This window comes from Lygodium microphyllum, chromosome 26, assembly GCF_053477565.2.
Source record: "Lygodium microphyllum isolate KBCC chromosome 26, Lygodium_microphyllum_v1.1.10, whole genome shotgun sequence".
NCBI classification, from domain to species: Eukaryota; Viridiplantae; Streptophyta; class Polypodiopsida; order Schizaeales; family Lygodiaceae; genus Lygodium; species Lygodium microphyllum.
In genome coordinates this window covers 47,282,999-47,355,087 of record NC_141160.1, presented here as the reverse complement: position 1 = coordinate 47,355,087, position 72,089 = coordinate 47,282,999, and the positions used below count along the sequence as shown (strand labels likewise).

The window sequence follows — 72,089 nt, the reverse complement described above, 5'->3', positions numbered from 1 at the left end:
GACTGCCGTAGCAACTGCTTCAGCCCAGTAAAAATCTGGCAAGTCTTTTTCGTTGAGCATGGCACGAGATACCTCTCCAATATGCCTGTTTTTCCTTTCTGCAACTCCATTTTGTTGTGGAGTATGACTGCATGAATATTGCTGCTTTATGCCATGCTCCTGCAGGAACCTTGCAAACTCATTTGAGAGGTACTCTCCCCCTCCATCTGACCTTAGGCATTTTATTTGCAGGCCTGTTTCTTTTTCAACCATAGCTTTAAGAGTTTTGAAATGCCCAAAAACTTCACTTTTCTTTTTCATAAAATATACCCAAACTTTTCTGCTATAGTCATCAATAAAACTGACAAAATAATGACAGCCTCCAAGAGACGCAGCTTTAGTAGTCCACACATCAGAGTGGATTAATTCCAATGGCTTCTTGCTCTCTTGAACATGTCTAGGAAATGGTTTCCTTGCCTATTTTCCAAACTGACAAGCTTCACATACCTTATGCATTTCTACAACCTTGAATTTAGGCAATCCTGCAACAATATTTTGGGCCTGCATTGATTTAAGTCGCTGTACATTAACATGACCAATGCGTTTATGCCAGATATCAATATCTGCAACTACACTGGTCCCATGTGCAAACATTGCTGCACTCAATTCAGACATGTCTGCATCCAACGTAAACATTCTGCCCTTCTTCTTTCCTTTTGCTATCAAGCGACCTTTATTTTTCATATCCTCAACAAAGCATCCATGAGGATTAAATCTGACCTGCAAGCCCTGCTCAACCATTTGACCAACAGAAACCACATTCTTGGTGATATTCGGGACATGAAATACATCGGACAGGTATTTCTTTTTCCCATCTTGCATAGACAAAGGAATTTTTCCAATCTGCACAATAGGATGTGCAGTATCATCACCAGTCTCCACAAATCCTGGTTTTTCAATTTTCCTTGCATCCTCCATCCATTCTGCATGACCTGTCATGTGGTTTGTCAACATACCATACATCATTGCTTTCTTCTGCACTTGTCACAGAATTGTTCATGTGCTGCACCATGAACAAATGCTCATTTCTGTCATCACCCTGTCTACTAGAAGATGCATAATTCCCTTGTTGCAGTTTTCCATTCATGATGTCATTTTGCTTTTTATAGCAGTCTTTAGCCATATGACCCATTTTACCACAGTAGTAGCATTCAACATTACTGTTTGTATTTTGACCTCTTTGCCATCCACCACGACCTCTTTGGCTCCCCCTGCCTCTAGAGTTACCACGTCCTCCTCCATAGGACTGGTTTTCTTGAGTTTGCTGCATATCCTGATTTCTACCACGGCCTCCAAATCGGCCTCCCCTACCTCTGCCTCTACCTCTTCCAACATTTGAGTAGAAGACAGCTTCTTTTGAAGTTCCTCCTGAAGAAGATGCACCACCATTTCTCTGCTCCTCAGAAATTAGAAGAGCAATCAACTCCTCAAAATCAGGAAATCTTTCACGGACGAAAATGGATGTCCGAAACTGCGCATAATCCTTTCCTAGACCATTCAAGGTCACAGAAACTAAATCATCATCTTCCACTGGCGACCCAATGGAAGCAAGTGCATCTGCAATCTTCTTCACCTTCATGTGGTAGTCATTGATGCTCATATTTTCTCTTTGCACATTATGCAACTCTTGCTTGAGCTGCATTTTCCTGGCTTGAGTATTTGTGCTATACATTTTTGACAAAGTATCCCATGCCTCCTTTGGCGTACTTACATCCTGAATATGCACAATCATAGAGTCTGAAATACTGATAGACAGCCAATACATAACTTTCCTGGCTCTCTCATGCCATGCTTTAAATGCCTGCATTTGCTGTTGATTGGGAACATCAGGAAGAACTGGTTCTTCTTCATTTCCTGCAACAAATTCCCAATATCCTTTTCCCATAAGAAAATTCGTCATTCTAAACTTCCATGCTTGGAAGTTGTTCTTGTCAAGCTTTTCAGTGACAATCTGTGAGAGAGAATCAGACGCCATTACAGAACACTGCAAAAAGTTCTGTCACTGCAAGGAACACAGCTTCAGCCTTGCTTCACCGCGAAGGGCGTCTCAACCTGAGACAATGCACTCTTGCAATTTCCGGCTGTGCTACCTGCAGAGATCTGCTCCCAAAACAGAAAATGAAAGCAACACTGCTCCTCTTACCAGAACACTGCGAGCTTGGCTTGCTTTCTTGAGCTCCTTACCACGAACAAGGCTCTGATACCATGTCAGGATTGTGGGAGAGAAGGAAGGAGTCTCACTTGTAGCTTTCTTGCTTGCACAATGGGGGAAGACACACAAGGGTGGAGGCTGAAAACAGTTTTTCTCTCCTTAGTTGTGTAAGCCAAAACAACTCTTATACAAAGAAATAGAAGAACCCTATATATGGGTTTCAAACCAAAGACAACTAACTAAGGTGGTATACTAACTGAGCCACGAACTAGAGTAGATAAGGATAGCTATCATGTAGCTATTATTCATAGGCGGTGTACCAACCGCATCTGTAACTGACACGTCGGTGACATAAATGCACAACGGTCACCCTGGCGTATCACGAGTGGAGCTCGATATCTCAACAACTCTTGGGTCGTCATGAAGTATTTGCTAATGGTATTTCACTTGAGCCTAGTAAAGTTGAGGCTTTACTTCTTATGGATTTTTCCAAAAACTATAAAAGAATTGATGAGCTCTGTGTCAAAAATTAAGGTATCTATCAAGATCATTCCATATGTTGGCTGAATATGTATATCCTTTACAGAAAGCAACTCAAAGGGATCCTTTAGTTTGGACGCAAGTTGAAGAGGATGCATTCTTGTATATTAAAGAAAAGTTATTAAGCACTTTGCCAGTTCTTAGGCCTCCAAAATGGGATGAGCCTTTCTTCACTAGCATCAGTGTTGGGAAAAATGCAGTGTGAGGCATTTTAATGCAGAAGGGAAAGGGGATGTCTTATATGAGGCATATGTTTTATATCAGCAAATCCATTAGAGCGATTGAAAAAACTGGATGGAAGAAGAATTCTTGGTATGGGGGCTAGTATATGCAATTAAAATATGGAAATCATACTTGATTCAAAAACCATTTGTAGTACTTACTAGTTCTCAGTTGCTTCCACAGGTTTTGTGATCTGCTGAAAATGATCCAAGAGTTACTAAGTGGCTACTAGCTAATATTTTGACTTATAAAGAACTTTTTGAAATTGCAATTGTTATTAGATGGAGACTAATTTCGCATCCGCAAATTCATGAGGAGATGAAGGATAAAGATGCTACCTTGTTTTTTTATGGCAATTACAAAAGAGTGCTGGAAAAGGGAGGACTGGGTTTTGTCATTATGAACGTTGAAAATCAAGAAGTCTTTTTTGGAAGTCAAGAAAGTAAAGAGATATAAAGTAACAATGAATCTGAATATGTGAGTTTACATGCTGGCTTGAAACGTTGTATTCAGCTGGGATACAGGAAGATAGTTGCAAAAGAAGATGCTATGTTGGTGGCCAAAGAGCTTCAAAATGTTTGGAAAGCTAATAAAGATATTTTGAAGGACTAGCTGTTTAAGATAAAAGGCCTCATGAGGCAGCTGCAAAAATTTGAAATTTGGCATACTGGCAAGGAGAACAATCGTAGAGCTCATGAATTGGTTGAAGATGCTCTTTCCCATTATGTTACTGCCATGAGGGTGGATAATCCCATATATGAGGGCAGGGAAAGCCTTCACCTGATTGAAGAGTTTCTGAAAACTGGGGAGTTAAAGTCATTGGCTGATAAATACAAAAAATATGCCATTGTCAGAAAGGCCAGGGCATAAGTGCTCATAAATGATCAGTTGTACATGCAGGGGATTGATAATGTACTGAGAAGGGTGCTAGATAGTTCTAATATTCTTGCTTGCTTATCTTCCTGTCATGAGGAGGCATGTGGTGGTCATTTTGGTTTTGAGCTTACCAAAAAGGAAAATTCTACTAGCATGACTTACTTGGCCTAGTCTGAGTGTTGATGTTGCTTATTGGTGTAAAAGTTATCATGCTTGCCAGTCATATGCAAAAAGGGTACTAATTCCAGAACCTGCTAAAGCCATTGTTGCCTATGGACCATTTGAGAAGTGGGGTTTGGATTTATTGAACCTTTGTGTGGTACAAAAATAGGAAAGTCTTATATCCTTATTGTAGTTAATTATATGACCAAATGGCCTGAAGCTAAGGCTACAAGGAATTGCAAGAAAGAGGATGTAACTCAATTCCTCATGGAGGACATATGCTACAGATTTGGAATACCACTAGAAATAGTGATAGATCAAGGTCCTGGCTTCAGAAATAAGCTATTGATAGAATTAATAGGGAGGTTAGACTTGAAACACAGATTTGCTACTCCTTATTACCCTCAGTGCAACGAACTGGTGGAAGCATTCAATGGAACATTACAAAAGATTCTCTTTAAACTACGAGAAGATCATCCTAAAGATTGGGATAATTATCTACATCAAGCTTTGTGGGCTTATAGAACAATGCAAAAGACAAGTACAAGATTCGCCCCTTTTCAATTAGCATATGGTCAAGATGCTTTATTACCTATGAATGTCATGTTCCCTATGATGGATTTTGTAGGAAAGCATCAGTTAGATCAAATAGAACTAAGAGTTGAAAAAGGGCTGAACTTGTATACCCTATAGTTCGATAGGCAACAAGCAATGGATTGTTATGAAAAATAGATTGTGAATAGAAGGGAATGGTTCAATACACAACTGAAGAAGAAGAATATTGTAGAGGGAAAGCTGGCTATTAGATATGACATTAGCTTGGACTCCACTTTTCAAACCAAGTTTCGAGTTAGATAGGAAGGACCTTTCCTCATCAAGCAGAAGTTTGAAAATAGCACTTTCTTGCTACAAGATTTAGATGGGACTATTCACAACAGTAGAATCAATGGGTTCCGTCTAAAGAAATATATATGTAGAATCCTGTAAATAAAGGGGATGTAAGTAATGTACATACTATAAGTAGAGTAGGTTGCTTCTAGTTTATTGCTTGGGGCAGATTCAGTTTTTTGAAATCTGGTATTGATCAGATGCTTGCAAATGATGGACAACATATTATTTACAGTGTACTTTGACACCTAGTAAAGGTCTCTATCAAATTTAGTGTTGATCCGAGCATGAATGTGAAAGTTATGGTCTCTCGAAGGTCGATGTCTAAAGCAGATTGCATGTAAAAATTTAGGACTATAGGCTATGCAAAGCTGTTTCAGGACAACAAATCAAAAAATTTAGCTTTGATTTGTCCTGGATAGTTCTAGATTGAAAGAGAGCTACAACTTTTCTTTTGAAGCTTAGCGATCCAAGATCTGGTTACAAAGTTATGAGTTGTTCTGTGCAATGCTCTATGAGGCAAATTTTTAGGAAAATGAGTTTGTCTTTGTCAAATGTTTTTGAAGCTTTTAATAAAGATATGTTCACACTTTGTGTTCCAAACCAGGGGGTAGCTAATCATGGTGGGTGAAAATGAGTGACCAGGGACATGATATTGCGTGGAGTCAAGCTGGGTAACACATGCAAATATCATTTTTTGTCGTTCTAACACTTACCCATAGTAGGAGTTGGGTTGATAAATGGAAATCCCAAGTGGTATCGTGCATGTTTGGCACATGGTTGTGATATTTCAGTTTTGAGACACGGGCCTCATACATGAAGAGAAGGGAATGTGTCCTTGCTTGTGATTTTGATTCCCCAAGGGGAATTTTACGTGGTAGGAGGCATGTTTTCCATCTAGCAACTAAAGGGAAGCAAGGGGTAGCTTGGTAATTAGGGGGAAAGTAAAAACATGATGAATTTTTTTTAAAGAAGAGAAGGGGAGACGAGTTCTACACAAGACAATCAGAGAAAGAGAGAGAGAGAGAGAGAGAGAGAGAGAGAGAGAGAGAGAGAGAGAGAGAGAGAGAGAGAGAGAGAGAGAGAGAGAGAGAGAGAGAGAGAGAGAGAGAGGGAGGGAGGGAGGGAGGGAGGGAGGGAAAGAGGGAGAGAGGGAGGGAGAGAGGGAGAGGGGGAGAGGGGGGGAGAGAGAGAGAGAGAGAGAGAGAGAGAGAGAGGAAGGGAGGGAGGGAGGGAGGGAGAGAAGAAGCTTGCAACCTAAATAGAAGGGAGAAATCTGATGTTTAGAAGAAGAACAAGTTTTTAGAAGAAAGAGGCCATGAAGCTGAAGTTATCGAAGCTGTGGAGCATGATGGCAAGGCTGTTGAAGTCAATGGGATGATGCAAGTTCTCAGTTTTCAGATGATGGCAATAAGAGTCTTCCTTTTGTCTTGTTTTCTTCTATTGTTGTGTGGGGCACAGAGTATGTATATATGTTTTGATGTATGGATATGAGTGAAAGACAACAAAGGGTTGTTCTTCGTCATGTTGAGAGTGATGTATGTTAGTTGTTTGCATGAGGCTTTCCATTGGGAGAGAAGAATGGAAGTAAAGGATCTCTACAATCTGAAACTGGGTATGTGGAAAAGAATATGTATTATGGGCAAGTGTTGAATGCAGAGACTCAAGTTAGTGGAAATTTGGAAGGATTTGCAACCAGGAAAATGATGAATTTAGAGCTCATAAAGTTCGAAGCTCCTGTAACTCTTCATCAATGCAAGATATGCTAAGATGTATCTACTGTTATGCTGAAATGATAATCTAAAATTAAAGAAACTGTCCTCTGGTTTGCAAGTTTTTGCTTCTTGGAGCATAGAAGTTATGTGTTTGCTGTATATATCAATAGTATATTTAGGACTATAGGCTATGGAGAGCTATTTTAGGACAGTATCTCAAAGAATTTGGCTCTAAGTTGTTCTGGAGAGTTCTAGATTGGAAAGAGAGCTACACCTTCCTTTTAGAAGCTCAACGATCTGAGACCTGGTTAGAAATTTAGGAGCTATTATTTAGAGTGCTCTATGAGGCAAGTTCTATGCTTCATGAGGCAACAAGTGATTTCAGCAGCATCTACATTACCAACTTGGTTTCCCATGAAAATTATCATGATTATCCATTGCTATATTAGTGTAAACTCTGTTTTGTTGTAGTAATGGAATGTCTACAATAGTCAAATGCTTATAGTAGCTGAATGGGCATGGAAATTCGTCGTATAAATCTTTGGTTACCTACGTTTTTGGTTTGTATTTATGTGTGCTCTAAGAAAAGAAGAACAGAAAGGATCTACAACTGATTTTTCACTACTGGAGGCAACCATGCTTTGTGGGACAGTTGTTGCATGGGGTTGGCATCCCTAAAAAATAAGAGTTGTGTGAATCTGAAAGCTCCTGTTGTGTCAGAGTCTCAATCATGGTTGTTTTAGCATCAAATTCTCTCTAAAAATGGTAAATTTTGAGCTTGAAGGTTTAAACTGCTTAAGTGTTGAGTTGAAGTCTGAGTGAGGAGTGAGTGATCAGGATTATTTGATCATGTGTTCAGTGGTGCTGTCTTGTGGGTTTTGTTGAGGGGAAATCCTTGGTCTTTATCCTGTGGTGTTGTCTTGAGGGTTGTTGGAGGCCAACTACCCAATTCACCTACCACCACTTTGCTCTGCTCTTCAGTCGTATTATCTAAGAGTCGCTTTGTGAGAAGCTCACTTAGTGTAAGGTCAGCTTATAGTGTTCTCTCCCTCTCTACATTGTGTCCTATCCTATTTCGATTTCGCAAGTGCCAAGATGTGCTGGACCTCTCATATTTCTATTTCTTGCCTCAGCCTTTGAGCTCGCTATTCCTAATTGTAAGCGGTTATGCCTTGCAATGCTTTCCTTGATAATTTTCATTCTTCCTCAAGGTCAACTATGATGTCCTCAATTGGCCTACCATGATGCTCCATCATGATTTGTAGGTCATATCAATCGATTATCTACTAGATGTCGACTTGAAAATCTCCCATGTCAAGCTCATTATTTTCGTGATTGGTGCTACAGCCAAACATGTCAACTATTTTTTGAGCCACCAACGTGTCAATCAAGTTAATCAAGTCAGGCAACGTCAAGTCCCTGATGGTTTTGTTCCTCGTTTTCTCCAAGCGATTTGGCTCCTACCCAAAAGTATGGGGTCTTCTCCTAATGGTGGGTTCATTCAATTCACGTTATCTCGTATAAGTTCCTTTTTATTCCAAACAATCTTCTAATGTAAGCAATTGCCTTGTAAGCAGTGCTCTTTATTGTACACTGTGCAAAATTAGGCTTTCAACTTTTCATGTGCATTTCAAGTGATTAAATAATGTGATGTGTGAATGCAACCAATTCAATGCAAGTCTAGCTCCCTCCCTTCGTTCGGTCTCGGGCCAATGTGTCTCTAAGAAGGCACAAATTACAACTACCCTCTTGGTCTACGCAGGGTCTCTATTGGGCATGGTTAGTAGTTGCAATCACTTCTAGACTACCGTGTGCCAAATCTTTAGGAGAATCTAATCTTTGTCCTATCTACTTGCGTGGAAGCGCATTGAGGTGTCCTATGGCTAGGGTTTGGCCCCTGTCTGGATTTGGTTAGGTCAGAATAGGTCGAAAATTGAGTTCTATTCATCTGTTTGATTTTGCCAATTTCTGTCCAATTCCCAAAATCCTGCTTCTGATTTTTGATTTCTAATTTTTGATTTCTAATGTTTAATTTTTGCTTTACACCATCTAACGTCCGATTCAAGTTTGGGTCTAATTTCGATTCCATGTTCAATTCTGATTCCATGTCCTGTTCCAATTTGGGTGGATGTCCAATCGGATAGAGAGACCTAGCCCAATTCTGATTTTTAAGAATTAGAATTTCCTAGCTGAATTGGACTATCCAATCCCGTCTGCACAAACTCACAACGCAGCTCAAAGTTGATTCATTTGGGCTCAATTCCCAACCCCAGAGTCCCGCAAGCTCCAGATATGATTTATGACACATAAACAACTGAGGTAGCTTACCTATAGGCATCATATGCACTTGAATTGTGCAAATCAATGTGATCTCTACTCCCTTGATTTCCTACAATGTAGGGGAGCTTCAAGCTCTACCCTGAGACCTACGGACCACTTATTGCTCAAGTGTTTCAAACCGAGCGGCCATGGCTACCTCTCACATAGCCGATGCGCAATGCCTACCTTACGGGTGTAGTGAGCTTACCTTGATGCTGGACCGAGTACCCTCCTCTTTCTTGCACACTGGTAGCTCCACGATCCTTGAAGCAAGCTCAAGCAACCTCAATCCCTCTCCCATGAGCTTCATCCTCCATAGCCACGCACGAGACAAGAAAAGAGAAGAGAGGAGGGGAAGATGAAGAGAGAAGATGGAGAGCTTCTTCTCCAAGATCCCTCACTCTCACACAATCACTCCCTCACTCCCTCATACTCTCTCAATCCCTCTCTCAAGCACAAGCAAGAAGGCAAGAAACAAGAGAAGAAGAAGAAGAAGCTTTGGCCACACACAAGAATGAGCTTCCCATTCACTTTTCAACTTTATATACATGCCCTAATTTCCATGGGTGGTCATCCCCCTTTTTTACATGGCCGGCCATTAGCCTAGGCCCATTTCCTCATTTCCCACCGTTCTAGTCTATCCTATCATCAACTAATGCATACAATTTGCACAGGAGTGAGCCTGGCGCTCTTTTACAAGGTTTTGGAAGTGTTTTCGCACTTTATGGTGCGCTTTTTATTCTTTTACTCTCCTTGGGCGACTCCAAGACTTCTTGAGGATTGTGCCCGTGCATTTAATTTTTTCCCGGGTCTAATTGCCATTTAAGGTGCCTTTTCTTTTTCTCTTTTTCCATTTCCCGCTCCTCTGTGCTGCGATGAACATTACCCCCCTCCTAACCAAGTGCCAATCCCATGGCACTGTGTTGGGAAGTAGTGGGATAGATGGTGCTATTGCTAGGAGGAACTAGTGGGGAGATGATACTGATGCTTGTGAATGAGAGGTGATGGAGTTTGATGACGATGACCAGTAGAGATTCCGGCGTGCTTTAGGCTTCATGAAGATTCTCGGCATCCTTCACACTGTTCTGGCACCCCTATGGAGCCGGTCGTCTTTTGAGTATCCGAAATGCTTGAAGCAATAAGCAATCCCTTAGGAGGATGGTATTGGAGAGATTTATTCTGGAGAAACCCCCCGAATGCTGTTTGCCTTGAAAAACCGTGGCCTGGGCTGAAAAGTCCTGGCGGTGAGTAGAGGATCTTCAGTTTTGAGTTGAAAGTCTTTAGGCTTGTGGTATCAATAAGCAATCCGTAGATCTTGAGGCGGTGGGCATGGACCATCGGACGATGAGGTTCCAAGATCTATGCCATTGGCAGCTCCATCACTGGGTTTTTCTTTTGCTTGATTTGGTTCAGTCATGGCAGCCATCAATAGGCAGATGATTGGCAACATGAAATCTGTTGAGCCATTTAAACCTTCGCAGCGAAGCTCTTGAAGTTGCAGTAATGGGATCCTATTCGGCTCCTGGAAAAATTCCTTGTCATTGGAGGATGTAGTAGCTGATCTCCTTCAACCAAGCAGCCCGTTTTTGAAACACGAACATAACCTGCAAGAAAAGTGGTGCACTTCCTAGGGGGTGTGTCTGTCTCACTGTGTAGTGCATGGTGCATGTGCCAGTGGAACTGGGAGATGGGTCTAACCTTGGGCAAGTCCTTGGTAATATCCCACACTTGAGGACCCAGTTCGTGTGGCATTGGAGGTGCGGTGCAAAACTTAGGGTGACAGGTCTGAAAGTCCTGCCCTTGAGGTGCCCTAAGTGTGAAGTGGGGGAGGGGCTAGAGAGGACTCTAGACGCAGTGAGGGTGGTGCACCATAATAGTGAAGGAAGACGGCAAGCACTTTTTTTTTTGAATGAGAGAGAGTACATTGGGCAAGGTATGGGGCACCTATTTAGTCACGGGGCGGTCGTAGGCATTGTGATAAAAATGCGCGACTTTGTAGGTATTCTTTAATACCGACTCTAGCTCTCAGAGGAGTGGTGGACAAGAAGGGGTGATTACACCTTGCAAAACGGGTGTCACTCATATTCTCTAAGAGCTCTAGACAAAAGGCAGGGAGGAAAGTAGCCCGCATCATCAACCTAGTCATGGCTCTACTATCTATTCCTAAGTTAATATCAAAAAAGAGTGGGGGGAGATGGGCTTCCTCTGCTTCAGGTTTCTGGAGTAGCAGGAATTTGAGGAGTCGGAGGTAATTACAAGTGATCAAGAATGCTGGATCGGGGCAGGAAGAGAAGTCTACAAGAAAACGATTTATGGAGGGAAGTATATCTTCTACCCTAAATACTAAGCACTCCTCCGAGCTTCTAGCATTTACATTATAGATTTTTGAGAAGTCATAATCCCCATGTAAATCTTTGTCGTAGTCCACTCCATGCCTACGGGGGTAGGGCATGTAGATGGGATCATTACACTCTTCGGGGAGGGAGCTACAAAATGCGGTCCAGGCATCAAAATTGGTGTCCCAAATCCTCCTTCGCCATTTCGGATGTGCCTCGTAGCCTTGGACGGATTTGGGAACCAGATTGACCTTGTCTTCCCAGTACTTTCGTGGCTCTTGTCTCCACCTAGTCATTATCATGCTTCTTTCTTCCATCCATCTGTTTGCGAGTTCGTTAGCCAAATCTTTGATCTTGGCTACGACTCCTAAAGGCAGGGCCCGGTCCAGGGAGCGTGGAAAAGTGAATGAAAGCTCGAACGGCCTCTTATGTAGCTCTCGCTGGCGCCAGATGACCAACTCCTCGTTCCAATCTAGCGGATGTGTATCATTCCTGAGTGGCATGGGCTCCTCAGGGAGTTGTCGTGGAAGTGTGCATGCTCGGCGTTGGGCCACCTCAGCTAACTCTTGCCTCCTTCTCCTTGCTGCAACTATGTGTTCAGGTAGCTTGGCATCGGCAGGTTCCTCCTGTGGGATCTCGCGTTGAGGCGGACTCGGCATTCTTTGTGGCTCTTCGTCATCATCTTGCTCGAAGTCCGGGCCCTCTTCGACATTTCACTCAACCACAGGAGGAATGACTGGTGGTGGTGGTGGTGCCTGCTCCTACTCCTGAAAACCTAACTCCTTGAGCTCAGTAGTGGAAAGGCCCGTACAACGCAGGTAGTAGAATTGTTGTTCTTTAGTTATTCCTGTACTTGTTGGAAGCTCCCGCTCTTGAAGACCATATCTTAGAGCCCGGGTGGTTAGCTCCAACTTTCTTTTTACCTTTTCCACTGTATCATCGCCCTCGCTTGCGTCACATGGAGCATTGTGTTGAGAAAGGCCTGTCGTTGGGTCTTAGTGGTTATCTCTGCAGCCTCAACCCTAGCTTCGGCAAGCATTCGTTCGCATTCTGCCACCGCCAGGCGTCCAGTTAAGTCCCTTACCCTGTCAAAATTTTTCATTTTCCACTCCATGGCTCTCTCCTCCATCCTTTGCCTTTGTTCCTCTAGCTGGCTCGCCAGGGTGGTTACTACCTGTTGCTGCTCATTTGATAAATACCATAACTGGTTTCTTTCTCTTAATTTCTGAGCAAGCTATTCTTCAATGATCCCTCTTGCTTGATCGACAATGCTGAGCATGTGGTGCGCCTCGGCCAGAATTTCTGATTTCTCCTGCACCAACTGCTCTTGGCTTTGGATTTCAGCGACGAGGAATAGCCTTTTTTGATTAAAGGTCATGGCCATGAGGGCTTCTACGTCTTCTTGGGAGGTCTCCAGCGCATCTTGCAATCTTTGCACTTCATCCTGTAGCCGTTTTGCTTCAGCTCTGCTGAGACTCCTGGCCCTTCATTTTTCAGGAATTCGATTTCTCTTATTAGCCTGTTCTGTTCTTCTAGCTTCTGCCATGACTGGGGCTCCGTGGCATGTTCTTGTGGAACACTGGCTTCACCTTCATGAACCTCCCGGTAGAGCATTTCCACTTGGGCCACCCTTTGCTGTAGATCACTGTATTACTGCATCAGTAGTTTTAGGTTCCTTTGTTCTGCCACCAGGCTCTGCTCCTCGTCCTCCAACCTTTGCCTAAGGCGGCTTTTATTGTTTTGGGCTTCCTTCGTTTTTTCTGCTAGCTGGTCCTGCAGGGCCTTTATTTCTCTCCGTCTGTCGGCTTCCTGCCTTGAAACCTCTAGCCTGAGGGCCGCTGACGCCTCCTTTTCTTTCTCTAGTTCCAGCAGGGCCACCTTCTTCTCTTCTTTTTCCTTGTCTAGTTGTGTTAGTAACTCGGCCACATATGCATCATAGTCTGTATTGGCACGCATGGGAGTATTGGGCGTGGTGGTCGATGCCTCCAGCCTTTGTCATTTGGGGTCTTGCCGTGACTCTGCATCTGCGGTGGTGGGCCTTTTCAATCTAGTTTCAGGGACGATTTCGGCCACCTTGCTCTCACGAGCATCTGCACCATGGTCATGAGCTGTGCCATGTCAAGGGGAGGCGTGGGTTGTGCAGTAGTTGCAGTCATAGTTTCAGCCGTTGTCGGCACAAAGGAGGGAGGGAGTGGATGCAGGAGGGACTTGCCCTTGCCTACGACCACTGGAGTTGCTTCCACACTTGCGCTGGCTTCGTCTTTATGGCCAGGGCTTGTGGGTTTGAGTTCTCCGCCCCCATGGGTCTCTTCCACCAATCTTCGTGTAGCTTCCGCCAGTTCGGCTAGTTTCTTTAGTCGCTGCTCCTTGGCTTCTTCCTCCGCCCTTCTTTTCCTGTCCTCTTCTGCCTTCTTTGACTCCTCTCTTATCCTGGCAAGCTCCTCCTCCTTTCTTCCTCAACCCTTCGAGACTCTTTTTGAGCCCTTTTGATGTCATCCCGTTCTTCCTTACTTAATTTCTCTTTCTTCTCCTTCTGTCTCCTATCACTTTTGCTTTGTTCTTCGGGTTTGCTCGCTCGTGGAGGTGGCACCTCCTGCTCTCCCTTGTCGCTTATTGTTCTTTCGCTTGATTCCCCTCCTTCGTGGTGAGGTGGGCTTTGATGCGCACCTTCCTCATCCATGACGCCCTCATTCTTTATTGATTCATCTATGATGGCTGTCAGGATACCCCCGTATCTGATTGTAGCTGCCTTTGACACAAGTTTCTTCCTTGCAGAGCGTGTGGTTGAGGCAGGGGATTCTCCTCCTGCTGGTGCTTCCGCCGGAGTGAGGAGGGCAGCTGAACTTTGAATGGTCTTCTGTATGAATCCATTCCAGTCTATTTCTTCAGGACTCCTGCTGCTATGCTTTCCAACAATGGGACCCCGATCCTGTTCATCAGCGCATTGTACCATTGGCCCGAGAAGAGGGTATGGATCATCTTCGCTTGTAGTTTCACTGCTGGGTCCGGGATGTCAGCCAAGCTTATTCCATCCACGGTGTGCACCGCTTCTTTCTTGACTCCCAGCATGGTGTAAACATCTCGTCTCGGCCGTCTCTCTTTCTTTGGCACAAGCCCCAGGGCCTTTTCTATGATTCTTGTATTGAGGGGCACTTCGATTCTTCTTTCTTGCTCCCTTGTCCTTACTATGACAGTGCCACAGTTCCGGCTCTTGTCAAAGTTCCTCAGGAAATCCGCACACGTGCTATAATCCACAGCCTACCCCACCTTCTCCACGTACTTGTGGAGGTGGCATCTGTCCACCAAGTCTTTGATCGCGGGTTCCTCCAGGATGGCCTCGTCCAGATTCAGTGTGTGCTTGAAAGTGAACTGACTGAATCCTCGTGTCTCGATGCTGATGCTGAATTTGGTCATTTCTTCTTCAGAGAATGGGAGTTTGCCCCCTTTGTCCTGTCCTGCCATGGTGGTGACCTATCAACACACCATGCCAACATTAATGCCTAACAATCGGCTTATTTCTAATCAAAACTCAGTTTGAGAGAAAAACGTATGTGCCCAAAATGGGTACACTTGCTTAGAGACTTGACCATTGCTATTGTTTTACTCCGTAGTATTCTTCCATAGAAACTTACTTAATTATAGCAATATGCTAGCTAGATAGCATAACTTTTCATTTTTGCTCTGCTCTTGCTCACATTGCTCCCCCCTCCGTCGGGGATCTTTCAAAGAATCCTTCCTAGGATTAGCACAGGAAGGACGAGGTAAGCGCTGTTTCGCGTGGGTTGACTTACCTAGCCAATAGCCAGTCATAGAAGCTTGGATTGTATTTGAGTTGGGCATGAAAATCCAGAGTAGATGGTTGGATGGAGACTTGGGAAATGTAGGTCAAAACGTCGTAGAAGAGATCTCCAGTATTGAGGCGACTGGCAACATGTAATTCCTCTTCGGTGAGGAATTGGTCAATGTAGGGGTGGGCGAGCACATGGTCGTCCAAATGCTGATTACGGGTGATGGCCAAGACCCTAAATGAGATAGGTGCCACATAAGTGGGGTCATATTCGATAGTTTTAATTGCCCTGCATTGCTCAGCATTGGTCATTATGCGACAACCTTTTTTCTCCCATTGGATCCTTAGCGTAAACCACTGCTGCAAGAATGTGGAAGGTGAGCTTGCCATCTGCTTGAGCTCTTGCAACTCATATTCAGGAGCAGAACGAGGAGGCTTACGATACGAAGTGATAAGTCTTCTGAGGCCAGCTTGATCCTTCGAGATTTCACCGTTTGCTATCAGTTCGGCAGCAATTTTAGAAACTTTAGTGGTCATAAGTTTGTATTCCTCCCAAGTGCATGGTAATGCACGAACATCTAAAGCAAGCATTTCATCAAGAAGGCCTAGGTCTAGCCTCTCGTAGCTTCTAGCAAATGTAGTGAAAGTTTCGTCTAACATTTTAATACAGGTTATTAAGTCATCCCCAGAAGTTGCGGCAAGGTCCTTAGCCAAAGAGAGGAAAGGTCGTATTGCATATGAAGGTTTAAGACCCACTGGCGGGGGTGGTGCAACTAGACTGGATAGTTGTGACTTCCTCATCGGTGTCACGGGTTGGGCCTTGCACTCTTAAGCACTTTGAGATGCTGTAGGAGGCTCCGGAGGCATGGGGGTTGTGCTAGGTTCTGAGTGAACAGTCATAGTGGTTTGTAAGTTCTCTGGATTAGGTAGGTTTAAGGCCTATGGCATTTGCTTTGGTCGATAGATGAGCTGAGGCTTGCTAGCCACAGCTGGCGAGGGCCTGCTGACTATGTGCTGGGCGCCCCTTGTGCAAGCCTCTCTCATTGGGGTGAGATTGCTTGTAGATGGGCTTCGTAGTAGCTGGCCACTTTTAGGCACCCAAATCTAGGGATTGCCCTCGTAGTATCCTTGTGCCTGCAAGAGATCTTTGGGAATCCAGTGCGGCGTGGTTGTGTGTCTACGGCAATAGCGCCTAGACTGCCTCTTGGGTCAGGACGGTTGATAATTTTGATGTTTAGGATCATACTTGGGTGGTCTACCTGGATGTGGTTTTTGTCGTTTCGGCACCCATAGAAACTTGGACTCTTTGGCCTTGTAAGCACTCTTGGTGGGTTTGGGCCTGGGGTTGAGAGCCCGGCATGAGGCCTAGTTTCCATCTGTTCAGACTCGGGCTGAAGCATGGTCGTAGGGGTTTCTACCAGTGGCTTCGTAAAAGTGGGGGAATTAAGACAGCCCTTGCTGAAAGTCATCACTGTGCGCACATTGCCGATAGCAAGATGTATGCGGTTTAGGTTGTAATCCACATTGCAGTTGGTTTGCTTCTTGAAAGTGCGACCCAATAGTGACACATTACCAGCTCCTTTAGTTTCAGATAACACATGGAAGAAGGCTGGTAAACTTTCAGACTCGATGGAAACGACCACCTTGCACTTCCCTAGGAGTGGATAAGTGGTACCCCCAAATGGGGTGAGTTTGGCGTTAGTGGGCTGTAGTTTTGGTTGACCAATGCGTGTCCAATGGTCATGCGTCAAGATGTTGTAGTCGGCACCGTCATCAATCAAGGCTTCAAAAGAATACACCGCTCGTGCTGCGACTGTGATCCACAAGTACACTGGTGCCACTGCTTCTTTGTCCTGATCTGTAAGGTCAGTTACAGTAGCCATGCGGACGTTTAATGGGGGTTCTAGCATGGGTGGCTCATGTAATGGATGTGAAGGAGGATAGTACTTCTTAATGCGGCTGCCGTTAAAAAAGCCTATTCCTTCACCGTCAAGTGTCTCCAACTCGACATTCCCGGTCCTACCGATCATGCGTACTCTGAAAGGCCCTAGCCCCCGAAACTTCATCTTCTGTTTATGTCCTTTTACCAAGTACAGCAGAACAAGGTCCCCTTGTTCGAAGTCTCGGGTGACATGCTTGTCAAACCACATTTTTCGTCAAGCCTTTTCACAAATCAGAGAGTGAGTGGCGAGGAGTCGGGTCTCCGTTAAGCGCTCGAGTTCCACCAAGTAGTTGGTCCAAGCTTCTCTTCCCTCCCAACGCTCCTGGACTGCTAGCCTCAAGCTAGGGATGAAGAATTCTAAGGGTAAAATGGCTTCAGTTCTGTACGTCAGCCTAAAGGGTGTCTGTCCTACAGCTGTTTTATAAGCTATGCGATAGGCCCACAAGGCCGCCATTAGCTTGTTGTCCCAGTCACTTCTCGAAGTAGACAGGACTTTTGTAAGCACATTGACTAGGATTTTATTTGTGGATTCGGCTTGGCCATTAGCCTGAGGGTAATAGGGAGAGGACTTCCGATGAATTATTAGGAAGGTAGAGAGCAAGTGGGCAATCACTTCATTAATGAAGTGTGTGCCTTACTCGCTTACAAGTTCGATTGGACAGCCAAACCGTGAAATGACCTGCTCCCACAAGAACTTTGCGGTGGTCCTAGCATCGTTCTTCCTCGTGGCTCGTGCCTCTACCCATTTCGTTAGATAGTCGGTTGCCACTATGATGTATCGAGCTTGGGAATACTGTGCTGCAGGACTGATAGGTCCAATAAAATCGATGCCCCATTTTTCAAAGGGTTGTCGGGCTATGACAGGGGTCAACTCCATCTTTTCCTTTTGCACATGCACTTTGGTCCTTTGGCACTCATCGCAGTGCTTTACAAATTTAGCTGCATCGCAGAATAGGGTGGGCCACCATAGTTGGGATTGTAGCACCTTTCGGGCTGTTGTGTCCCCGCTAAAGTGTCCTCCAGCGATTCTGCCATGTGCTTCATTCAATGCGTCGTGCATCTCATGTTCACATACACATCTGCGCAATAAACCGTCTTGTCCCATCCTGTAGAGTTGGCCAGCTCTATCAGTTGGTATGGCTGAATTTTTAAGATAAGTCTCTTCAGCCTGGCCTTCTCAATGGGTCGCTCTAGTAGTCCATTTTCTAGCACTTGCACTATGCCATCAGCCCAATACGACGTCAGATCTACTTTAAATAATTCTTTTTCACTAAACAAGTTAAAAAGATGGGCGTCCGACCGGCCCACCCTGTCGTAGAACAGACCCGAGGGTCGGCTCACCACTTCCCGAGGGTCGGCCCACCCTGTCGTAGAACAGACCCGTCGAGGATTGGCCCACCCTGTCATAGAACAGACCCGTCGAGGGTCTGTTCTATGACCCGAGGCACGCCTTGCCCAGCAACTTCTCCTGTGGGTATGTGGGACATGTGGTCAGCCATGTAGTGCTGCTTCCCTTTGCATACAACCACAGAGAAGTCAAACTCCAGTAAAAGGAGTAACCATCAAGCTATGTGCCCCGTAGCGCAAGGCTTGTTCACAAGATACAGTAGGGGTTGATGGTCAACAAAGAAGACAAAGGGAGTGGCCAACAGGTAATGCCTAAATTTATTTACCGCAAATACCATGGCCAACGCCTCCCTCTCCGTCATGGAAGTTCATCTCGGTTTCTATGAGCTGCCTGCTGGCAAAACTCACCGGGTAATCCAAGTTATGCTCACCAGGCTGGCATAGCACATCTCCAATAGCGAACTTAGAGGCGTCTATGTGCACATGGAATGTTACATTCCAGTCTAGGGCTTGCAAGATTGGTACAATCGTAAGAGCCTTTTCAGCTCCTCATATGCGCACTGGCATTCCTCCGTCCACTCAAACACTATCAATAGCTTATACAAAGGTCTAGCTATTAATGCATAATTTAGCACAAATCATCAATAATATCGAGTGTGTCCCAAGAAGCACTGAACTCCCTTGTAGTTGTCGGGAGGCGGTAGGTCAATAATGACTCTAACTTTGGAAAAGTCAGTAGCAATGCCGTTCCTTGACACTATGTGCCCTAAGATGCATCCGTGTTTTACCCAAAACTGGCACTTCAAGGGGTTCAACGAGAGGTGGTACAGCCTACAACTTTCAAAGACAACTCTCAATTTCTCCAAGTGTTCGGCCCAACTAGAGTGTAAACATAGGTCTTCTACAAACACTTCTAGTTCGCGCCTAAGCATGTCCTTAAAGATAGTGCACATTAGGCGTTGGAAAGTTGCAGGTGCATTCATTAGCCCAAAAGGCATGACAATGTAGGCGAACACGCCCCATTCCGTGGCAAAAGCAGTCTTGTGCCTATCGTCCGGGTGCACTTGCACTTGATTGTAGCCCGAGAAACCATCCAAAAAACTGTAGGCTTCCTTCCTTGCTACCCTCTCAAGCATGTGCTCGGTGTAAGGTAAAGGATAGTTATCCCTTTTCATAGCAGCATTCACTTTTTTGTAGTTCACGCACACTCGGATTTTTCCATTTTTCTTCATGACAATCACGATAGGTGATACCCAGTCCGTGTGCTCGATCTCATATATGAAACCTGCCCTCATGAGTTTATCAATCTCCTTCTTCATTGCATGGGCGTGCTTGGGATTCATGGGGTAAGGTCATTGTTTCGTTGGCACCGCATCTAGAACCATTGGGATGTTATGAGTCACGACGGGTCGACTCCATTAAGTTCGTCCAATGTCCAGGCAAATACGTCAATGTACTCTTGCAGGAGCGCAACGAGTTTAGTCTCTTCCTCCTCCCCCAAGTCTTCTGCAACGAACACCGGTCTTGGTTTTTCACCTTTCCCATCCAAGTTAACCTCTTTGACCTTGGTGGGTCCCTCAATCGGTTCACTAGCCTGACCTTGTCTTTTTGCACCTAACAGAACCACCACTCTGTCACCCTTTTTAAATTTTGTAAACCGTTTGGGTAGATCCTATGGTTTCCTCTGCCTTTCCGCTTCTGAATCCCTTGCTTCATGCGCCTCAGGTGGACTGGCAAGTCTCCCTTGGTGCGTTTGACCTTAGAGGGTTGCGGTATCTCGGGATCACTCTCAGTGCTAACTTCCGACTCTGAGTTGAACTCGCATCCCTCACTTGAGGAAGGTGTTTCCCCAAGGGGTCGTAGTTCCGTAGGTGAATCTGTCTTGAGCACTAGGATTACCCATGGTTGTGCTACTCTGGCTTGCTCGTAATCCACGGCTCCTATTCGTTCTAGCCAGGATCTGTCACACTCCATTAGCATGACTCCCTTTTCATTCTGACTGATCCCTTCTTTCCTAGGCCTCAAGTCTGCCCTGATTTGTTCTATCACTTTTCCCTCCGTGGCGTACTCTATTGTGTCTACCTCTTCTTTACTCTCTTCTCCCGTAGAGTGACAGTCCTCATACTCCTCATCATTCGGGTCCTGTACTTTTGACTGCTCATCATCCCCTAAGCTTCCCTCTTCAATCTCCTTGTCGTCAGTAACTAAAGCCCAGTTATATAACAAGTTCAGGTCGTGGACCTTGGTCCATTTCCATTCTGGTTTAGCTAAAAGGTCACGTAGAGGTTTTAAGTTAGCAGCCAAATTGCCATCCAATTTATCGGTCAGATACTCTACGATTTCCTGAAGCTCTAATTTGTTGTTGGGGATGCGGGACGAGGCCAGTTTGCCTGGGTTGAGTGAGCTTCCTGCCATTATGCAAAGCGGCACAACTGGCTCCTCAGTTGGCATGGTTGTGGCTTTACCAACCTGCTGATGTGGCCCTTCCTCATCCGGGAATGGTAGGTCAATGGTTGCCAGAACGTGCATCCAATCCCTCTCATCCTCAGGGCAAGGAATATATCTAGCGAGCGATCCATAGGGCTTGCTCGTTTGAGTATCGCCTTTTAGCATGGCTGAGATGGTAGCCAGGTCAACAGGCATCATCGTCCAAGTGTCCATCTCTACCCTCACTGCACTAGTTCTGTTCCCTAGGAAAATCAATCCATTGCCCCAGTCCTCTATGACTCATGCATTCCTCATCCAAGGTCGGCCTAATAGTATGTCGTAATCCACTCCCTTCATGACAATGAAGTTTATCGAGAATTGCACACCGGCAATCTTTACCGGCCAATTCTTTAAGACCCCAAATGGTCTTACCCTCATTCCGTTTGCTAGCGTGACATTGAATCTAGCAGTCTCTACAGGAGGGTTTCCCCACACCTCTAGGACTGCATGGTTTAGCACACTAACACCAGCGCCTGTGTCTACAATTCCTTTCCGAGTCATGTCTCCTAAGGTTAGGACGGGCAAGTGCCTTCCCAAAAAGCATTGATGTGCAAGGACTTAGGATCTGAGCGTAGAGTTAGACTTGGGATCTGTGTAACTGCATCATGGTCTTGCAGATCAGTACCCACAAGCCCTGCGTGTCCCTCGATCGAGTCTTTTAACTCCTGCCACAAGGAGTGATTTTGCCTAAGCAGATCCTCCAAGCTTAGAGTTACAGGAGTGGTCAGCAAAGTTGTGAGGAGGCTATTGGACCCTTGTCTTCCTCTGAGGCTAGCAGTTCTAGGCCATGCATTCTGTCTGCCCTGGTAAGTTTCCCCCCGGCCTTGCTGCTGAGTCGCTCCTAGTGGTGCAGGTATGCTTCCAGCCTATGGTTTTGAGGGTGAGACTGGTGTGCTAACACTGGAGAAGTCGTCCATAGGGTCTTCCAATATGGGTTCAGTATCTTCGAGGTGCTTTTGGGCGTCCTTGACCCACTCCTTGACCTTGGCTATAGCCTCGAGTTGCCGTTTGGGGTGGGGATATTCCCCTACCTTGGCACTCCCTAGCTCTGTTGTCTTAGGAGCCGAGGTCTCTGCCTCTGCATCTGTGACCTTCTTTCCTGTTATTAGCGTGGTCGTTTCCTCAGTTTTAAGGGTTATCTTCGCATCGGTTCTCTTTTTTCGTCTCCTCCGACTTTTCTTCCCTAATGAGGTTGCATCAAGGTTACTTGGCCCTGGCAAGGAGATGCTTGCTTGTTTCGTTTGAGCTTGCGTCATAGCATGTAGTGTGATGGGCGTATCCTCACTACCAAAAGTTTCAACTCCAAAGAGCCCAAAAGGCACCGATGGCATGTTGGTAGTGCTCGTTGATGGCTTTCGTCTAGGACAGTCAGGAAATAGATGTGTGATTCCACACTCTGTGCATCGGAGATCTGCTTTGTCTTTGTTAGCTTGTTCTCGCTCTGGGCAGCATGATGAAATGTGGCCTGGGTGGCCGCAAGTCCAGCATGTGACTGGATCCTGGTTAGGCCCTCCAAAGCCTCTGCCTCGTCCTCTTCCTAAAGCCATCACCGGCACTGGCCGATTGTCCATCAGGACTGGGTTGCCCTCCTCGTCGTAGGATACATACGGATTGACATATGTCTCTTCCTCATTAGGCTCCTCCACAAAGTGAACAGGAGCATCGCTAGGTAGGTGAGTCACAAAAGGCCCTAGTGGCCTGGGTATACCAGTTGGATTCATCTCCAGCCTAGGTACGGCAGGTCTTGAGTGAGTTGGTGCTGGAAGAGCTAACTGGGTTCCCCTACCAAAGAAATTAGGTGGCCTATTACCTAAGTATGGAGGGTTGTACTGCTGTGTGTATGGGAATCTCCTCGGCATTCTGCAATGCGCTGCATCATGTCCGAATCTACCGCAATTTGAGCACGGCCGAGATCTAGGATCTTGGCACTCCACTGGGAGGTGATTGTCGCCGCAATACACACATTGTACATGCGATCTCACAGGCTTTCTAACGAGCTCTTGCAACCGTGCAATCTCCATTCTCATCTCTGCCATCCCTTGGTCATGGTCTACACTCTTTTCCTTGTCCTGCGCGCTAGCAGTTGCTTTTTCCCCTAAGGTGGTTGATCTCTCAGGGTCCCTCTAGCTTGCACTATCTCGGTTGGTAGTCCTCATGCTACATTCCCTAAGTTGATCATCTACGCGTATTGCCTCCTCGAAGACTCAAGCTAGCACGTCTCGTTGTAAGGTGGAGTTACTGGCCAAAGCCTTGTAGAGCTCCTCACTCCGAATCCCGTTCATGAACACTGTAGACACTGCCCTCTCGGTAGATCGCTCATTGGCAGGGATTCTCTTGTAGAGACTGCGCACCTGAGTGACGTAATCTCTAACGTCCTCCTTCTCCCTTTGACTGATATTCATCAACCTAACAATGAGGTTATCCGAATACCCTGCCTCCGAAAACCTCTTGATGAAGAGGCCCTGAAGGCGAGCAAAGTTTGTACGTTCTGTGTCATCCAGACTGGAGTACCAGGTCCTCCCCTTATCGCCTAAGCACGGGCCGAAGGCTTGAGCTCGTTGCGCAGGGTCAGTAAGACCGTTCGCCTCACACACTTGCTCGAACTGCTCCATGAAGCTGTACGGGTCACTACTAGGTTCGTATCGAGCTAGTTGTTTTGCTACTATGGGGATTCTAGCCTGCCCTTTAGCCCCTTGCACGACTCCCAATCCTGACAGTAGCGCGGTGGCTAGAACAGTAGTACTCTGTTCCACGGATGTATTGTCCATGAGTCGCTTTGCCACCAGTTCACTCAACGTCATGCGAGCCTCTGCTGCCCATTCCCTCTCTACGTTCGGTCCGGACTTGGCTGCCCCAGCTAGGTCTAGTACTCGTCTAGCCTCGTACATATCCATGTCTTGTTGCAGCCTTCTAGCCCTTTGCTCATGGTTGTAGGCAATTATGCCTTCCAGCGCTCTCTTGATAGCTCTTCTCTCTTCTTCCAGGTTAGCCACTACTTCCTCTACAGGTCTACCTTGGATCACGGTCCTGGTGAGTAGATCGTAGTCGTGGACCAGTTCCTGGACCGAGATTGGAAATTCTCCTAAGTCTAATTGGTCTTCCCCTTGGTCACCTCTTGATCCCGATATTGTTTCTGCTTCCAGCTCCACGAGATTGTCGATGAATCCAATCAGCTCCGGCAGCTTCCACTCCTCTATCTTGTTACTTCCCGTGTCTTCGTATTTTCTCCAGGTACTACTAGTAGGGCGCTCAGGCACCTATCTAAGTCTTGGGGTCTTCTCCTACTGGTGGGTTCTCTAATGTTATTAGATACCCCGATGTATTCCTTGTTATTCGAAAGCAGCGGCGATCCTTACTCACACATTGTGCTTAGTGCTTTTGTGGTGCTTGGTGCAAAAACAGGCTTTTCTCTTTTCCTGCTGTGCTGATTTAGTAAGCACAAGAGTGAGGTGCCAATGCAGAAAGCGTTTAATGCAAACTCCACCTTGTTTCTACCCACGTTCCCAGCCTAATTTGAGTTTTCAACTCAGTCCCCGGCTATTCTACGATCTTTCTGCACCCTAAGTTCGATTAGTCTCTGTGGTTCTAATGGTCAAACTAGGGGTGTTCAGGGTTGCGTCCTGGGGTCAGGTCTGTGGCAAGGTCAGCAAAAGATCCTTATCTTTTTGTTCTGGCAAGATGGTCCGATTCTGGGAATCGGATAGGGATGGTCCGACTCTGGGAGTCGGACGGTCCGATTCTGGCAATCGGACCGGTCTGGTCCGACTCTAACAGTCGGACGAGGTTGGTCCGATTCTGGGAATCGTCCGACCCTAGTGGTCCGATTCTGGGAATCGGACCAGGAGGATGGTCCTACTTTCGAAGTGGTCCGACTATGGACTGGTCCGAGTCCGGCTCCAATGGTCCAACCACAATGGTCCGATTCTAATGGGCAGTCCGGGTGCCACGTGGCACGTCCGATTGGGTTGGTCCGATTCTTAAGAATCGGACCGGTCTAGTCTCAGTCGGATGGTCTGATTCTCAGAATCGGATGGTCCGACTCCAAGACTCGGGTGGTCCGATTCTGGGGATCGGACCACTGTGAGTTGGTCCGACTGCGTCGACGGCGAGCGCGATTCCGACGCGTTTGAATCTTTCCTAATGCCAACTGCACTCAATCACCACAGACTTCCCATATCTGATTAGAGCATTATTGAAACACACCGGACTCACCTGAAGCAGCACGAATCGAATGCGCCTAGAATCGGGGTCGCGTTTCCTCGTCCTGTGAACCACAAGCTCTCTCTCTCTCTCTCTCTCTCTCTCTCTCTCTCTCTCTCTCTCTCTCTCTCTCTCTCTCTCTCTCTCTCTCTCTCTCTCTCTCTCTCTCTCTCTCTCTCTCTCTCAAGGCCAACTAAGGAAATGAGGTCTGTCCTGGCCTCCCAGGCCTCTTAAGGTCCTTTCCCAGCACTACAAAACCTTACAGCCAGTTCCCTGTCCCTGTTCCACCCAAAAACTTGAATCTGGTCCCCTGTTTTCTTGTTTCCAGCAGCAGCCAGAACCTCTGTTTTCTCTTTTCTTACCCTAATCTAACCTTAATCTAGTGCAGCCAATATGAAAAACAGAAATGCAGAACAGTAGTCCTAATCTAATGCTTCCAACAAACCCAAATACTTACCTGTTCCACGAATTAAAACCTCCTAAATCTCCTAGTTATCTCGAGCACTGGTTCAGGCTACAAACCCTACTTCCATGCTCGATCTGATGCGCCCGGCGCTCAAGGCTCTATTCCATCGGTCCTGGCAACGAAACCAAAATGTAGGGGAGCTTCAAGCTCTACCCCAAGACCTACGGACCACTTATTGCTCAAGTGTTTCGAACCGAGCGGCCATGGCTACCTCTCACATAGCCGACTCACAATGCCTACCTTACGGGTGTAGTGAGATTACCTTGATGCTCGATCGAGTACCCTCCTCTTTCTTGCACACCGGTAGCTCCACGATCCTTGAGGCAAGCTCAAGCAACCTCAATCCCTCTCCCATGAGCTTCATCCTCCATAGCCATGCACGAGACAAGAAAAGAGAAGAGAGGAGGGAAAGATGAAGAGAGAAGATGGAGAGCTTCTTCTCCAAGATCCCTCACTCTCACACAATCACTCTCTCACACTCTCTCAATCCCTCTCTCAAGCACAAGCAAGAAGGCAAGAAACAAGAGAAGAAGAAGAAGAAGCTTTGGCCACACACAAGAATGAGCTTCCCATTCACTTTTCAACTTTATATACATGCCCTAATTTCCATGGGCAGTCATCTCCCTTTTTTACATGGCCGGCCATTAGCCTAGGCCCATTTCCTCATTTCCCACCGTTCTAGTCTATCCTATCCCCAACTAATGCATACAATTTGCACAAGAGTGAGCCTGGTGCTCTTTTATAAGGTTTTGGAAGTGTTTTTGCACTTAATGGTGCGCTTTTTATTCTTTTACTCTCCTTGGGCAACTCCAAGACTTCTTGAAGATCGTGCCCATGCATTTAATTTTTTCCCGGGTCTAGTTGCCATTTAAGGCGCCTTTTCTTTTTCTCTTTTTCCATTTCCCGCTCCTCTGTGTTGCGGTAAACATACAATAACCTGTCAGCTCTCTCTCTCTCTCTCAAACTTGCAAGTAAAAATGATTTCTCTCTCCCTTCCTTAGGGTCTTAAACCCCCTTTCCAACACTCCTTTGATACCCCTTTCTCTTTCTTTCTAGATTCCAACCTTGCTTTCCTCTTTGCACCCTGATTTAGGCTTGCTGTTACAACAAAATCCTTCTGTGTTTTTCTTTCTTTTTCCCTTATTTGTTACTACCTAAATTCCTACAAATCACAATAAAATATCAATGCTAATCAATCGACTTATCTAAACTTCAAGAATCCAAAACACTTGCTTGCAACAATGAAGATCAAATGCCCTTTCTCCTACCTATCTATCTCAAGCACTAGTTCTTCGGGGAAAACCCTACTCCAATGCTTGATTCAGGTACGCAAGAATTCAAGGCTTGAATCCCTTGGTCCTAGCAATGGAACCAAAATGTGGGAGCTTTCTACCAAGACCCACGGACCACTTATTGCTCAAGCATTTCGAGTCAAATGCTAATGGCTACCTCTTTCATAGTTGTGTGTACCCTCTATCCTACAAGTGTAGTGAGCTTACCTCCATGCCTGATCAAGTACCCTTCTCTCTCAAACCTTCTGGTAGCTCCACCATCCAAGATGTGACCTCAACCTCAAACCTCCACCTTCAAGTTCCATGCTCCATAGCCACGCAAGACAAGATATGAGAAGAAGAAGGGAAGAAGAAGAAAAAGAAGAGATTAGAAAATGGAGAGCTTCTCCATCATGGTCTCTCACCCTCACACACTTGCTCCCTCACTCTCTCACACTTCCTCACTCACTCTCTCAAGCGCAAGCAAGAACAAGAAGGAGAGAAGAAGAGAAGAAGAAGAGGAGAGCCACTTTTGTCACACACCAAGAATGAGCTTCTCTATTCACTTTTTGGCTTTTATATATGCCCTAATCCCTTTTGGGCACCCATCTCCTTTTTTACATGACCAGTCATCTTGTGTACGTCCTCTTTTCTATTCCCTTCTATTTACACTGTCCCTTCACCTATGCCTGTCTAAACATTACAAATTGCACAAGAGGGAGCTTGGCGCTCTTTTACAAAAATTTAAGGGTACCTTTGCATTTTAAAATGTGCATTTCCCTTTTTGCATTTGCATTGAAATTTAAGGGTTGCCCTTGTTCTTTTGGCCTTTTCTCCTCTTATTCCTTTCATCAGGCCACCTTTTTTTACATTTTTGAATTTTATTTTGCTTTCTTTTTCTTTGTCTTGCACTAGGCTTAACACTCTCTAGCTAGCTGGATGGGAGCATGAGGCTCCTCCTAAAAGATCACCTTGCGTACCTCAACTACCTGCTCAAGCTGCTTGTGCATCTTTTCCTCATTTAAAACAACATCATGGCTACGGATAACCTTGTGAGCCTACAAATCCCATAGGCAATAGCCCATCTCACTTGCATTCCCATAACTAAAAAAGATACATTTCACAGACTTAGGATCCATCTTATTGTGTTTATCCTTGGGAACATGGCAGAATGCCTCACAACCAAAGATGTGCAAATGAGCATATAATGGAGGTTTTCCAATCCATACCTCCTTTGTAACCTAGCAATTAGGAGCAGTGCAAGGAAACATGTTAATCAAGTGTATGTCAATAGTAACTACCTCAGTCAAAAAGTATCTTGCAAAGTCTCTCCTAAATCATCATGTTCGTGCATTTGGTAATACCATTTTGGGGAAGGTATACGGAGCAATCAACTAATGCTTAATACCCCACTCATCATAAAACTACTCAAAAGCTTTCAAGACATACTCCCTCCCATTATCAAGCTAATGCTAAAAGATAGACAAGACATCTGACTTCTACTTAATAGGGTAAGCCCAAATCTTATGTGAGTAATCATTGATGAAGGTGACAAGGTACTTCACACTACCTAGAACCTGACAAGGCATGGGACCACATACATCCAAATGAACAAGAGCCAAAGGCTCACCCATGCTCTTCATACTAGACTTCCTACGCATACTACATGTCTACCTACCATATAAACAATGATCACAAGACTTAAAACACTTATGGTCTAGGGGCAAAAGATACTGCAAACTGGTAAAAATTTTCATTCCCTTCAAAGACATGTGTCCAAGGAGACGATGCCAAAGAGAGATACATGTGAAACTAGACACAACCAAAACATAGTCAGCTAGCCCTCATACAAGCAAGGGATAGAGGATACTAGACTTAACACCATAGGTAATAATAAGATTTGCACAGGTAATCTTCCATGAGGAATCACTAAAAGAGACAACATAACCTGCATCATACAAGGTGCCAGAGATAAGGCTCTTTAGGAGAGCTGATACATGATGAAAATCATGAAGAGTGAACATGTTGCCTGAACCAAATGTAGCTGGATATTATTAATACCAACTATCTCCAATATTGGGTCATTATCTAAACAAACAAATCTAGTCATACGGTGATAGGAGTGAAACCACTCTCTATGAGGGGTCGCATGAAAGGAAGCTCCTAAATCTATCAACCAAAACTGAGTATATCTTAACAAAGCCTCAATCAATTGTGAAGTATCCAAGAAAGAGGCTACCAATATAAGATCATCAAATATATCAGATTGTATCGTATTAGTCTTATCAATCTTAATGCTAGACTTTCTAAGCACAATGATGCAATCATCATTCTTTTCATGCACTTTACCCTTTTCCTTTTCCTTGCACTTGTCTTCCTGCATTTTATGGCACTATGGCCAAATGTGACCTACTTTCCCATAATAGTGACAAGTAGACTGGATTTATAGCCACATGACTTACTGTGAGACTATCCATGTGTCCTAGAGACTGAGACCCATTAGAGTCCCTATAATGGCTATTTCCATCATGTCGGCCTCTCACAGTCAATGCTTGTGACATACAAGAAGCATCCACATTCTTTCTGTTCATCTCTTTTGTCAAGAGGATACTCTCAATATCTTGCAATTTTAGCCCATCCTTAGCACATATAGCATAAGCAGTGTCCCATGACTCAACTAGAGTACCAAGCAAAAATAAAGGATGCAAAGTATCCTTGAACTCAATCTCTTGCAAAGCTAAATGGCTGATGATGGAGTGAAACTCATTCAAGTGTGTAAACATAGAAATCCCTTCCTTCATGTGAAGGTCCATCAACTATTTTAGTCCATGTATTTGAGATGTAGGTTCTTACTTGTCATAAATATTCTTAATCTGTAGTCATAACCTTGTAGTGAACTTGCTTGGAGAGTGATAAAAGTATTGTGAACTTGCATAGCTCATCGAGTTCATCCCAATCCTCGATCGCAATATTTTCAGGTTTGGCACCCCCATTTTTTGAGTGGTCTAACCTACAATTTCTACACTAGTCTACTATATTTGGATCTTCCAATCGCTTTAGTTGGTCCCATCTAGTTTCTCAATATTGAAGATAGCACTATCATGAGAACCACCAACCATAATGAGACCAAGAAAGTGCACATAAGGGCAAAATAGGCTGCTATAATTTCTTGCAAATCAACCCCAAAATCACTACTAAATCAAGCTGAAAAACAAGAGATACTGTCAAATAATGAGTGGTCCACAAATTGTAGTCAAGAAACTATAAAGACAAGGTGACTACTCTCAGAAATAGTGCAAAGAACTGCAATTACACCATGTTGAAAATACATTACAGCAATAAGAAATCAAAGCCAAGTATGAGCTATCATGGATAAATTGCAAATTGTAATTGCTAGGAATATCCTGCACAATGCATTTTGTATGAACAACCAGAAGTCAACAAACATGTGACAATATCTAAAGTTTTTAACCTCAGAGTGTCAGAGGGAAATACATCCAATGGATAAAAATTGTGCATGTAGTAGTTCTCACGAGAAATGGGAGAGATCTACCAAAGGCACAACCGAGTGAGTAATAGGAATAGAAGCTCAATACATAGCCATGTCAAGTGTATGCATCACTAACAAATGATCTAACAAAGGTAAGTGTCAGCCCAAAGACAAATGTCAAATCAACCCACTAGGCATCCATTGCATACATATAGCATCCAAAGAGCATAAGCATAAAGTAAGTATCCCACAATCTCAGTGAAATGAGCTCAAGTTCAATTGCAATCTAATGCATAATATATAGCATTCAATGTCAAGTAAGCGGCTCAATACATAAAGCCAAGTAGCTCCCACTGAAGCAAAAGTTGGATGCCAATTGAGCAACAAGCTCAATACATCAATTGAACAACATCTAGACATCCACCCAAGATACATGTAGCATAAGTCAGAAGCATCAAACACAGTAAAAATATTCAAGCCTGTAAAAATATAGCATCCAATGGAATGAATAACTGTTAATGTCAAGGCATCCAAGATCCAATCTCAACTTAAGAGCATATCAAGAGCATAGCCAAGTATGTGGCATCAATGGCATACATCAGTGTATCCAATAGATATCCAAGATAGCATCAAGTAACAATAGGTATAAGCCTTCCCACATAAATGACATTCATCCCTATGATTACAATAGGAAAATCTCTTAGCAAACTTAGCCAAAAGTGTACTCAATTCAGCTTAATAGAGACTCATAACATTAACATAGCATCCCCAAGTGATCTGGCATCAATTAAACAATTGGGGAAGCATAAGTGAGCTCCATACAATGAGGTAAGGGCCATCCCTGTGTGCTTTATAGCATGGTCTCCATAGTATACAGCCAATGCCAAATATCTTTTAGCTCAATACGAGTATCCAGACCCACAATGCCAATGATAGAGGGGTGCCAACAATGCCCAATGATTATTTAAGTGTCCCAGCAAGCAATGAGCTGCCATGTGTGTTGTCCAAGCAGCCTGAAGATCAGGTGTAGATCACCCAATTGAAGGGAGTGAGCTCAGAGTGGAAGCATACGAGTAGAAGCAAGAGCAAGAGAGAGAGGGACACAATATGTGGGAACTCCAACAGTCATAATGTGTGACCAACCTTCCCTTATTCAAATTTTACTAAAAGAATAAAAAATAATGTGATAGCGATGGGCACCCACCACCCACAATGTACAGGTGTGGAGGTATTATCAATGTAACTACCATGCAGCTAAGCACAAGTGCCTTTACCCCCAACAAGAAGTGTTTAGAGAAGCTACCTTGTTGGCTTGAATCTTGCAAACAAAGAACATTCAAGAGCTCAAAGCCCAATTAGGATTGGTGTTTGCACTTTAGAAGGCTTGGAGCACTTTCAAGGGAAAATTTGTTAGCTACATAGCATACCAAGGAAGTTCTAATGTATTATTTGGAACATAAAGTGTATGGGGAGAGAGAGTTAAAAGCAATAGGGCTCCTACAACTAGAAACAAGTCCTCCAAAGTCTCCTATTTCCCTTGAGCCATTAGTTGTTTATGACACCACCCACTAATTAGCCCGACATGCCAAACTTTGATTTTGGAGAACCAATAGAGCAATGGACAAAGGAAACCTTAGAACAAAAGTAGACTTATGAAGCCATGATTGAGGAATTGAGGGCTCAACAACATAAGTTCACAGATTTTCCCCCTCCCTTCATCTAAACTCCTAGTAGAAGAAGAGCAACTAAACCCTAAAAGCTATTAAAATATTAGGCACAAGAAGAATCTAGCAGTGTGGCAAATTTTGACTTCAAGGTGGATGAAGAAAACTGGTTCAAGGAGCCTTTACCCCCATGTAAACTATGAGTGATCATCTAAGTAGCCTAAAGCATAGCAAAGAAGTGGGCAAGGCAACTTGGCATCAAAGCCTTTAAGAAACCCTATCAAGCCACAACTCCACACTGGACTAGATAGGTAGACACGCCCCTCACAGAGAGCACAATGATATAACAATTACACTAAGCACATAAAAAACCATCAACATTAGTGGCCCACTCTCCCACAACCTTCTTCATCTCTAACAAACACCATCCTCCCACCATTCTCACCTATTCGTCATCACCATCCAAGAACCCCCTACACCAAGACCTTCTCATTGACTGTCCCGACACCCTTGCCTATCATTTGGCCACTTCTAGCATGTGTGCCATGGGTTTAGGAGAGGAGGGCAATGTTACCCACATGCAAGATATAAAGGAGAAAGGACAACCTTGAAGAATCAAAATTTTAATTTTTATTGCCTTGAGAATTTGAGAGAATACTATATAATGCTCTCTCCCATGCAAATTGTATTGGATTATGTGGCACCTAGTGTGAAAAATAATCAAATCATAATAGATCTAGGTGCACGCAACAAGGGGAGACCGATCTCTAGGCCAAAAAGTGGGATGGAGGCCCATGGGAATGGGGAAACTCTCACCCTAAATTTTTTGTATTTAAAGGATAAGAAAGAATGGAAAGGCTATTCATGTGTGTGCTAATTTCTTGTGATCATCATCATCATCTTCTTCTTCTTGCTTTCCATTGTGAGTGAGGGAGAGAGTGAGAGTAAGAGAGAGCTTTGAGACAGGGAGTGTGTGAGTGTGAGGGACCAAGGGTGAAACCTTCATCTTCCTCTTGATCACTCTCTCATCCCTACGCCCATGCTTCTTCCTCACATGTGAAGGCCATAGAGGGTGAAGAAGGAAAGGAGTACATGCTTGGATTGTGGAGCTTGCCAAGTGATACCTTCAAGCTTAAAGGTGGATCAAGTGAGCTCGCTATAGAAGGATGTGGTTTTTGTGATGTGCAAGAAATTAGGTGAGACCTAGCCAACATAATATATGTTCGAATCTCTTGAATCAATAAGAGGGTGTCCAACCTCTCAAAACATTGTGTGCACATTGCCCAACATTATAGTTGGAGTGGTAGATAGTCTCATGATTTGAATGTATGCTTCTTGTGTGCCAAGCTCTCAATCCATCACCCTCATGGTCCACTCCACATTGCCAAGAGGATGAGGACAAGAAAAAGAGGAGAAGAAGACTCTCCTTCATAGTCACTTACTCTCTTCTCCTCACTCTTGTGTGAACTTAAGAATAGATATGGATACCTCAAAAAGCCATCAATTATAGAAGATAAGAAGAAGAAGAGAAAGAGATGAACAAAATGCAAGGGAGAGCTTCATTCTCTCTCTCTCTCTCTCTCTCTCTCTCTCTCTCTCTCTCTCTCTCTCTCTCTCTCTCTCTCTCTCTCTCTCTCTCTCTCTCTCTCTCTCTCTCTCTCTCTCTCTCTCTCTCTCTCTCTCTCTCTCTCTCTCTCTCTCTCTCTCTCTCTCTCTCTCTCTCTCTCTCTCTCTCTCTCTCTCTCTCTCTCTCTCTCTCTCTCTCTCTCTCTCATGAGATATAGTGGAAGCAAGAATACGAAGAAGAAAGCTTGACCACAAAAATATACACAAAAGAATGAGAGATGCTATTCATTTACACATTGCATATATGCTATATATATATGATTCCGTGGGCAGGTAGCCAACTTAATCTTTAGTTTTTTTATCCATGTCTAGTCACTTCATTCTACACATCTATGACTCTACTAACGATGAATGAACGTGTCTGCTATTGCAAATCTTTATTTTGCTCTTGGGGGCCTTTGCATGTGCACACATATACAATGGATAGAAGAATAAATATAAATTGTGACTATAAGAGATTTTACCATTTTCATAAGAGTGAGGTTGACTCTCACTTTTATTTATAATAAATGGCACTTTCTTGAATAGTGATTAGTTATGAGATTTTAAATTTTTGAATCTTGCAAAATTTTCAATGGATGTGTTGTGTCTCTAAAATCCCTTGAAAAATATTCAATATAGATATCTAACGCTTCATTTATGTTGTGTAATTGGCCTTGGTTCCTTCTTCCAATCCATCGATTGGTCTTTTTTAACTCTTTTAGCTAAGCTTTGACTTTGCTTTTTTAGGTAAATTTTCATAAATTTCTATCATTTTCTACATCCTTCTCCGATTAGGCCTTGGTTCCTTCTCCCAATCCATTGATTGGTCTTCTTTAACTCTTTTAGCTAAGCTTTGACTTTGCTTTTTTCGGTAACTTTTCATAAATTTCTATCATTTTCCACATCCTTCTTCGATTAGGGCTAATAATTGAGATATGGTGGATTTTAGTCCCCTAGCTAAGTTTATGCAATGAGTTTTCCTTGGTGTGTGACTCCAACATTGTGATTTTTCCAAAGGTTATGGGCATCACTAATTGTTGGGTTTAATAAGTCACAACCATTTATCAACCTTAGAGACTCATTTCTCTTGCAAATATTTATGTTTTCACAAAATCAAATGTTGGAAGAAACTAGAAAATATGATAGCTATTGCATGAAGTTCTTATTTTTTGCAAAAAATATAAGGAACAACTCTCCCTATGCATTGGGGAAAGATTGTATCCAATTGTGGGTGATGCTCAACTTTCCTTTTTATGTTAAGTCTAAATTAGTCTATCTTTGAATGAAGAGAGAGGGAGAGACAACAATAGAGATAAAAGAAAGGGAGAGAGCTTGAAATAATCATTGTATATGTGTCTCACATCAACTATGTGAACCATTGTCAGTGGACAAACATGGATAGTTATCAAGGCCATTGGTTGGATTCATGGGTCTCTAATGACTAGATAGCTAGTGCCATTGATGATTACACATATTTTTCCTAGTTTAAATTGGGCCTAGGTACAACAAGCTTGCATTATAGAGAGACCATGGCTAGAGAACTCATTATATGCTCACGTCCTAAACCTTATGGTCCTTGATCTTCCATAGCACACTTTTTCATTGATATTTTTATTTCCTATACATAAAAGATTTAATCTATCTACTAGGCCCACAATAACTATTGATTGACTAAATGATTAAGACGTGCTAGTGCCCCTAAAACAAAAATCAAGTGACACCTAATGAGGATAATGCCAGTTAATAAGAGACACATTGTAGTTTAATAATGTAAAAAGGGTGACTGTAAAAATATAGTGCCACATACATTCACAAAGAAAAGTAAGGAAAATGCTTGAAAGAAGGTTCTTATTTGCCATGTGTAGGAACCTACTCATCAAAGTACTTCGTATTCATAATTAAGAATTACTAAAGTTGAATAGGTTATCATCACACTTTATAGCTAGGACATTTATCCACAGAGTGATTGATTGTAGTCCCATGCATCAAAACAAGAAATTGAGGCTTTGTCACTATGTGGAAAGGAAAAAGTTGAGCATTAGGTTGATTGTGACAACATTGAACAACTAGTTGTCATTGCAAGGGGAAGCCGCCATTTTTTGTTTCACTATAGAAATGGTTAGGGAGATACAGAATAACAAAGCTCAGCTTCAAGAATAATACAACAACTTGTGATTTAATATAGTGACCTAAAGAGACTTGACTTTGAATCTCATGAGATTGTTGGCTTGATGAATAAACCACTACATTGTAACATGTAAAAGAGTTCTCGATGAAATGAAGCACAAATAACTTAATAAAGATGGTGCATGTGACAGGCTTCCCCCATCAAAGACAAAGAAAGACAAAAGGGATATGTGAGAGTGTGAAGGAGAGATCCTTTTGGGAACAAGATGAAGCTAACCACCAACATTTGGTTGGAGTGGTTTCCTAGAGCCTCTTTATGAAACATGCAAGAGACAAAAATAACAAAGATCTAAAAAAATAGCTTGTTTTGTGAGTCTCATAACTTTTACAAAGATGCAACAATTCAGGGGCTATAGCTAGTAAATGCATGCATGTTAACATTCTAATGTTATATTAAATGTTGATTTGAATAGTCGTTTTGTTGATTGTGTATGAAAGCCACATATGGAATTGGGGCTATTCTCATGGGGTTTTTGGAAAGTTTTTTCCAAAACATCAAAAACCCACAAGGTCACATGGTGGGGTTTCCCCCCCCCCTCCTCTTCCCATTGAGAAACCCCTCATAAGGGCTTCTCCAAAGAAAACCCTTTCCCATTTTTGGGAGAAGACTACAAGGCCCACCTCCACCTTCCCAAATATGAGAAGAGGTGATGTATTTTAATGTTTTCTTTGGAGCAGAGGCCTTTAAAAAACTCCCTAACTATTTCCTATTGGAAATCCAAGCATGAAACAACTTCATTTTGTGTGTTATTAGAGGACTTTCCCCATGGGTAGGTAGTCTCCCAACTCCAGCAAACTCAACCCCAAATGACAACACTAAGGTTCGACATCTTCAAATGTAGCTAGATCTACTTGCTTTAAACTCCACTTGTAGGTTATCCTCCATGCAACCATGAGGCATACATTTGACTTGGAGAAAGAAGTCATGATATTCGAAATGCACAAGTTTGGCTGAAGTGTTTTTCTAAAAAGCAAAAGTTTCTTAAAAGAAACATCTTCCCCTATTTTTTCTTGTGATTGCTCTAAACTCCTCGCATGGAGCCTTAAATTGGAAAAAATCACAGTTTTCGTTGGTGGAATACCCCGCATGAAAATCCTCTCAAGCGTAAGTCAAGAAGGGGCCATGAGAAGCCCCTCTTATGCATTTCTCCACCAATGTTAAAAGGAGGAACCAGGAACCTTTCCATGTGAGGGAGAGAGGGGGGGTTAGAAGAGAGAGAGAGAGAGAGAGAGAGAGAGAGAGAGAGAGAGAGAGATTGTGTGTATATCTCAAAGAGTTAACGAGTGACAAGGTCAAATGCACGCGGAAATCGATACATGACTCATGAACCAACAAAGAAATGCTGAACAATGAATTAATACTTTAAAAATAGGGGAAAAAGGGACCAGTGAGTAGTGACTCGTGAGATCTTTTCACTTTTTCATCATATAAAGTATTCAAAAGCAAGGGGGAAAAACTAAAAGTAAATATTTAATGATAATAGGAGGAAAAAAGGAAACTGCAGGTACCCCATTGATTAGCGGCGCAAAGAAGCGGAGAGGGGCCAGGCAGAGCACACGCCGAGGCAGGCTTTTGGAGCTTCGCACGTGCGAGGCGAGTGGGGCGCAAATACGGGCTCCCGGGGGGCCGACACACGCCCATCCCCACATGCACGAGCGGCAGACTGTGAGAGTGAGAGTCAGCAGACACTCAGAGGGAGAGAGAGAGAGAGAGAGAGAGAGAGAGAGAGAGTGTGTGTGTGTGTGTGTGTGTGTGTCCGCAGTGAATAGATCATATAGATGGATGGATGCATCACGCATCCACACGATCCCCGATGGGATGGCAAGCCGCAACGCGCATGCGCTCGGATGGGATGGGATGGGGCGGATGTGATGTCATGTCAGGAAGGCGACCCCCCGCACGCGCGGGCCCAGCATCCGTGCGCGCGAGTTGATGACCTAGACAGCGGCCTTGCACGTGCGGCAGCTTCACGCAACCCTGGTCCCTGGCCCCTGGGGCCTGAAGTCCTGAACCCCTCTCTCTTGTGTGTCTTTTCTTGTTCACGTGCCTCGTGTGACTTGCTCCTCTCCGGGGCTCGTTCACACCTGTTCAATCCATGTGGTCCGTACTCGTAGTAGAACGAATAATAAGGGTGATGTCACACAGGGTAACTCGACTCACACACATCAAGCAACCTTGTATACTCCTACAAGAAATGATGTGCTGCCAACGCGGTCGCAGCCTAATGATTCGAATGTGGGTTCAATATTGTGGGCGCGTGAGTTCAAACCCTAGGTTCTGCATCCCCAACGCCACAGATCATTCCACATCTAAGAAATATATGTGCTACTAGTTGAAGTGCATCGAAATTCTCGCTACTAACATGTACTATCACAACTAGAAAGTTGAAGTGGGTCTACCATTCCACACAATGTTATACTTTCTAGGTGGTATAGCAAGTAAAGTGAGTTCCAAGTGCCACCTTGTTTACACTTCATACTTGTTATAAAAGGCACTAACTTTACTTACGAGACATTGGAAATGTCTAGTCATAACTTGAGTGTGTGATGCGCAGATCAGTCGCAATATGCTCACGTAGTGAATCCCGGAAGGTCCCCAAGAACAATGAACTCTACCTTTTTGCACAAAAAACAATGTAAAAAGCATGAACGACAAGAGCAAGAGACCAATTGGGTTCAATCTCCCCCCATGCCTTGTGTGAGCGCTTCACAAAGCATGTATTTTATGTATATTTCCATCTTCATGCTCAATAATAGCCCAATTTACAAAAATATGACAAGCTTTTAGCTTTTGAGTTTGCTTTTTACAAAAATAGGAAATAAAGCTAATGGACGGTGCCCATAGAGTCTGGCACGCCCAATCTCAATGTCCAAATAGAAATAACATATCCGTGCGCATAGGCGCATACAAAATAATAATAAATAATCGATGCCTCAATAGACATAACAAAATATAGGTGTGGCGCCTATCAAAATATAATCCATAGGTCGAATACTCGCTAAACTCCAATGCTTTCCTCCGCCACTGCTGCTACCTCTACACATCAACTGAAGCATTCACAATCGTTAGTAAAATAATACAATTAAACCGACAAAAGTGAATACCTAGCAGTCTTCAGCTACATAAATAAATCAACTGGTTAGAAATAAATCCTAACCTTAATTTATTACGAGTGCGCACTCTAAACTCATAAACGTTTATTAATTTAATATGCATTTTGCGGAATCACCCGCTATGGAATCACCCATGTACACACTAAATTAATGAAATGCCCGAAAAGGACAGGCGTCCCCATCAACTTCTCACACAAAGAATCCACTTTGTGTATGAGCCCCGGTCATCTAAGTTTACGGAATCCACCGTAAAACCTCACGGAATCCACCGTGGAATATGCCTCCTGGCATCAGTGTGGCAAGACCCCAATAGTGGACCAATGAACCATGGATCAAAGCTTGTTCCCACCTAGGCCTAAATCACAACCAAGGTGGGAATCGGTGATGGTGTTGTTAGGTTTCCATGAGATTTGGATTCCCAACCAATTTTGAACCTGCAAACACATTGGACCATGGGTGTGGGCATGGTCCAAACTAGTCAGTTGCATAAAGTGGTAAAAAGTATAACTTTATTGAGACATTGTTGTCAACCAATCTCATCAACCTTTCTTTTTTCAAAAAAAAAAAAAGTTAAATTTAGTAACCAGAATTGTGTAGCCTTTGAATTCTTCTTTGGTGCTTAACTAAGCCTAGTGTGAATAGATTATTAGTTGGAGGTGCAAGTGCATGCATCTCAAGTACTCTGAGGCCCGATTCTCAGATCACACAAAGACTTGACTTTTCAATCAACTAATACACACTTTTCCGAGCCAAACGAATGTGTCAATTGGTAGTTATGCATTGGGAGATGAGTCATTTTTTAGCTACATTTGATGAATAGAAACTCATGTGGCCTAGGAGGATTTGAAGGTGCCTATTGTCCAATTCCTCTCTCTCAACCTTGCATGATCCAACCTAATGTTAGTAATTTGACAACATCCCATGCAAGAAGGGTATTACGAAAGCATGATACCAAGGACTAACTAGCTTTCTCAAATCTCACGAGTACAATCTCCTTCATGTGGCAATGCTCTTCAACTTTCCCTTCTTTTATCATTTTAAGGTTCACATTACTTGCTAAACATCAAGGAAGGCTACTCAAGCCAATGTGTGTGGCATTATTCTACCCCTCGAGGTGCCAACTTGAGCTAGTGGGTTTCACCCTATAAGAAGGCACCACGGAAGTCAAAACTATAGAGAATGATTTATTAACCATAGTTTACTAATCAAACAATAAGAATCAACTTATCACATTTTGGGATTCTTCACTCTTCCGAGGAGACTTTGCTTATTTTCAAATTCAACTGCTTTGATGTTCAAATTCTAAGTCATTTGGAAAGTGGCATAACCTAAGAACATCCTCATTGAGTTAAAAACCTTTTAAATCAATGTCTAGTTTCATCTTTCTACTATTACATCCCGAAAGATCAAAGATCTCCTATTGGAAATGTGGGAACCATCCCAGAAGAAAGACCGTAGCAGCCATGAGGAAAAGAAGTTGACCAGTGCACTTGTAATACTTTTCTCATTAGTTTGATGCCCTTAAATAGGCTTGTTAAGTAGCAATCAAGGTTTCTTCCATGACTCGCAGGTTCAACCAACAAACATATGCCACCTCTCTAAATGGGTGGATGCACCCCATAATTCTCTCCCCCCTCTTGGTGGCTTTATAATGCCTTGTCCAAAATAAAAACTCTTAGATATCACATCACTAGTAGCATCAATAGCTTAACACTCAACAATGCTCTTGGGCTAAGGTTCCCTTGAGCCATGAATTAATGTTGTTGACTCCAATCTATCCTTACAAATTCTCAACACTCCCTTAAGGGTAGGATGTGCTCATCAATTACATTACACAATAAATTTTATGTTTCCTTAATCCTAATGTAAGGTTGTAGGATTGAACTCAAGGCTTAATAGCTTTTATAGAGTTCATGGATGCTTGACATATTGTGCATATGAATAATGTAATAGCTCTTGCCTTGCTCTCTCAATGAAAATTGGAGGGGAGGCATCCCCTTTGGGCATTTGGGTGTGTTGTCTAAGAAAAGTAACATTGGATACTTACTAGATATACCTACAATAACACAAGCATACAATTTTGTGCTTTTTTATTTTGGTGAACTTCATTTTGTTACATGGTTGCATTGCCAAGTAGCTATTAGTTTTGGCACATTTTTCAACTAACAAACTTTTATTTGCCTATGAATCACAAAGATCTACTTATTTCACAACATTTACCCTTAATATAGATCAAGAGAATTATGAAAAATTTGTACTTTGATGGTACATTGTCTTTCCATTTTGAGGTGGTTTGCACACACAAAAACACATACACGAGAGAAAGAGAGAGAGAGAGAGAGAGAGAGAGAGAGAGAGAGAGAGAGAGAGAGAGAGAGAGAGAGAGAGAGAGAGAGAGAGTGTGTGTGTGTGTGTGTGTGTGTGTGTGTGTGTGTGTGTGTGTGTGTGTGTGCACAAAACTTTCTTATGCAAAGGGTGCCTCATGTTGATAATCACAATTTGACTTTTTATCAAGTGCTTGCTAGTTAAACATCTCTATAGGAGCCAAATGTGATGAGGTCGTACTCTTTAGCCACTTAGCTTATCCACACCAAACACAAAACCACATTCAACTTGTTTCATACTTGTTATCTTGCTTTCTATTGCTAGTAATCACTAGGACAAAGGTCTTGTGGACATCCCCACACATCACTATACACATGCACACATACACAAAAGATAACCAAACACTTTGTTATGCACCCTCACTCACATATTTTTGTGAAATCTTTGTTTCTTAACATTAAACCTAGGAATTCTCTCCATGGTATAAAAGATCACTTTATCTCAAGAAAGAGAGCAATGGAGATGCAGGATCACTATCACCTATGGAATTCCTCTTTAAAGAGGAAGTAATACACTCATAAACATGTTCCTTACTTCTAAAAACTTGAGGACTAGGACATCCCTTATACAAATGACATTTATTTGCAAAAATGATTTAGCTTATGAAATAAGACCCAGACTCATACTTCTTAAGACATAAGGACTAGGACATTCATTCCACACAAGTCACTTATTCACAAAAAAAAATTTCAAGGTAGGAAACATGACGTACACTCACGATAGATGTGACTTGAAGTACTCCATTCTAGCAAGTGACCTATAACAATGAGTGATTTGATCTTAGGCCCAAGCACTTGTTTTCAAAGCAATGTCCATTTTTATAACATGATCGTTAAGTGTACATCATAAGTTTTTTGCTAAATCACGAGGGGATGATGAACACGAGAGTTATGTGATAAATCAACAAATTTGTTATGTCTTGAATTATGCCTATTTCTAGACTCAATGCAATTCTCTCAAGTCTAATGCTAAAGTGTTGTTCTTTTCCCACCTTTGAATTATTTCCATTTCTTCGGATATGCTTAAAGGGTTGCTTGTTATATCACTGATTTGTGAACTATTTACTAAAGCACAGTCATTCATCCTCCTAGGTTGAACTTTATGATCATAGCCTTTGATTGCAAAGTTAATCAACTTTTAAAATTATAATGTATGTATATTCACAACCATTGGATCCACATCTATGGAAAATGTTGGTGGGAGGCTAGAGCTCTCCTTGTTGGGTCCTTTTTACTTAAAGAGATATTAGTATTACAGTTCATTGATGTTATTGTAGGTCAAGGGAATCATATTCAAGCTTACAATTGGAATAAAAATATATTGAATAGGTCTTTTAGGATGGCATACATCCCAAACACCTAGTTTTGGATAGTTTTGATCATCTACTTTTAAGATACTCTCAAGCACTACTATTGTGCATAGGGTTTGCTTATTGGGTTATCCAAATTGCTAGAGACCACTTGGGGTTGACATGTAATCACACATTACCATGGGCTACAATTACATGTAATCAATTGGTATTTTGTTAAACAACCCTAAATTTACTAGTGTTGTGAAAAGGAGCTTTTATTCTTTTTAAATGTGGTAACGATTATATTGATGGTAAAGCATTTACAAAATCACTACAGTTTGAGAGATGTTATTAGCTTCCCAAGTAGTTTCCTATCCACCTTATAGGTTGTCTTTTTCTTCCCAAAATACCAAAAAAGATTAGATAGCTTATCACAAAGAATGTTTTTGACAAAATGTAGAACACTTATGTGATCTCCAAACCTTCTACACAAAACATCATTCCTACACAAGCATATAGCACGAATAACGTCATAATTGCTCTTGTGAGAGCCCAAATTTGATAAGAAGCTTCATTAAAATTCCCATGATCTCGAAGCAGTGCCTACTTTTAGCCTATAAAACCATGAAGGCTTGATATTTCAACTATAAACATGGCATACAATCAGCACTTCCAAGTTCCTCTACAATTCCAAAAAACATGCTTGATAGATTCACATTCTCTCTTGCAAAAAAGGCACACAAGAGTTATGCCCAAAAACTATAGCCTACCTTGGTAGGGAGTCTTCTTGTTAAGACCCTCCAAAGCATGAGATTCAACTTAAATGATGGGATAGAAGACCAAACCCTCTTCAACCTTTTTTTCAATTATCTCATTGTGCTCCTAGGAAGCTCCTTGTAGCCTTCTATGGTCTTGGAAATCTAAGTTGGGTCTGGTTTTGAAAAATCCTTATGCTTCTTCATGAAAATGGCTAGATAGCCAAGGTGGTCAAATGCAAAAACCTCAAAGGATAACCTCCTTTGCTATAAAGGGACATGGGAAATCTATCACTTAATTTGCTTACCACTCCTATTAACCTAGTTTCTTCAAGGTCAATTAGCCAAAAGTGTACTACAATCACATTTGCATCATAAAATTGGAGACTATCATTATCCCAAATGTTAATCTAATGTCTCAACCCCATTTTTATGAGCTTATCATAGCATATCAACCATCCACAAGTTTCTCTACCACCTAAGAGGGTTTAATAGTAATATTTAAACTAGGGCTAAGGAGGATGTCCCATGTAGTTGCTCCCTCCCACCTATCCAAGGGGCATTATAAATCCAATGCCTTAGAATAATGCACCATGGCTATGTATCATCAATTCTTTTCAACAAAGCTAAAAAGATAGTTGATACACAACGATTTTAATCCCAAGACACCATGCATTTTAAGTTGTGTCATTTAGTCCCATGAGATAGAATGCATCCCTTGTCATTAATAGACTAGTAGAATCTTCTAAATAACATATCCAAGGAAGCTAATTGGATTTGGAGAAAGGAAATACTAATGATTTAAATATCATCATTAGAGGAAGCATTGATTTAAGAATGGTAATGCATCCAATGAGCCCAAACCTAAGCTTGCCTCTAACATTTAACTTACCCTAAAATTTTCCCATCAACAAGTCGAGATGTTGTTTCACGGATATAGCAATACCAAGGGCACACCAACATACTTGAAACATGGCATTTTCTAATCATCTTCTATTTTAATTCCATCCCAAAACTAGGCCTTCAATATTTTCATTGCTTATAACTGAGGCAGATAGAGCAACAAACCCATTGTACATTGGAATAAGATTATCCAAAGAAACATTATTAGTAGCAATCATTTTGGAATTATCATCAACACCAAATGAGAGGTAAAGTGTTCCCCATTTGGGAATCATCATCCCTTGATGGCTCCTTGCTACACCTTATAGTCAGTATGGTCAAGGAGGGGTTGAGTGACCATGGCAAAAAGCAAAGAAAGGACACCCTTGTTTTTATAGACCTTTTTAGCATGAAAAAGGGTGAATTGTAGTGATTTGTAAAGAGTAGGGCAAATGCTTGAAATAACATAGCTCTAACAATTCTTGAAAACATAGGTCCACTACCACACCATCAAATACTTTTGATGAAAAAAGCCCAAGTTACCATGTCATGTGCCTTGTCCGAGTTCATGTTGATAAGTTAGAATTCTTCACCCAATCCCATAGCATGTTCAAAAACAAATAGTAGGTTTAAGGTAGTATCATGTATTCTCCTTGAGTGTATGAAGCCATAATGGGCTAGATTCAATACTTTTAGTAGAATATACTTGATCTTAAGCACAAGTGCTTTAGAGTACACTTTGTATACCACATTCATCATTGTGAGAGATCTGTAGTGACTTGGTAGCCTCTTCAATCGATTCTTCATATTAGTTTGATAATTCCTTGATTCTCCTTGGCTTTCACGGTGCTAATGGCTCTAGACTAATTAAGAAGGCTACACAAATCTGACCCATGAACATTCCAAAGGGAGATAATGATAATGGAAGGAATATTGCTAGATCTTGGTGTCTTGCCTCGAGCATTTGCCCATTCATTCAGGACTGCAATTTGCTACTGGTTTATGACTGTATTTTTCAGGCTTGACTGACTATCAAATTTGACCATTAATACTCAATCAAGTTCAATCTCTTAAACAATTTAAAGAAATACTACAAGGGCTGCCATAGTTGGGGCCAATAGGTGTCATCATGCACAAGTAGGAGTAGTCTAGCTCAAAATTGAAGCTCCTCTAGAGTAAAAGGCCTCCCCACCAATTGTGCAATGCTCACTATTGTGTTCATGGGACCAAGAAAAGATGTTAGACATACCTTATAACCTTCCATATGTTTAGGCATAGAACCCACAATAGAGGATAAGTGGTGAAAAAAATCTATTAGTGATCTCTTCATCATTCTTATTTTAGAGTCATCTTCAATCATTATAATATAATCTCACATTTTCTTACTTTTAAGAGTTCTTAAAAAGTATTGATATGTAGGCCTACCAATAATCATATCTATCACTCTCAAATGAAACTTAGTGGTTTAAATTCTAAGAGCTTGACATTGACATTTAATGTAAATTTCATGCTTTGTAGAAGCCAAAGGAGATAAATATCCCCAAGACAAAGCAATAGAGCATCAAGGATATGGTCTCAGAATTGCTAAACTAAAGCATCGTTCTTTGCCCATTTCAGCCCTAGCTTGCCCATTTTTCTTGTAGTATGCCATTTTGGCTACAATACCACACTCCCACCTATCATTTGGATTAGCTACCCAAGCAGTGAGGTGGAAAACTTCCATGCTTCTTTGAGTTCCCTTAGAAAATTTCTATCAATAAAAAATGACGTGTTAAATTTGAAGGGAGGGGGGCCTTTAAATGTTTCTTTGGCACATACAATTTTGAAGTTCATCATAAGATGGACATGGTTTGAGGCTTGGCCAAGGACAAAATATTGCACATTTGAGGATAGCCACTCCAAGTTTCAACATGCATAAAATCAATCCGATCTAGCTTCTTCCCATGCATCACTCGCATGGCAATTATGTCATGTAAGCTGATGATTTGGCTACCTTGTCAACTTAACACAATTAGTTGAACTCCACCTCATGTCAAGTGTAAGCCAAGCTTCCCTTTCTTACTCTATCTTACATCCCATTCCATGTGACCTATCACATGTGTAATATGTAATATTCTAGTTGCCATAGAGAATACCAGTTTGGTTTGAGATCATGTTGCTTAGCCATCACAAGTAAGAAGTGCAACCATTGAAAGAATTGGGAGCATAGATTGAGACCAACTCAATCTATGGTTTGAGATCATGTTGCTTAGCCATCACCAATAAGAAATGCAACCATCAAAAGAATTGGGAACATAGATTGAGACCATCTCAATAACTTTTCTATTGATCAATACTATGACAACAATTATTGCCTTGTTGTCATCTTGAAACAACAAGCTTGGCTAGAGAGATTATTTGATTGAGATAAGTGTTCCACCCTTGCCTTTATTACAAAGACCTATGAAGCAAACATGGTCCATGCACGAAAATGTGAAATCTCTTCTAGTTTGGATTTCTTGTAATGCAAAAAGTTGAGGTTTTCTCCTTCTTATTACTTGCATACATGCTTGCATTTTGTCTTTGACACATAAGCCTCTCACATTCCAAGTAGTTAAATATATTGAGCACCTTCAACTTGGAAAATTGTAGGATTAAAAGGCTATGATGACATGCCACAAATGTATAACTCAAATGGACTCATTTTACTCAATCTTAAAAGTATTTTACCATATTCAAAAAATTATTCACATGAGAAAGTAGCGAATTATGATGAGCATCTAAACCAACCCTGAGGAGGACATTCCTATATCATTATACAAATTGTTGGTAGAAAGCAAGATGATGCATTGATTTTGATCATGACCATTTGTGACAAACACCTCCAACTAAGCATCCTGCTTACAAGTAATTGCTTACTTAGATTGTTAGCCCATGTGCACTATTGAATATTTATGAAAAGTGTCATTGAGAATCGATACAAAAAACTTGTGGGATTTTTCTAAGGCTCTAACGACGTTGTAGAAAATAATATGTTGAATGAAGTCATCTTTCATAGCATTGCATGTGAGGACATATGCTTATGCAATGGTTATGGCCCACCAAAAATTTAGCTCTTAACAAAATAAGTCCCCCAACAACCTCCCCCCTCCCTCCTCCCCCCCCTCAAGTCCTCTCTTGGGCAATGCTATTGCACTACCTGCTCGTTTAGATGCTATACCTCTTTTATTTTGAACACTAATATTTCTACAACTTAGTTTTTGTCATCACGCTAAATGTTTGGGCATGCTCACATGGTAAGTTCCTACGGATGATCACAAGTGGATGTGCTAGACTTGGGTGTTGATACCTCCACATGTGATTGATAGAGGATTTGTTTGCTCAACTAGAAAGCTAGACACCATACGCCTTACATATGATTATTGGCTAGATCAAATTAGATAGTTAGTTGTAAGAAAAATGTGGTTCTTGCATTCATCAAATCTTGGGCAATGCTATAGGGCACAGTGGTTTGGATTTTAGACTTCAACTTAGTTTATATGACCATGATAAATTTTAGGACATGCTCACATGGTACATTTCCATTGATGATCTAAAGCTTGCTACATACATTTGAATAGGTGAGTGTGGCATGGTTGAGTATTAATATGTCCTCTTGTGATTAATAGAGCATTTGTCCACTTAATTAGAAAACTAGGCTTGATGTATTAGATGGGACATATCAAATCAATCAATCAATGGCAAGAAAAATGTGGACCCTACTATCTATAAACTCTTTAGCAATGTTGTAGGGTGCACTAATTAAGATGCTAGACTGAACACTAATGCTTCTAGAACTTAGTTTATGAGACTTCATAGCAAATGTTTGGATGATCTAAGGCTTGCAACACACATTCAAACGAGTAAGTGTAGTAGGGTTGAGCGTTGATATGCCTTAGACATATCATTTGTCAACTTAACTAGAGTACTAGGCACATTATGTCTGACAAACATATTGAATTAGCCAATTATGTTGAGCTATACGAGGAAGATGACAGACAAGAGGGAGAGAGAGTGAAGAGAAAGAGATACAAGAGATGAGAAAGCATAAAGAGAGACCGGATGTGAATCCCAAAAGTGTATGAATTGAACACATGAGACATGATTACAAAGAGGGGACTAGGGGTATTATATATAGGGACACTATATATAGCACAACACCCCTGCTCAAATGAGGGTCCCTAATTGTGGCTAAAAAAACCCTTAAGTGCTCAAGGGAGAACCCAATAGCTCTATATATGTCTACCATATAAAAACCCATAGCTCTATATATGTCTACCATACATATTAATATTTCAAAGACACAATTACAAAGTCTTCAAGAGTTCAGTCACTCTTGAATTTACAATGGCTCGTTTGAAGGCATAAAGGAGCTACATCACTTTTGAATTTACAAGAGCATATATCAAGGCATATAAATGCATTCATGAAAGTGGATAAAATCTCAAAGAAATGTAGATAATTGTTTTTTTTTGGATATATCGATGTCTTTGGTTCGGATGCAGGCAACATAGTTTGCAACTTAAAAAACTTACTAGAAAATAGTATAGTGATATTATAGAAACATAAACACAATGTCATAAGAGACATTTTGAGACACTAGTTTATAGAAAACATAACGGATGAATAATATAGCATATCCACACACATAACATATTGACATAGAATAAGGGACCCAAGTGAATGAAAATATCAAATAAATGATCAGTTGAAACGAAACAAAATAGTGGAACATCATCTAGATGGACACGCAATATTGAAATCTCAATTGGAATAACAAATGATGATCAACTTGAATAATGAGACATTGAAATATTAGATGAATATCAATGAAAATGAAATAGCAGTTGAAAATAGAAAGTATGAACATCATCTGAAATAGTGAAATATCAATTGAAAAAGAAACATATGGACATGAGTTGAAATAATGCACCATTAGGAACAAAACGTATGAATGTCAACTAGAATAATGAAACATTAGTTGACAACAAAACATATATATATTTTGTAAAATAACTAAACATCAACTCTGGAAATGAAACATCAAACATCCACTGGAATGATGGATGAACATCATTTGCAAGAACAAAACATCTTGAATTGCACATAATAGACGAACATCACCTTTCAAAATTGAATATGAAGATCGAAGATCAGTGACATGCAAGATGATGACATAGAAAAAAGAGAGGAGAATCTTAGGCTTTAAATTTGATGCCCAAGGTTGGGCTTCAAGACAAAATCAATGATGCCTTTATCCTTTTTTGTGAGCTACATTTTGACGCCTTTGCTCTAAATTTAGGCATCAACTTCCGAAGCTTACAAGATAGCATTTTTAGATGGAACTTAAAGATAGCAATTCTTAATATAAGATGGTAAGGTCCCATAATACATGAAACAAAAAATAAGTATAAACTAGTGTGGAAAATCACAATAAAAACTTTGGTTTCATATTCTTAAGTCCAAATTTTTTTCCAAGGTCTAGACTCTTGTACATCATAGTTAATTGATATAGTTCATCATGATAGAAAACAAGGTGAGCAATAAAGCAAGATCTACAAATCAAGTAGTCTCCGTGCCTTTACAAGCTCCCATTTCTCATAGACCAAGGCCCAATCAATGCTTTTGATGTCAGGGCCAATAATGCCTCAAGAGTCGACACCTTCAATAGTTGGCGACGATCACTTTTGATTATATTCTGCTTTGAGAAGCCTCGTTCACATGCTACTGATGAAGTAGGAAGAACTAAAAGAATTTGCCATAATCTCATCACGTTTGGATATGTTGCTTGCCAATCAATATTGCTGGAGAAAACACGCCATGCATCCTTCATACTCATTCCCTCACATCCAAAATATAGCGTGTCGGTGAATGCATAGATTTCATTTTTGCATCCTTGAGTATCTAAAATAGAAGCATTGAACTTTTGCAATAACCTTTCCAACCATAGATTGACCTTATTTTCTCTTTCTTTTGGATCATGTGGAAGATATTGTGGAGAGAATAGTCTTGTTGCACAAAAAACATACATATCTTGAAACTGCTCATTCACACAATCTATGATCTTTCCAACAAATTCTTTTGCAAGTTGAACACAACTATCAACATCACCCCTTCCATTATCAAGAGCAACACCTGCTTTATCTTGTCCAGGCATTTTTGTGAAGAGAAGTTGATGTATATATTCTTCCCCATTCTCATTTACATGGCATAATAAACCATCTCTTGTGTCTTTCATAAGCTTGAGAAGATATGATGTACCTGCTCCGAATGGCTATTCTAAGAACTTCCTTGTAAGAGATCTTATTGTCACTTTGATGGTAGGAGTGATTGTTGTGATATCCAAAGCATCTTCTTGAAACTTTTTATTTAGGAGGTTTAAGTCCTTTAGGACATCAACAAGCATACAAATACAGAACAACACTTTGTAGATCCTTAACTTTTGATACCATGCTCGTGCACTATCTTTCCAAAATGTCAAAATTGCAGGCATTAGCTTGCATAACCTTTCCATTATGTTACCTCTTGCCAACCATCTGACATCATGGATTTGAAGTACTTCCAAAACTTGTATATTCATTTCTTGTAAAAGAATTTGGAAAGTTGTATGACATAAACTTGAGGCATTTATCCAAGAGTAGACCTTGTTTGCAATTTTATCGACATAAGAAAGGCAAGGAAAACACTTAGATGCATCAACAATGGCAAGGGCTTCTCTATGAGCAATACAATGTGTGCTAATAATATGAGGCACTTCCCTTTGTAGTTTTGCAACCAAGCCTTCATGACAACCTAACATTGAGCTATCTCCATCAGTGGCGATGCCAACAAGACGTTGTATACTCAAACCAATGTCCTTCAAAACTATCATGATAGCATCAAACTTTGTTTGAGCAGTGCCATCAGCAACCAAGATTAGTCATGCAAATTCTACTTTGCATATACCTCTTCCCTCGGAGGATAAGAATGAAATATAAATGATTAAGTGCTTTTCTAAACCCCTGTCACTTGTTTCGTCTACCATTAAGGCATAGTAAGGACTTGACAATATCTCTTGAAGTTGCAATGTATATAGATGCTCTGATATAGAGAAAGAAAACTCCTTACGAGCCATAATGTTAGTGTAAGATGAATAATCATGATAAGAAGGCATTGATTCTAGTGCCACTGCATAAGCCAACTCACAAATCTTAACAAACTTTTGGATTGCCAAGTCTTCTTTTGCCACAAAGTACATGAGTTTCATTACTGTAGTTACTCTCTCCTTATTTCTATCATTAATTGCTTTGACTTGTGTGGATACTTTGATTCCCTTCACATTAGCATCATGTCTAGCTTGTGCCCATTGATGTTCCTTAGAGATAACACGTTTTCGAATTGCACTAAGTTGCATGGTTTTACATCCCTTTCCTTTTCCCCATGGTCCTTTGACCCTAAACTTTTCACACCCCTCACATTTCATATACTCATTCTTTCCCTCCACCACACGTTTTAAAAAAGGATATTTTCAAGTCCATTCTATTCGAAATTTTCTAGAATAATCTTTTGATGTTGTTGTGGAGTCTCTTGTGTTAGCTGCATTTTCAGAAGTGCTACCCGACATATCAAACATTTCTATATCATCCTCCATTTCATTATCCTCATCTTCATTTTCAATCTCATTGTCTTCATCTTCATCATGCTCTGGAGTATCGCCAAAGAGTTGACGATGAAGATCTAGATCGACATCTGGATTGTCTTCTAGATAGTCATTACAATCTATGTTTGGATTCACTTCTAGGTTGACATTTGGATTAACTTTTTCCTTTTGTTTTCCCTTTCCAAGAACATCAAATAAAGTTCATTGACTCATCTATTAACAAAAAAAAAGATGTATTTCAATCATGGTTTTCACAAACTTTAATTTTTCTCTAATAGTTCACCTAAATGCATACTTAGAAGAAGTAGAACTCGTACCTTGATGCCTTTTGGGTGCCTCTTGTAAGTTGCGTAGAATCCTCACAAATGGTAGATATACTCACTTGATCAAAAGCTTGGGAACCTAAAGTGACATATAAGTTTCTACTTGTAAATATTAATATATTAACATGCTATAAAATTGATTGAATATCTTTTGATAAACTCTAAAACATTATGCAAATGAAAAACACAATACTTATTACCTTTCTATGAAGATTTTCCTCAAGCACTAGGTCTATTTTGTCAAGACAACTTCTTCTAAATGAAACTCCTTTGGTAACCTACAAGAAAGCAATAGATGTTAGTTTGAACAAAAAATATCAAGGATGTTAAGACTTTCAATATTTTCCCCGCAAACACATGCACACACACACTCTCTCTCTTCTTTCTTTCACACTTGCGGAGCCACTATTGGTGCGATATGAGGCTCATCAGGACAACAGTAGCCCTTCTTTGTAGACATGCCCATCATTCATGTCCCCCTCTATTGTGCTTTGATTCCTCTTCCCCTCTCCATGTGCGGTCCCTCTCACACACACCATTAACAATGTTCCTAAACTCTTGTTAAACCAAGCCTAACAGAGAAAGTGTTGAATGGTAGCCATTGTGAAGAATGCAACATTCCATATACCATACCATTCTACTAAGCCTTGACAGTTTTTCACGTCTAGATTATGAATTACTAGAGCCTCATGAACGTCATGAGTAGCTACTCATCCTTTTGTGATCATGCCCTAAGTAAACATTCATATTCAAGTCACTATGGATAGTGTGGTACAAGCAATTTACCAATTTGTGTGAAAGATTGGTTCTATTCTTCATGCATGTTTTTGGTACGAATTTTCATGTATCTCATACATCAAAACCCTACACTTACATCCTCTCCCTTAAATGAGAAAGCCATTTTTTCCTTTTCACTCATGTCAATTGGTTGTCTTGAGTTAGTAAGAGGCTTGCTATTGGCACCCTCTCCCTTAAACCTAAAAGCCCTTTCTCTTCTTCCTCATTTGTAAGCTTGTTGTCTTGAATTAGCAAGGCTCACACCATGATAAAAGAGGGCACATGTAATAAATATTTGCCCCTACAGTCTACTCAATAATGATCTACACCCCATATGATGATCTTGAATGTTGACGGTCTGTTTCTTACTAAGGCAGCATCCAAATTCCCAATAGGACCTTTACATAATATCATTCCATCAATCGGTTAAACATAAAGTCAACAAACCAAAGCCCGCATACAGTCAACAAACTGAAGCTTTCAGCTTGCTTAGGCATTGCCACCATGCTTAAGAACACACTGCAATTTGCTTCATCGACAGTGGCTCCCTTGGATTGTCATTTGCCACTCGCATTCCTGTGATCTTATTGGTAAGTTCCCACCCGATAGTAAAAATAGTTCTAAAATTCAACCATTATTAACAAGCTGCAGCACTATTAATGGGGTATCAAGTACCAAATAAAACCTTTTTCCAAAATACAATACACAAAAGAGGAACCAGTTGCTTCCTTGCAGTGGGTGATACTCTCACATGAGACACTGATTGTTCAAGGTTTTTATTTCACATAATTTTATAAAAAAACATAGTACAAATAGAATGCATTGCCAGGACAGCTAGATCCTTTAAAGCATTACAAGGTACAAGGAGCAATGCATTTTGTTTGTTGACTGCCAAGGTGTTGGACCATAGCCAGCATCCCTACCCACCATCTCACAAGAGGAAAAAAGCATGCAACCTGGAAAGTACAATTGCCAAAAAATGAGAGTGCCTCCTCGTATATCTCATGCCCAGCATCCTAACAACCAGTTCACAGAAGTCTGTACACTTCACTGCATATGCCATGAGGGGGTAAACACCTCTCAGATCAAACTACAGCAAATGTAGCTTTGCATATCCACAGGATGTAGAATTCTTCAGTCTGCATGCTTCGTAGGCTGTAGGCATTGAGACTTGCATGTGCTTTCAATCACGTGATTGCTTGCAGTCACAAGCTATCACAGGTGGATAATTTGTCCATGCCCACTTGATTCTCATATCAACCATTGTTACGGTGAACAGAAAATAATCAACCATCAGTCTCAAGGCTGAAACAACCAATCCCACTTGCGACAAAATCAGGATCCAGGAACCTTGCCACAAAAACCCACATTTTATATACATCTTTGAAGTCGGGCTAATCGTTAGGCCTCAGTCCCGACTGACCCAACCATCAGTCTCAAGGCTGAAACAACCAATCCCACTTGCGACAAAATCAGGATCCAGGAACCTTGCCACAAAAACCCACATTTTATATACATCTTTGAAGTCGGGCTAATCGTTAGGCCTCAGTCCCGACTGACCGTCCGGGCCTCAATCCGATTGACCATCGGCGGGTGAGGCATGCTGAGTGCTACGTAGTCGGACTGACTGTCCGGGCCTTAGTCCGACTGACCGTCGAGCGAAGCATGGTAACTACTACCTTAGTGCGTGCCTGGTCACTGCAGGGCATCGGGCAAAGTCTGCTCAGTGTTGCCTCAGTCAGACTGGACTAACGAGTCAATTACATAATAAATTATACAATCAACATACCTGTAGGTTGTAACCTTAGGCCATGTAGGCAATGTGTGTAATGTGTTTCTCCTCCACGCTAGAGTCCATAGTCTACCCTTTCTAGCACCGAGTTTTGACTGATTATGGTAGTTGCAAACGGGGTCGGCACTCCTAATAAGGAGGATTCTGGAGCAGCCAACCGATGCTCCCGCTGTTGCAAGAGGAGACCAATTGTTATGGATTCATGACTGTTCACTCAGTGCTGAAGAGGCCTGCTTTTTCGTTTTGGTGCTTGGTGTTCCAACTTCCACCCCTTCGAAATTCAAAGGTTTTAGCGGCAGTTAGCCTTTAGGTCAAACTCATGTAACATGTTACATACATACATACATACATACATACATACATACATATATATGTATATACATATATATATATATATACATATATATATATGTATATACATATCTATATATGTACATACATATATACATATGTACATATATAGATATGTATATACATATATATATATGTATATATATATGTATATATGTATATATGTATATACATATATATAGGTTTCACTTTGACCCCTTGTCCTCAAATTTTAGGTGTCAATTGATGCTCAAAATCCTCAAGACGCCCAAAATGGGCTTCAAATTTAAACGTTGGAGCCTCAGCCTTAGGAGATAGTTGGGATAGCCAAGCTAGGTAGATGGGTGCGAAGTCCCAAACTTGCATCTATCACTTCAAGAGCGACTTTAGGGCTAGGACATGCACAAGTCCATATGGTATGTGCATGATTGCACGTGGATGGGTGTTAGTTCCATGACGATAACTTGGCAACACATTTAATGGGAACTTGGAGAGTTTATATAGTACCCTTAGTTTTGAGGGTTCTACATAACCTCGAATGAGTCATTCCATGTGGCCTTTTAAATAAGGGTTTAAAACTCTTCGTGAGTCGCTTAAAGCTAGCTCTCTCTCTCTCTCCATTGGGATCCACCTTAGGCTTCAACTTGCGGGTGTTTGTGCATTTGCAAGTCGTCACTTTCTCTTTTCTAACTTGATAAACTTGTGTGTGGCAAGGCTCTTACACGCATCCATCCAGACCCATGTGAATCCAGCCTAAATCCTCACAATCATTATACTTTGATTTGGGAAGAGGTATCATACCATGGCAATGGCATGCATGCACGAGCAAGCATATATGAGCGCATGCATGATGACCATCACATTTCTTGCACTTCCGCTGAAATTGCTGCTGGGCTGCACGTACTCCTCTCTCTCTCTCTCTCTCTCTCTCTCTCCCTCTTTTGTCTCGACCTCGTTATCGCCATTATTGACTTCTGTGACCAAGCTGCTCTCCTCGCCATCGCCATAGCTTTCACCAGCTGTGCTACGTTTTGCTTGCACCTCTTGTCCACAGGGAGCATCCACCCCTTCCTAGACCCTTCCTTTCTTTGCTTTCCCCTTCCTCGCCTGCACATTTTTGGCAATAGCTTTCGCGGCCGCAGCCGCGTTAAGCATACCTGCCATAGTCAAAGCTTTTGAGAAGTTCCTCATCTCTTCCTCTCTACCATGACTTCAGGTGCTCGCGCTCCCACCACAAAGGAGCGCGAGAACAACAAGCGCCGAGAGCGCAAGCGTCGTGCCATAGCCGCGCGCATCTTCGCCGGCCTGCGCCAGTTCGGCAACTATAAGCTCCCAAAGCACTGCGATAACAATGAGGTCTTGAAAGCTCTGTGCAGAGAAGCAGGCTGGATAGTCGAGGAGGATGGCACCACTTACAAGCAGGTAAGAAACATCGTGCTTTCTTTCTTGTCCGATCGTATGGCCGTCGAAATCCTGTGAAGCCACGGCCGCTGCGTACGTTAATCTGTCTGTGTGATTGTCGGCATGTGATCATTGATTTATCTGTGATTAACGGTATGAGATCATTAATTTATCTGTGTGATTCACGGTATGAGATCATCATGGAATATAATAAGAGTGCATTTCCTACTGCTCCGTTTACTAGGGATGTAGGCCGCCGCCAGTCGAACGCTCGGATGTATGCATGTCGTCTACGGCAAGTCCAGCTTCTTCTTCGTATAACCAGGCCGCAGCAGCTGCAGCTCCTAGCGATGGGGTTTCTTTGATACCATGGCTGAAAGGCTTATCGTCGTCGGGGGTAACGATGGTTGCTCCAGGTATGAATGCCGTCGGGCCTTCGTCGTCGACTAGAAACCCTAGCCTACCTCCGCTGCAGATCATGAGAGGAGGCACGTGCAGCGCGCCAGTGACGCCGCCGTTAAGCTCGCCTAGGATGCCTGCCGTCAAGCCCGAGTGGGGAGCGCCGGACGGAAGCTCGTCGAGAGGAGGTGGAGGAGGCGACGCCATGTCCTTGGACTGCGCGGCCACGGCGTTCTCCAACGCCTTCCATAGCCAGTTCCCGTTCATGACTGCCGCGTCCGGCACGTCCACTCCCACTTACCCGCCGGCCTTCATCGTCTCTGGAGCTTCGACCCCAACGCATTTCGGTCTGGCTTCCGGGGCCTCCACGCCTTTCCTTCCTTCCGGCGCTTCTACTCCCACGCATTCCTCCTCCCTCAACGTTCTCCGCAATGTTTCTTTCCACTTTGCTGCCGTCGCCAATAATCCATTCGTGGCCACTCAGGATCGAGAAAGCTCCGCCAATCCCCATGTCCTGGACGCCATTCCCGTCCAAAAGGACAAGCTTGCAAATATGGAGAGCCACGGCGACAGCGTGGTCAAGGAGATCACCGAGAAGCTTGCCAGTAATGTGGCCATGGCGGACGTCAAAGCCTCCGTCTCAACCCCTGTGAGCCTAAAAAGGCCCGCCCCGCAGGGGCAAATAGGTAGCATCTCCGGGGCAGACCAAACGGGTCTTTGGCCTCCAATTCAGAGTGAACAGGTCATCACTGCTCAGCTTGCGGCTGCCGTTCCTGATGCGAGAAACATTGTGCCTGAAAACTTCAGGACGGATGTGGAGATGGACGTTGCCCGCAGAAGGCAAAGGATGAAGAGCTACTTGGTAAAGCCATGGGAAGGGGAAACCATTCATGAGGTCTCGATCGAGGAAGACGATTTGGAGCTTACGCTTGGGAATTCTACCACTAAAGCCGGCTCTACTCCAGCGTCTAGCACATTCAACGCAGCAATGTCGATCGATTGAGAGCCAGGACATTGACTTAGTAGCTGTTCGATCGTGGATCCATTGAGAGAGCAGGATTGACCTGCTGCTGCAGCCGTTTAATCTTGCCATTGCTGCAGCCATTGACTTGCAGCAATCGCCGATCTCGATTGCGAATGCAAGCATGTGGCTTCTGTTTTCTTTTCTTCTGTCGCGGCTTGGCGACGATGATGCCATTTCCGACGCGTGCACACACTCCCCGGGTCATCGAGTCCCCCCAGTAAATCAAATACATTTTTGCCAGTCGATGTTTCCCCTCCTCCTGGCGCACTCATCATCTTGTTCACCATTCGTTACGAGTCGTTTAATGTCATCCACGTTGTTGAGCATCTCGAAGTTTTTCACGTGATCAAGATCATAAATTTGGATGAGGATGGGCGCTAGAATTTAAAATAAAATTGTAAAGCAACTCAGATGTTTTTCCCCGAGAAAGGGTTAAAATGTATTGAAGGGTTTTCCAGCTGGTAAAGTCATCGGCCACAGATCAGGCTTTGTGGTTGTGGTCTAATTTTTAGAACAGAACCCAGGCGCGATGTGATGATCGAGGTTAGCGAGATCGCTTATGAGCAGCCAAGTGATTATTCAAAACATCCTTGCTTTTCCCAGCCTACTGTGGTAGCAATGTAGCATGGAGAAGAAGCACACAATTTTGCATACATTTACAGGCTAACAGTGGGTTAACAACCTTTATTACTTCACTTTTTACTGTTTCTGCATGGGTTGCGGGCTAGCAGTGGGTTAACTGTGCATCTGGAATATTCCTCATCCCCATAAGCCTAGTCGTACCGCACCTCGGTCCTCATGTGCGCAGTTCATAAAGGCGAAAGTCCTTACAGCTGTTTTTGAATAGAGCTGCTGTTCCCACGGCTCCTCAGATGCAATGTGTTTTTTAAAGTGCAGTAATTTATTTATATTATAACATAATAAGAAGATTGTTACATGAGAGCAGCTAAGGTTGCATTATCTTCAGAGAAGTTTCAACCAAAAATTGGGAAAATTCTACCAAATGAGTTTGTGCTTGATTACTGAGGACAGGTGGAGAGGGTCGCTCTATGGGGATCCTTATGAGCATAAAATCCTTAAGCATAAAACAAGTAGAGTGATTTAGTGCTCCATAGGTTATATTGTTTTGCTAGCAGAGGTGCCTTGTTTAGGTTTGGGCTGTCAAATTCCATCTCGAATAATTGAATAGAATTGTCACTGCCTCCGTCTCTCTAATCTTTAGAGCTTTGTGATTTTCTTTTTTGAGAGAGGGTAGTATGGGCTTTATGGCATGCGATACTTCCTTGCGAAGATCTTGTTTGTCAATGAATCTAGATGCAAAATCAAAAGTTTTGTAAGTCATGTATACCTCTATCAAGCACTTTACCTTTAAACATAGTCTCATTGTTAGAGAGCCAAACTATCCGTGGATAGAAATTTCTTACTGTTGTCCAATCTTAAACATAAAAAGTAAAAGAATGGAAGAAAAGAGCAAGCTACTATCATCTTTTAATACTAATTTAATTTTAAAATAAAAAATAAATAAATAGCTAAGAAAATATATTTCTTCCTCTATTTTTATCTAGTTAAGATGTGATTAAGGATTAGTCCAAATCGTTCTAAGGCTTGTCTAGTTTCGAAATTAGCCCTAATGTCTAAGGCTTTATAGAATACTTATCTAAGATTCTATGTATTACTTCACACCACCTTGTACTCCATAAGTTATCTTACCAATTTATATTAGCATGGAGCCAAGGTACATGTTCTATGTATCCTATCGTTTTGTATAGTTAAAGTGAAGAGGAAGATATATCATGCACTACAAGTTGTATGGATGGTGCTAAAGACCAAATGGAAATTACTTTTAGCTTTATTCGAATTGGATAGTTTGATGCCTTGGATAAGTTATAGCTTGAATTGCTCCTTTAGAAACCACCCCAAGATGTCTAAATTCAAAGCAAATTCAAACAAGATGAAAACCGAGAGAGACTTTTGAACCATAGTCTTCTTTCTTTAACGGTGAGAACAATAACAATGTCAAAGGGCTTTCCCACCATAATATATTGTTCAACCCCATGAAGCTCCGAGGTAAAAATGTATGGACTTTCTTTAAATCCATATGGAAATCTTGGCAACAATATAAAGTCGAATTTCCTATCACAATCAGAAAAAAAAGGTAAACTCAAATGGTTAATCGTTGATGTTGTTGGGTTCAATTTGGTGGTGGTAGACTCTATTAAAGACATAACTCGAGATGAAAAAAAATTCAAAAAAAGGGTATTAAGGTTTGGAACCCAGTTTCATTTGAGCCAACAAGATATGAAACTCATCCTAACCAAAATGAAAGCTTGCACTCAACTGACCTTATCTACTTACAAGTTATATACTCAATCAAAGACAGAACTCAAGATTGAACTAAATTCAAAAAAAGGGTATTAGGGTTTGGAAAAATGTTTAAGACTTACATAATAGAAATCTAAATGCAAGAGATTCTTGAGTAGCCCAATTTCATTTGAGGGAACAAGATACGAAACTCATCCTAACCAAAATGGAAGCTTGATCTCAAACTAACATTATCTACTTACAAGTTGATGCAACATTCCGCTCAAGGATTTCCATTGGGAAGGAAGATTATAGTTGCTTCCACTTTCATATATCAAAAGATTTAATCAATATGTCATTAGTACACTTAACCAAATATGCAAAATCAATTGGATCAATGACCAATAGTACTCTCCTTTCAAGCAAATATGCTCAAACTCTCCCCTCCCCCCCACCCCAAAGACTCCTATATCTTATACTTAATGATGTATAAGGATGCGTAGACTAATGATAAGGGAACCAAGATTTGTAAAGGCAATGGCTTTTACCAAAAAAGTAACCATAATAGTGAATCCCTTCCCTATTTGTTTCTCTCATACCCTACAAATCAACCAATTCTAAGAGCACCCTACAATGTCATATTTCCTTTCCACCCATAACCCTCTATCTCAAAGGAATTTCTTTGCGAGTCCAATCCAATAGATTTCCCCCAATGCTATGAGAAAATAAAGACAACCAAATGATTTGCTTCACCTTATTATCCTCAAGTGTAACAGCTTGAATGAGAGATTCAATGGTGAGCTACTTAGTTATGGTGTTGTTAAAGAGATGATGAAAGATAGTTATCAAACATGGGATATTGAGCTTTTGAGTGCATTATGGACTTATCCTTTATCCAAGAAAGAGTATTGGGCTTTCTTTGTATAAGATGGTTTATGGAAGAGAATCTCTGTTGCCTATAGAGATAGAAATACCTACTTTTGAGGATGATTGAAAAGTTGAATGAGCATGAGGATACATATTATTTCAAAGAGAGATTGTTGCAATTGCAAGAAGCACAATTGAACAAGCAAGAAGTATGTGATTACTATGAAAGAAGTTAGGAAAGAAATATTCATATTTTTAATCAAAATATTGTGAATAAAAACATTAAAAAAGGAGGCTTGGTTTTAAGATATAATAGTAAGTTGGATCACACATTTCAAAAGAAATTTCAAACTAAATGGGAGGGACTATTTAGAGTTACTAAAACATAGAAAAATAAACTTATGCAATAGAATGCTTAGATGGAAAATCACATAAACAAAGGATGAATGGGTATAGATTGAAGAAGTATATATCGAGATTGATAATAATTAAATTGGAAGAATAGATATAAGGAAGAAGAGCAAAAGAATGAGGAAATTGAATGGATGATTGATGAAGCATCACTTTATGAAGGCTAATGTTGTGCACGAATGCTTGTAGACTAGGGGGAGGGCTAAATATGTCACATGTTTTCATGTAAATAAAAAATCCCTAGTAAAACATTAGGTAGGTAGGATTTTTTGTGCTTAGTTGTTTGTGTGACTATTTGTTTTGTTGTTTTCTACTTGAATTTTTTAATCTTTGCATATACTAGAAATAGTTTTTGTTATTTTTTGAATTTGTAGTGCTCGAGAACTTGATTGTCTTAGTTGATATTGGTATTTTCTTGGACATATCAAAGGTTGGATTTTGATTGAAGTTGCTAGATATTCTAATTAATGTATACTTTCTTATCAATATCCTTGCACATCGCAATGAATAAGACTTCACGAGTACTTTATGTTATACTTATAGGATACATTGTAGTCATGGATCATCTCTTGATTTTTTTCAATTACTTCTAATCATGGGTTAGGTTAATACACTTATTGCACCATCGTTGATGAGCACTATGTTGAGAATTTGCCAATCACACCCTATGTATGCCCCTTTGTATGGAACAACTAGGCTAGGGAGATGCAGTTCATTCTAGAAAGAGAGACAGATCCCATGGGCATAGTGGATGTAGTGTGCTACCAAGAAATCCTATATAACGATGTACTTGACTATCACTTTCATATGATGATAATGCAATAGTACTTGTCTCTTTCTGTCAAGTGTCTGTGTCATTGTCAGTCCTACACAAGATTGTGTTTATGAGTTCAAGTCTCAATCTTGAAACCTAATTCACTTGTGTAACAGTTGTCTTCTTTGTCAATGTCAACATGAGTAGTATCTTCATCTTCCATCCTCCATAGCTTCCACCTCTGCTACGCTCTAGATCCCGCATCTTTGACATGGTATCAAAGCGCAGCTGAGCATGGCTTAGCTCTTCTCTGCTCTCTCTCAGTTTCTCTTCAACTCTGGTCACCACAGTTCCAGCCCATGACTTCATCTCTCAACTCTACCTTCACTTGAGCTTCCATGGCAACCATAGCCAGCATCACCCTGTCAGCTTGAAGCTCTTATATCTCACTCCACAGGTCAAACCTCCTGGAGCTTCCTTCTGGAAAAGTGTTCTCCTGCTTCCAGAGCTGCTTCTTGACACATCAATCGTTGACTCTGGGCAAGCATAGCTTCAGCATTGTGAAAATTCTCAATCTCTGCCCTATGTCTGCCATAGCCAGACAAGACCTACCTCACTTGGAGCTTCCATAACTCCTCAACCAGGCCACTTTAGCTCCTGCTTCCTTCTAGGGGATTGTTCTCCTGCTCAATGCGCTCCACCCTGGCACATCAATTGATCACATTATTGCGCCCTGACGTCGGCATTGCAGAAATCGTCGCCTCCTGTCCTGATCTGTGCCGTTTCTGATCAAGCTCTCTGCGCGCGCCGTACTGACCGCGATCTGGTCGATTGCTATGGGGCTCTGATAGCCCATGAAGTAAGCTATCTTTCTATAAAAAAAGTTTTGAAAATCATCAAGTATAGCTCCTGCAATCTGAAAAAAACCAGGCCCTGTCTCAGAAACCCTAATTCCACCATAGCCAAAATCTCCCAAGCTCATTTTTCTTTCATTTTCTCCCTCCTGACACTCAACCCAAGCCTCTGCCACTCTGATCCACTGTGTTACTGAAGTTCCCAGCAAGAAAAAGATTCAAGAAGATAAGCATCAACAAAATCAAAGCATCAAGTTCAACCATAGTATCTTTTGATACTACATAGTGTGTTTTCACACTGCCATTGGTTGTGTCTTTTGACACATTAGATTTCAACTCTGTGCTAGAAAGTTTCAGAGATTTTAAGCTGATTCCATCATGGAAATGCCAAGCATAAAGTCTCTTGGGTGGTTACCTGTCATAAAGAGTAACATTACTCTTGTTGCCCATTTACATTGCATGCAAGACTTGGCTATCTTACTTGCAGAAAGACATGGAGCTGTCTACATCAAAGTTCAATCAATGAATCCATTAGAAGATTTTGAAGACATTTCCACTGCCTCAAAGATGATACCTTTGCTTGAGGGGGACATGGACATGAAGACTGAAGCTGCAAGCAAAGACAAAGAAGAAGCAGACCAAAAAGACCATGAAGAAGAGAAGAAGGACAAGAAGAAGATCTGCCATGAAGACCAAAAGACCACATCATTCAAAGCTGAAGAACCCAATATGAAAGACAAGAAGATTTTCCATGCTGACAAAGAGAAAGCATATGTTGAAAAAGACCACAAGGGCCTATCGGTCCTTGTCTCTCATTTTCTGTTTTAAAAGCATTATACATGCCTTAATGTTCCTTTCATAAGCTTGTAAAAACTCCTCATGTAGCCTTGTACTACAGCCTCTGTACACTTTGTGAGGCCCCTGTTGCAGCCTCTGGATGTCCATCATGTTTATGGTACCCACACTTAGCCTTTTCTGCGAAAGCCTCTGGTGTTTTACCATGTTTGTGGTATGCCCACACTTTGCACATTTTGCTCTCACTAAAGCCTCTACACACTTTGTACTTTTAGGTTGTGATTGAGGAGGGGTGTTGAGAATCTGCCAATCACACCCTATGTATGCCTCTTTGTATGGAACAACTAGGCTAGGGAGATGCAGTTCATTCTAGGAAGAGAGACAGATCCCATAGGCATAGTGGATGTAGTGTGCTACCAAGAAATCCTATATAACGATGTACTTGACTATCACTTTCATATGATGATAATGCAATAGTACTTGTCTCTTTCTGTCAAGTGTCTATGTCATTGTCAGTCCTACACAAGATTGTGTTTATGAGTTCAAGTCTCAATCTTGAAACCTAATTCACTTGTGTAACAGTTGTCTTCTTTGTCAATGTCAACATGAGAAGTATCTTCATCTTCCATCCTCCATAGCTTCTGCCTCTGCTATGCTCTAGATCTCGCATCTTTGACACACTAGCATGGCATGATGCTCATTTCAATTATATGCAACAAATCTTCGATGCATGCATACTTGAGAGAGCATCTTTTATTGTATACATATTGTTCTTTGCATGCACGAGAATTGGGATATTCATAATTGAATTAGGAACCTTAGAATGAGTAAAAAAGGTGGTTGGCTGAGTTTGAGGATCGTGAAGCACTCCTACATATGTGAGATGGGTTATCTACTTGGTCAATGCCATGAGGATCATTATTTTTTGAGTGTTGTGAGATTTGGGTAGGTGGAGAGGAGTATAATTAAATTTTTTCACTATGCAAAGAGGGATGAGGATAATGAACTTCATTTAATCTAAGAATTATGTTTGCATCCAACATGATGCATGGGCACTCATAGAGAGACAATACAATTTTTTTCAATGCATTCATCCTTTCATGTATTACATGGTTTGTGTGACTATATAGCGTGTGTTTCGACTATGCACTTTTTCTTAAATCATATATGATTGAGCATGGAGTTCAGTTCAAAGCATGCATTTTGGATAGGACACATTAGATGGAACGAAAAGTAGGAAAAAAAAAAAAGAGACCATAATCAAAAGAGCAATTGGAGGATTAATCAATGATAACTTTGGAAGTATAGAAAGAGTCTAGTGGATGAGTACTAAGATAATGATATAGAAGGACATCATAAATCTAAGTTTGGGATAATATAACAAGTATAAACCCAACTATATTTGAAGTTGAGGCAGGTGGACTTCAGACATTGCATGCTAAATCTATTATGTAACTTGCAAGAGATACTCTAAACCCACATGTTTTAATCATGGAGAAATACAAGATTACATCTTTGGGAGTGAGCGGTGTGTGTATTTTAGTAACTTCAAAGAGCAATAGGTGGCTATAGGTGTGTGTAGAAGCACATTGACAAGGCTGAAGCCTCACAGAAGTAGTGTAGTGCTAGTGATGGTAGGGATGATAACGAGAAGTAAGATTTCTACACAAAAACCTTGGTAGGGGATGACAAGATGCAGGGAAGAAGCTCAAAATTTTGCATGGAAGCAAGGTCCTGGAAGGGCTAGGATTTGCAATGCATGGGCTAAGTGGCATGCTGATGGGGATGAATAATGGAGCAAAAGAGTAAGGAGGCCATGAGGTTGAGTGGCCATATTATTAGTGAGTTTGATAGGGGTTATCTTTTTGTGTGGAGAGATCTATGGGGTTGTAGTTTAAGTGTTCTTTGGGAAGCTCGACGTCTTATCTCATAGACGTGAATATTGACAGAGTTGCTTATGTGTTTTGTGCCAAGGGCTACATGTATCTAGATTGGAGTGGATCTAATGAGTTGTGGAAGGAGATTAGCATGCAATCATGGTTGTAGTGGCCACGTAGAAAGAGGAATATGAAGAGAAAGCTAGCCATCAGAATTGGTGATACACATGTTCCTAGAAGTGGATAGTTGAGTGCAGCAAGCTTGGTGGAAAGTAATGAGATATTGTAGCTATTTGTATGTATGGAGGGAAAGTGGCCGACTTAATTCTAGGGTCAATCACTATATAGTGGGGTTATGTAGACTATGGTTGGTACTGATGTCGGAGGAGCTAATCATGTTTTATGGGGTGAAGCCGATATGCGGGGTCACTATGGTTCAAAGCTAGTTGTGGATGTAACATGCTAAAGGGAGCCTCTATCTTGAGTGGCGACTAGAAGGATCGTTCAATGTGTTGAAGCTAGAAGGTTGCCATCATGATATATCGAGGAGTTGTACATTTGTAGCTGTTCAAAGCATGGATCATGATTCTAGGTAGAAAACTACATGTATTTCATATGGTTGAATAATTAAAATTGTAGAGCAAACTTTGTGTAGGTGAGATTTTGGACTATGATGTAACGTGTCGACCTATAATCTTCAGCACACGTCTTAGCAGTCCATCGGAAAGGATGTCTAGAAAGCTCCGCCCGGCACTCCCATGGAATGTCATGGGGTTTGCGATCTAGGTCTTTCCGCGTCTGCTACGTAGCGGAAGTATTCTAGCCGTTCCCACTTAGGACCGACCTAAATCAGGGTTTTTCCCTTATGGTCATTTCCTAAACGGCAACTAGCGTCGAACCCCAAGCGAACTACTTTACGCAGAAACGCCAGGTCTGAAGCGGATTCATGTTCCACTTGGTTCAAGGAGAATGGGAAACGACAGGGATGCAAGGCTCGACCTCTTTGCCATAAGGCATAGTCCCATTTCGTTCCCCTAAAACAGCGTAAATCGAGATTATTATAACTTAGATTCTAGGTCAGCGCCCTTGCTGTTTGTGTCCTTTGAATGATCTTCTTGCTGTCCATCATGATTGAGAAAAGTCCCCGGCCAACCGGGACCACCCATTCGTAGGACAGACCTATGGACACATCCTCCACACTTTCCTCAGGTTGTTTTAGTTATTTAATTACCTAACACATTTAGTTGGATATGTATCAATCAGCTTCCTTAATTAGCCCGTTAGGCACTGGTTCCTTCACGTAATCATAGCACTTGATATAGAAAAGCAATGTCAAATAAGTTCATTTTCAACAAGTTATTATATTTATCTTTGAAATACATAAAGTCCAGCCCGTAGGCTTATCCATAATCCGCCCGAAGGCTATCCAACAATCCACATGGATTACTAATCCAAGATTCTGCCCGTAGACTAGTATGCGGGCCTCGAGATCCAATCCCGAGTCACATTGGCCTCTTGTGCAGGGCTCGGAAGGCAAGGGATTTATGGCCAGAGCCCCCCTGGCACCCAAGCGTCCTCCTGCTCCAAGTAGCGCTCAACGGAGAGACCTCTTGCGGTGGGTTCGGTCCACTTCCCGGTGCGGTTAACAACCCCCTTGGTTAGGGTCAGGCAGGCAGTCGGGGGTAACTGAAGCTGCCTCTCCCTTCAGGCCTTCAACTTGAAGCATTAGATATCCATTTATCCTTTAATTCTTTGTGCAAACAAAGCCAAACAGTGCTCTTAAAACTGTTACAAGCACAATCATTTCCATTGGTCGTAAATTTGGCCAACTGCTAAGGAGCGAATCCTTCTTTCCGAATGCATCCAACACTCGATCTGGGGTCAATTGTGACTTGGCAAGATCCCCGAGGGTTTGTTTGTTAACCCGATTTAACCAATACCTTAAGCACTATTAGCAGTAAATATGTTATTTCAATTTACTGATTGGTCCTTTGCTTCCAAGCAATTTATCTAATCCCCGTGTTCTTGGTCACTCTACCCAAGAAAGGTACTATATCAGGACGATTATTCATCCTCTTGCAAGATAACTTGCGTAAGAATCTGCCAATCTCATTCCGAGGAATTGGCCATTCCCTTGTGATCAAATCACAAGATCATGCGACTCCACAACCTGTTGCACAAGTGTCGCATCAAAACTATGGGACTATTGACCCATCGAATGGAGTCTTATAATCACGAAATCATGATTAGATATAACAATCCGTTCCTGATTGCATTAGGCCGACATTGTTGGTCCTATGGTTCCAAGTCAAACCGAGTTTCATCTTTTTAGCGAGAGATCCTTAGGGAAAAAGACCCTAGATCATTTCTCGCAAGTATGTCCTACTGTCCCTACATTCCGTGAATGCGGGCAAGTCTTTAGGGTATAGGAGTTTCAGCTTTGGCAATAAGAGCGACTAGGTCACGTCCTCAACGTGTTAAATCCTAGTTAGCTCTTTGGGATAGGTTGCATTGAATTAACCCTTCCTAAACGAGTTCCTTGCGGTTTTTTAGGTGTTTAGGTTTAAACCAATTTTAACTTGTCTATTCTTGAAGATAATTACGCTACCATTTCCATAACCACATGATTCATTGCCTACGTATAAGTTGGTTTACAAACCCTAACTTTTCGGGTTAAGATGAAAGCATAGGTTAGGTTATAGCATAATTCCAATTGATCATCCTATAATATGCAAACAAGATTCATGCTACTAGGCTTTAGGATTTTATGTTTAAACATGCAGCCTTTTTCTACTTTCATTTTCGAATGAATTTGTCGTATGCAGAACTTACACAACCTTTCGTTGATTTGAGTTTTTAGGCCACTTGCCTAGAGTTAAATCTTCTTCATGCAGCCCTAGCAATTTCCTACGGTTGCTAGTAACTTTCTTTAAGAATCATTTTGAAGAAAAGATGTTCAATAATGCGATATACGGTTTATTTCTTCCATGCTTAATCGAAGTATAATATCATAATTCCGTTTTGTAAAGATGGCCATTAATTAATCTAATTTCATTACTTTTCAATGCATAAAAACCACTTGCTAGAAATGCATAGAAATCTTATGCTCACTTTATTTTGTTTGTTTTATTGAAAAATACTAATGACCGAATCTCTCAACTGTGAGCTATTAGCCAAAGTATTTTCAATCGAAAAAAAACATGCATCCTCATTCCTCAAATGATCCATGCATAATTGAAATATTACGACGTTAGTCAAATTTAGGAAGAAAACCTAGACTTGTGGTGAAATGTCCACATGGATGTTAGGAGACGATCCTCCTGCGGTTGGGCCTTGTGCTTTCTTAGGAGCCATTGCTAATGCGACCTTTTCATCTTGGACATAGATTTATGATCTTGGCCGATCTTCTTCGAACGCGAACCTCCCTTTGTGACCGATTGCACCGTCTTTCAGAGTCGTCTTTAGAAGGCTTTATAGGTTTCCTCCATAAACTTCGAGGAAGAAGGGGTGTAAAAGATTTGCTTTGTGAAGGCAAAGGGGATTTTTAAAAGATCTTGGGTTAACAAGAACCCGCTTGAGAGGCAATAGGGAAGGCCCACGAGAAGGGATTTAGCACTCAGGCTATTGGGAGATTGTGGGAAAATCCAACAGGAGAAAAAAACTTAATGAGCCTTGTTAAAGGCCTCGGATAGGACTCCATGGAAGAAGGGGTACTAGATGGACTTTAGCGGATTGAAAAAGGGGGCAAAGGGTGTAAAAGACCTTAAAGAAGGATTTTTGCGGAGGGGGGAAAAACCATGGGAATGGAGTTTAAATCCCAGGGAGGGGGGGGGGGTTTATCAAACCCACTTTGAAAAGGCCTTATAAAGACCCACAGGAAAGGGGGCTTCTAAGGAGGCTTTAGAAGCTTCCTAAGAAGCTTCTAAAGCTTTTGGAAATCATAGAAGCCCACGTGGCCAAGGGATCGAGGCGCAAATGATGATTGGATGGCGGCAGGGGCATCAACTCCCTCTCTCTCACATGGCTTCCTCCACGGCTCCACCTCAAGCGGCGTTACGGCTCCTCCCTCCACTCTCGAGACGGCAGCGACGGCTTTCCTCCTCCAACTCTATGGCAACGACACACAGAATCCCCCTGGCTCTCTCCCACACAAAGCTTATATAGGTGAGGGGAGAGGATCCTCCCTCCCTCATGTGGCATCCTGCATGGCTTTGACCCCTCCATGGCATCCAACAAGGATGCTTTGTCATCTTGCCTTCCCTCCCTCTCCCCCAGTACGACAGTCGGCTGGGGGAAGGAGGGAATAATAAAATAAATTTCCATAATTTTATCCTCATGATCTCCTACTAAGAGGAGTTTCATGTGAAGAACGCGGGAGGAATCAGAAATTGAACGCGGGAGGAATTGGAAATATTACATTCTCTCCCCCTTGGAGGATTCGAGATGTCCTCATCTCGAGATAAACTAGGGATATTGTTGGTTGAGAGTGCTTTCATCTATCCAAGTGGCATCCTCCTCAGGATAATCTTTCCACTGGACGAGGCATTCTCTCAAGGTTCTAGATCTCAGTTGTCTCTCCCTAACATCTAAGATCCTGTCAGGCCTTAGTTCAAGGACTCCTTGACTAGGCATTACAACTTGTTGGTCATCAAGTACATGGTTAGGATTAGGTACGTACTTCTTCAATAGGCTGATATGGAATACATTATGAACCTTTAGGTTCTCCGGGAGTTGCAGTCTATAAGCATTAGGTCCTAGGCACTTGAGGATCTTGTATGGTCCACAATACCTTGGAATTAGCTTCTTGCAATCTCATAAGGATAGAGAACTCTTCTTTGGACGTACACGAATGAAGACCATGTCACCTTCCTCAAAGATTCTATCTTGACGCTTCAAATCCGCATATGCCTTTTGTCTATCCTTGGTGGCTTGGATGTCCTGTCTTATTGACTTTATTTGGTCATCCATCTCTTCCAACATCTGCCTTGAAGCTTTAACCCTCAAGGTTGGATCTGAGAAGTTTAGAGGACTTCGATAGTCATGACCGTACAATGCTTGAAAAGGGGTCATCTGAATGCTTTGTTGGTAAGAAGCATTGTAGGAAAATTCAACCAAGGCCAAGTATTGAATCCACCTTTTTGGCTCACGACAACAGTGTGCCCTAAGCATATCCTCGATGACTTGATTGACTCGCTCCGTTTGTTGACCATCAGTTTGGGGATGGTAAGCTGTGCTAAAATAGAGTTGAGTCCCGATAACTTCAAAGATAGCTCTCCAGAAGTGTGATGTGAAGAGAGAATCACGATCACTAATGATTCTTTTGGGTAACCCATGTATCTTGAATATCTCCTTGATAAACAACCTTGCAATGTCTGAGGCTTTATAGTTTGTCTTTACTGGAATAAGGTGTGCAACCTTAGTCAGCATGTCAACCACAACCATGATGGAGTTGTATTTTCCCTGAACTTGGGGTAGGCCAACAACAAAGTCCATACTGATGAATTCCCATTTCATTAGGGAAATGTCAAGTGGTTGTAACTTCCCTGGCATCTTGACATGTTCGACTTTGATATGTTGACAAGACAAACATTCAGTGACATATTTAAGAACGTCACCTTTAAGCCTCTCCCAATAGTAGCTCTTCCTAACTGCATTGAGAGTCTTGGCATAGCCAGGATGTCCTGAGAAAGGGGAATCATGAGCTTCCCACAATATCTTCTGCTTAAGTGACTGGGTTGCCGGTATACATAGCCTCATTCTATAGTAGACAAGTCCACTATTGATAGAGAATTCATGATACTTAGCCTGTAGCTTTTGATCCTGGTCCTTGATAGAGATTTCCCTTAGCATCTTTTGATAGGCTGGATCATGGCATGCTTCCTCTCTAGCTAACTCAAGTATTGGGTTGTTTGGCATGGACACCTTTGTGGCTAGAGATCTAGCTGTTGATGGATTTTGCAAGATTAGAGAATTTAAGGAATGCCTTGCGACTGAGTGCATCAACAACTACATTCTCCTTTCCAGGTCGGTACTTGATTTCAAAGTCATACTCCTCCAGCACTTCAATCCACCAACGTTGCCTCATGTTGAGCTCGTTCTGGGTAAAGATCCACTTGAGACTTTTATGATCAGTTACTAGTGTAAACTTGTTACCCAACAGGTAGTGTCTCCAAAGCTTTAAAGCATGGATGACAGCTAATAATTCTAGATCATGGGTAGCATAATTCTTCTCATGACTCTTCAATCTCCTTGAAGAGTAGGCTACCGGGTGACCTTCCTGCATGAGCACACATCCTAAGGCAAGTGCGCTAGCATCAGTTACTACCTCGAACGCCTTGCTGAGGTCTGGAAGTTTTAGGATAGGTGCTGATACCAAACTTTGCTTCAATCTATCAAAGCTAG

The 72,089-nt window shown here is 41.9% G+C and overlaps 1 protein-coding gene and 1 pseudogene across 1 annotated transcript; one reads left to right on the top strand and one right to left on the bottom strand.

Moving 5' to 3' along the window:
• Positions 1–49,698: 49,698 nt before the first annotated feature.
• LOC148013233 (uncharacterized) lies at positions 49,699–54,389 on the bottom strand (annotated as a pseudogene).
• Positions 54,390–55,865: 1,476 nt separating this feature from the next.
• On the top strand, positions 55,866–58,804 carry LOC148013232 (uncharacterized). The gene is made up of 2 exons (XM_087668344.1): positions 55,866–56,426; positions 56,650–58,804. Exons 1-2 carry the CDS (start codon positions 56,211–56,213, stop codon positions 57,805–57,807), a joined length of 1,374 nt encoding a protein of 457 aa, XP_087524470.1. The 5' UTR covers positions 55,866–56,210; the 3' UTR covers positions 57,808–58,804.
• Positions 58,805–72,089: the final 13,285 nt, after the last annotated feature.

Excerpts from the sequence above, each read along its gene's own strand:
- LOC148013232 (XM_087668344.1), top strand. The coding sequence starts at position 56,211 with ATGACTTCAGGTGCTCGCGCTCCCACCACAAAGGAGCGCGAGAACAAC. Across the intron at positions 56,427-56,649 it reads ATGGCACCACTTACAAGCAG|GGATGTAGGCCGCCGCCAGT; the intron begins GTAAGAAACATC and ends TCCGTTTACTAG.